Source organism: Pyrus communis, chromosome 15, assembly GCF_041283825.1.
Source record: "Pyrus communis isolate YQ-2024b chromosome 15, ASM4128382v1, whole genome shotgun sequence".
NCBI classification, from domain to species: Eukaryota; Viridiplantae; Streptophyta; class Magnoliopsida; order Rosales; family Rosaceae; genus Pyrus; species Pyrus communis.
The window spans coordinates 24,557,254-24,628,053 of record NC_142579.1 but is presented as its reverse complement, the minus strand read 5'-3'; the positions used below and the strand labels follow the sequence as shown (position 1 = coordinate 24,628,053).

The 70,800-nt window shown below is 36.7% G+C and overlaps 7 protein-coding genes, 1 long non-coding RNA gene and 1 pseudogene across 10 annotated transcripts; 5 read left to right on the top strand and 4 right to left on the bottom strand.

Annotated features, from left to right (window-relative positions):
* Window positions 1-908: 908 nt before the first annotated feature.
* Window positions 909-3,490, bottom strand: LOC148690755 (B3 domain-containing transcription factor VRN1-like; annotated as a pseudogene). The gene is made up of 6 exons (XR_015957082.1): window positions 3,295-3,490; window positions 2,604-3,087; window positions 2,336-2,487; window positions 1,673-2,213; window positions 1,426-1,553; window positions 909-1,285 (listed from the first exon to the last, which is right to left on the bottom strand). The product of XR_015957082.1 is annotated as a B3 domain-containing transcription factor VRN1-like (transcript).
* A 3,273-nt stretch (window positions 3,491-6,763) lies between these two features.
* On the bottom strand, window positions 6,764-8,284 carry LOC148690754 (putative indole-3-pyruvate monooxygenase YUCCA11). Its single transcript, XM_088685004.1, has 4 exons — window positions 7,673-8,284; window positions 7,294-7,527; window positions 7,055-7,177; window positions 6,764-6,952 (listed from the first exon to the last, which is right to left on the bottom strand). Exons 1-4 carry the CDS (start codon window positions 8,282-8,284, stop codon window positions 6,764-6,766), a joined length of 1,158 nt encoding a protein of 385 aa, XP_088541130.1.
* Window positions 8,285-15,293: 7,009 nt separating this feature from the next.
* On the top strand, window positions 15,294-16,682 carry LOC148690753 (uncharacterized). Its single transcript, XR_015956551.1, has 2 exons — window positions 15,294-15,924; window positions 16,035-16,682. It is a non-coding gene; the product is annotated as an uncharacterized LOC148690753 (long non-coding RNA).
* A 4,796-nt stretch (window positions 16,683-21,478) lies between these two features.
* Window positions 21,479-26,113, top strand: LOC137748521 (uncharacterized). 2 transcript variants are annotated; one of them, XM_068488696.2, is made up of 11 exons: window positions 21,479-21,944; window positions 22,017-22,195; window positions 22,295-22,517; window positions 22,610-22,751; window positions 22,847-23,047; window positions 23,332-23,463; window positions 23,572-23,700; window positions 24,137-24,555; window positions 24,759-24,975; window positions 25,341-25,531; window positions 25,595-26,113. In XM_068488696.2, exons 1-11 carry the CDS (start codon window positions 21,592-21,594, stop codon window positions 25,698-25,700), a joined length of 2,292 nt encoding a protein of 763 aa, XP_068344797.2. In that variant the 5' UTR covers window positions 21,479-21,591; the 3' UTR covers window positions 25,701-26,113. The 2 variants fall into 2 exon arrangements, with proteins under 2 accessions (XP_068344797.2, XP_068344790.2); XM_068488689.2 differs by having other exon boundaries at window positions 21,480-21,944; window positions 25,612-26,113.
* A 755-nt stretch (window positions 26,114-26,868) lies between these two features.
* Window positions 26,869-30,728, bottom strand: LOC137740613 (uncharacterized). Its single transcript, XM_068480454.2, has one exon. It carries the CDS (start codon window positions 30,100-30,102, stop codon window positions 27,232-27,234), a length of 2,871 nt encoding a protein of 956 aa, XP_068336555.2. The 5' UTR covers window positions 30,103-30,728; the 3' UTR covers window positions 26,869-27,231.
* An 8,445-nt stretch (window positions 30,729-39,173) lies between these two features.
* Window positions 39,174-42,668, bottom strand: LOC137719802 (uncharacterized). The gene is made up of 5 exons (XM_068458822.2): window positions 42,163-42,668; window positions 41,583-41,819; window positions 41,171-41,254; window positions 40,297-40,426; window positions 39,174-40,204 (listed from the first exon to the last, which is right to left on the bottom strand). Exons 1-5 carry the CDS (start codon window positions 42,453-42,455, stop codon window positions 39,464-39,466), a joined length of 1,485 nt encoding a protein of 494 aa, XP_068314923.2. The 5' UTR covers window positions 42,456-42,668; the 3' UTR covers window positions 39,174-39,463.
* A 2,426-nt stretch (window positions 42,669-45,094) lies between these two features.
* LOC137719202 (GDSL esterase/lipase At2g23540) lies at window positions 45,095-47,963 on the top strand. Its single transcript, XM_068458406.2, has 5 exons — window positions 45,095-45,431; window positions 45,705-45,835; window positions 45,963-46,211; window positions 46,445-46,700; window positions 47,609-47,963. Exons 1-5 carry the CDS (start codon window positions 45,158-45,160, stop codon window positions 47,839-47,841), a joined length of 1,143 nt encoding a protein of 380 aa, XP_068314507.2. The 5' UTR covers window positions 45,095-45,157; the 3' UTR covers window positions 47,842-47,963.
* An 8,635-nt stretch (window positions 47,964-56,598) lies between these two features.
* LOC137732370 (dof zinc finger protein DOF3.4) lies at window positions 56,599-57,923 on the top strand. Its single transcript, XM_068471684.2, has one exon. The coding sequence runs from the start codon at window positions 56,981-56,983 to the stop codon at window positions 57,722-57,724; it is 744 nt and encodes a 247-aa protein (XP_068327785.2). The 5' UTR covers window positions 56,599-56,980; the 3' UTR covers window positions 57,725-57,923.
* Window positions 57,924-64,923: 7,000 nt separating this feature from the next.
* LOC137732341 (nuclear pore complex protein NUP58) lies at window positions 64,924-69,021 on the top strand. The gene is made up of 6 exons (XM_068471655.2): window positions 64,924-65,536; window positions 65,872-65,986; window positions 66,262-66,732; window positions 66,868-67,378; window positions 68,159-68,199; window positions 68,456-69,021. Exons 1-6 carry the CDS (start codon window positions 65,226-65,228, stop codon window positions 68,495-68,497), a joined length of 1,491 nt encoding a protein of 496 aa, XP_068327756.2. The 5' UTR covers window positions 64,924-65,225; the 3' UTR covers window positions 68,498-69,021.
* Window positions 69,022-70,800: the final 1,779 nt, after the last annotated feature.

Genomic DNA, 70,800 nt, shown 5'->3' with positions numbered 1-70,800 from the left:
CATTCGTCCCTTTGTAGAACTCGATGTGCACTTCAAAAATGTCAACTTCAATTATGATAATGCGATGTTTATTGAAAAAAAGGGTTGGAAAGTGTAGCATTTTTGGAATATCAAAAGTCCAATTAAAGTATTGTATTTATTTAGAAATGTGCTATTCACACACATTTTTTTACTTCTCACATATCCTCTTAATTTGCTATTGTCAGATCGAATGAATTAAAGAAGATCAAATGACATAAATTAACAATGGATGTGTGAGAAATCCACACCCCATATATCTAATGGGTAATGCTAGAGAGATTAAATTTGTAGACAAAATTGACAAACTAAATAATGTGTCATTAATAAAAATGAGCATGTTTATCAACACTTAAGCCATAATCCAATCATCATAGTCACAACTCAATTTGTATGCCAAGGAGGGCCTCTGCTCTGTTTCATAGTCATGCATAAGAAATCTTTGCATGTAATAAGTTATCGAGGAATACTTAGGCTTAGAAGGTGGTTCACGTGAAAACGATCAGAATTCGAACAAATTATTTATAGCTCCATTCGTTACATCAGTTTAATAATAAATAAATAAATAAACCACAAAGAAACGACTGATTCATCATGCAGTGCACTTAGAAGAATGATTGTTCAATTGGTTAGTTGACTGAGATGAAGAGACAATTGGGGAGATGAAGGGGGGAGGACGGTTCTCAGGGTTGGGTCTATTGGGTTTTCTTGTTTTTATTTTTGGTTATGTTTAATTTATTTTCTTAAATTTTTTGAAAAAACATTTATTTTTAAAGTTGACATTGGTTGGTTAGTGGAACACAAGGCCAGCTACTAGGAGGGGAGCAGACAGCGGGATTGATAGTGGTAAGCAAAAACTGTTCCTAAACATATGACATTTTTTGTTCAAAAGGAAATCATTTCAGAAATTTGTCCCAGGCTACAAGTTTTGAACAGAATCAGCAGCTGCATCAACATTTTCTTCCATCTCAGCTGGCACTGTTTTCTCCCCGTCAATATTGGTACGCTTTGCAGCTTGTCCAGAGCGGAAAAGGACAACATCAAATAAAGGTTTAGCGCTGTTGTTGATCGACACAAAGACACACACATCACCACTTTCCAAGTTATTGTCACGCACAACTTCCATCCAACCACGCCCGAATTTGGCCTTCTTTCCTTCTGAAAAATAATTCAAATCAACGGGCCAAGTTCCCATATTTGAAACTCGAAGGATGACTTCACAGGACTTTTTGATATGATGTAGCTTGTGAAAATCAGACGGCAAAAACTGAAAAGAACACACAACGAAGAAAACAATGCAGAAAGGAGAAGGTAAGAAAATCTTTGAAAGAAACATTGATGATTCTTCTACTGATATAAGTAAACGAAATCTTAATGGCTCAACATGGACGTTCGTGGAATGCTTACTAAGAAATAAGAGCTGATGTAACTAGGACTCATGGCAACAACAAAAGAAGTAGGGTTTTGAGATTTGAAAGCAGTAGCTCTCTGAAGGGCTATACTGCCTCCACTTTCAGTTGGAACATCATATTTCCCTGTAAAAAAAGTAAAATATTACAAACAAGAAGAGAATAAAAGAACATAATATGGTTATGTAGAAACATATATATGTTCTTTCGTTTTCACTTCTATCTTAGATTTTAGACTGCTTTACCGCTTGTAGCTGTTCTACTTTTCTTCTGAGGCTGAGGACATGTTAATGAAGATTTCTTACTTGTTTTTCCTTGGTGGGATGGAAATTTGTCAAATATTACAACAGAATTATCATAAGAATCCTCACAAGAATCATCACTGGATCCATTACTAGAATTGTTATCAGAATCCTCACTAAACTCATCACTAGAGTCATCAGTAGAATCCTCATCCAAGATTTGAACAGAATCACCATCTGCTTGATCAGATTCTTCCATCTTAGGCACTGTTTTTCCCTCATCAATGCTACAACTGGCAGCTTCTTTAGAGCGGAAAATGAAAACATCAAATAAGGGTTTTACGTTGCTAGTTGACACAAAAACACACACGTCACCAAGTTCCAAATTATTGTCACAAACAAAGTCCATCCAACCACGCCTGAATGTGGCCTTTCCTTCTTCATATCTCAAATCAACAGTCCAAGTTCTCCCATCCGAAACTTGAAGAATGACCTCACAGGATTTCTTAATAGGACGTAGCTTGCAAAACTCAGATGGCAACCACTGGAAGGAACACAAAAATAACAAAGGATAGCATGAATGAGAAAGTAAAAAAGGGAATGAAGATTGAGAATATTAATGACATTATTTACTGACACATGAATACAAAATTTTATAAAGTTTACCAAGAGCCCAGAGTTGATATAACTGAGCCTCATGACAACAATGAAAGAGGGGTTTTGTGATTTGAAAGCAATAGCTCTCCGACGAGCTACAACCTCTCCACTTGGAGTGCTAGACGTGACTCCATATTTTTCGGTTGGAAAATCACATTTTCCTGTAAAACAATTTGCAGTAGGATATTACAGATTAGCTGAAAACACAATACGTAATACAAATAGAAACAAACATGTCATTTTAGTTTCACTTCCGGTGAGATTTTATAATGCTTACCACTCGAACTTGTTATCCTTTTCTTGTGAGGCTGAGGACTTGGCAATGTAGATTTCTCCCTTGTTTTTCTTGGGCAAGGTAAAAATTTATCTAAGATCATAGCAGAATTATCACCAGAACCATCACCGGACTTGTAACTCAAATCATCACCATAATCATCACTAGAATCATTTGCGGAATCGTCACGAGATTCATCATGAGAAGTTAGTTCCATCTTTGGCATTGTTAATGGATATTCAATCTCCGTGCAACTTTTATCAAATATACACACATTGAATTTGGAATTCCCCTCATATCGAAAAACCAGCCAGTGACCGCAATCTAGAGAGTAAAATTTGGAAAACTCTGGCCAACCATTGTCAAACCAAACCTCACCATCCCATCTTCTAAGTTCTACTATCCATTCTGAACCACTTGGAAGCTTAAGACATACTGGATTTGATATTCCTTCACCATATTTCATCACAAATTTCTTTGGAATTCTCTGCATAGCAGAAAACATCCCAAGTAACTGATCAAAAAATTGTGAAAAAAAAGTCTTCGTTTTTGTTGCTGATAAACAAACATAATCGAAATCATAAAATAACTGCAGCGGACATTTGTCACACGCATAAGAAACGGATAATACGTTCTCACTTGGTGTAGCCACACATATGTATGGATGACGAGAGAGAGAGAGAGAGACTCTTACAAATTTTCTGTCTTTGGAAGTGTCCTCTAGAACGATTTTGAAAAAAATGGGGAGTCGTCGGAGAAAATATTGGCCGGTTAATATTTTCCGGGGGAGCGGAAGCCATAGACGTTGAATCAAAGGTCTTTCAAAACAGCACTACCAGTTTGCAGAAGGAAAGCTCTATTCACTAGGTTTTATCGATTTGAGGGTGGGGTGTTGGAGTACATAATTTTACCCCGAAAAAAGTCCAATTAATTCGGTTAGCTAAACGAGTCAAATTACTTGCCTTTAATTAGGTTGAATGTATACTATGAACTAGGCCTGTAAACGAATTAAGTTTATTGGATTTGGGTTGGGTCTAGGGGTGGAAAAAATTCCCAAAAATCTCGAACCGAACCGAAAAAATCTCAATCCCAAACCAAAAAATTCCCAAACCGAAATTCCCGAAATTTTCGGGATGCTATCCCGAACTGATCCCAAAATTTCGGTATGGGATTCGGGATTGGCTTCTCAATATTTCGGGAATCTCATACCGAACCGAAAATATATAATGTTAATTATTATATATATATATATATATATATATTATTCTTTTATAATCGATGCTAGTAGTTTCTAATTTATGCCCTGCAACCTGAAATGCCCTACACCTTGCATACTTTTCATGTTCTGTTTGATATTCATGTGGATTTTATTATTGTTGCTGTCATGGCTGATGATTTCAGAAGACTTGATTCTTTTGTCTCTCAACAGATTGCAAAAAGGGTTTAATTAATTTGAATTTTGACTATGATAAAAACAGTCAGACATGCCAGTGTTCAATTAAATGGTAGTGTGAATGAAATGAAATTCCTAGTTCATGAATGTGTTCTTGAATTATATATTTGAAGAACAATTCATAATTTCATATTTCAATTTGGGATTCCCGATTTGTCCCAAAATCCCGAAAATATTTCAGGATTCCCGAAATTTGGGATTCCCGAAAATTTGGTTTGGGATTGGTCTTCAAATTCCCGTCCCAAAAAATTTTGGTTTGGGATTCGGGATACTAGTTTCGGTATGGTATCCCATACTGAACCACCCCTAGTTGGGTCCAATCCGATCCGTTAATTTGATGGATCATTCAAACTAAATCCGTTAAGTTAACGGATACAAATAGAAACAAACATGTCATAGACGTTGAATCAAATGTCTTTCAAAACAGCACTACCAGTTTGCAGAAGGAAAGCTCTATTCACTAGGTTTTATCGATTTGAGGGTGGGGTGTTGGAGTACATAATTTTACCGCAAAAAAGTCCAATTAATTCGGTTTAGCTAAACGAGTCAAATTACTTGCCTTTAATTAGGTTGAATGTATACTATGAACTAGGCCTGTAAACGAGTTAGGTTTATTGGATTTGGGTTGGGTCCAATCCGATCCGTTAATTTGATGAATCATTCAAACTAAACCCGTTAAGTTAACGGATTATTCAAACCCAACTCGTTAAGCTAACGAATCATCCATTCCAACTGTTAACAATATTTTTTTTTACCAGGTTAACAAACAAACAAAAAAAAAAAAAAAAAAAAAAAAAAGAAGCAATTAAGCTCAAACAAAAACAAAACTTTGATTCAGAAGCAAAATCAACATACAACAATTAATTTGGATAAGCTTGGACGAATACAAAAAATGCAATTAAGTCGACGCTGGACAAAACAACCTTTGGCAATTCCTCTTCTCCCTCTGCAAATTTCACCCCTGCTGGCGGAGTGGGTGTTAGGGATTTCGAAGAATTACAGACTTTGTGGGATGTCAAAAGCTAAGTTGAGAATTGCGGCGTAGCAAAGGTGAGCGCGAGGGATTGAATCTGAGAGGTGTCTCTTTTCGCGTCCAGCTGATTGCAGCCGTTCGATCCGCACAGGGCCACCCATTTGGGCTTAGGACTATTGAATTTACACAAAAGTCTTCACTAACGGGTGTTAACGGATGGTTAACGGGTTTCACGGGTTCACCCAAAATGACCCGTTATTTAACGGGTGATTAACGAGTTGACCCGTTAACCACCCGACCTGTTTATCACTCATCCGAATACTAATTTTAACGGGTCGTATCGGGTTAACGGAAAATGTTAGGTCTACTATGAACGCAACATCCCAAAAAGAGAAGAAATAGTCTTTAAGGATTGTCTGGCACCTCATATTTTTTTGGAAAATTTTATTTGAACCCATATAACCTCTCTTTACGCCCAACTTAAACTTCAAATGTAAATTGTATTTTCTACCTTATTGCATAATTACCATCAAGTATAAGATGAAATTAATAATCAAATTAAAATGTATCAATAAACCCACCTAATAATCAAACTCTACCATCACACAATCTTTATCCAACGTTCATTCTAGCTAAAACCTTAAGACGCTTTCATAGAGAAAAGCAAACTCTTTTTTACTGATAGATGATGATTTTGAAGTTTTAAATCCTCTAACTAAAGTATGAATCGATTTATACCAAAAAAAAAAACAAAAAACAAAAAACAAAAAAAACAAAAAAAAATTCATTTGATTTGATTTTTTTTTTTTTTTTTTTTTTTTTTTAAGAATTTAAAATTTAGGAACAAAATCAGCGCCTTTTCCATGATGCTTGCATATAAGAGATTGTTTTTTTTCTCCTCAGTAAATGCCTCAATGTTTGCAGCAGAATGCTCTGCATGAAGTTGGTGTCTGCAGCAGAGACTTTATTCATGTGCTATGAAGCATGCAAGAGGATACCGGTTGAAGAAACAAAGAAAGAGTGGAATAGTTAATCTCATGAGAAAAAAATTCTATTAGATAATGAACCTAGGAACAAATTTGAATCTTTTGGTAGCAGATATAATTGTATTCTACAACATATTATAAAAGAAATTATATGACAGCTAAACACATATCGCTAGAGAGACAAATCTTGAATGAGTTGTAGAACATTGATTTTGTGTTTTTATATTCCAAACGGGTGTAAAGACAAATTTATATATTGAATTGAGTTTGCGAGGGTAATTTAGTTAGTAAATTTGGGTTAAAAGAGATATTGATAGTTTAATTAAAAACTAGCATATGGGCACACACAAAGTGTGCGAGAATTTTTTTTTTTTATTTTTGTTTTTGAAGGACAATACTTGCATTCTCCTATTTAGTCAATACTTACCACAAGCAGCTACATCCCAACGGACTGCTATGCTAATTAGCTCTATTTGTATGCGAATAAAGAGGAAAATTTCTAGTTCTTAAAAAGAAAGATGGATCATATGCAATGCAGGTAAATTCGTATTACATAAATACTTAATGCAGGTACAACTTCCAAAAAGAAATGCAAAGAATCAATTAACTCGATGAAAAATCAATTCAAAGAATGTAAAGAATTAATGTTACAAATCCTTCAACTTTAATATCATGTCAGCAGGTTAGTATGACATTCATGAATGTAATACGAATGCCATGTTACTGTATCACGCTTGATAATCCATCACAGTCAATCCATTTTCTTGTAGTGTAAGTTCAAACACGAACTAATGTCATTTGCTATACAATGTGCATCATGTGCAATGCCAAGCAATCCACGGCTTGAGAACCCAGCGCTGTAAAGACCATTTTCTGATTTCCAGTGATCTGGGAACCTCTTTTGTGGCATTCCATTGTCGTTAAAGTAGCAGTTGTCATCCTTCACAAGAAAACAATGAACAACGTTATTTGGACTGTATATATCATAAAGAGTAGCAATTCTTCGGTACATGCTAAGAAAACATTAGACATAAACGCATACCTTAAGCCAATTTAGAACGCTGCTTTTGTAGCCTGTAGCAAATATGATAGCATCGTACCAATTATAGATGCCATTTTCAAATTTGATTAGATTTCCTTCTATGCTTGTTATGGAAGGCAAGACCTGATGAAATTTTTTATCGATAGTTAATTATTTTAATTGTCAACAACATAAGTAAATGTTATAAATCTGCAAGATAAAGAATGAAGATATAAATTATGCATTAAAAATTATTTTACCGTTATTTCTCTGGTTTTAATCTTCTTAATGCAACCAACGTCGATAGTGGGGGATCGACCCTTAGTAGCCTTGAGATAAAATGGTCCCTGTTTTGGCTTTTGAATTCCGTACTTGGATAAATTTCCGTACTTCAATTTGCCTAATTCTACGACAACCATGTCGACTATTGTAACTGGGAGGAGTTTTAACAAAACCATTCCCAAGAACACAATTTCCTTGCTGAGAACATGTACCTGCGATGTTTAGAAAAGTTTAAATATTAATGTACTTGAAATAAGATGATCGATACAAATTTGATTGCACATTCAAGGAGCTTAAAAAAAAAGGAACAACTTTAGTTGTCCTTGTGTGGGAGAAAAAGGCAGGCAGAAGTTTTACCGGGCTACGGACAACAATGGAAGTATTAGCTCCCGAACTCGACAAATCATAAGCAATTTCCATGCCTGAATTACCAGAACCAACGACCAAAACATTTTTCCCACCATATTTCTTGCCGTTTTCATACTTGCTTGAATGAATGGCCTGCCCATTGAACCCATCCAAGCCACGCACTTGAGGAATATAACCTACGCTATTTTCACCACTTGCCACCACAAGAAACTTCCCAAGATACATTTCTTGTGCACCCGAAAGCGTGTTCTCGATCTTGACACACCATTTCCCTAAATCCACATCGTAGAAAGCAGACTTCACGCTTCGGTTGCACTTAGGGTTTATGTTGAATTGGGATACATAAGTATCCAAGTATTGAACAAACAAATTCTTGGGGACGTATGTAGGTGTATCTGAAGGGAAAGGCATATAGGGAAGTTCGCAAAATTGCTTTGCTAAGTGTAGCTTCAAACGATCATACGACTTTTTCTTCCAAAGAGAAGCATAGCAATCTTCTCTTTCGAGTACCGCATTTGTAATGTTAAGGTGATTAAGACACGCTGAGGTTGCTAAGCCGGCCGGACCAGCACCGACGATGACCACCTGCACTTCCTCCATTTCTATGTTGAATTTTGGTTAGGTGGTTTTGTCAAGTGACTGAAAGATTCTTGTTTTTGTTTTTCGGAATTTGATTCTGTGTACAACATATTACACGCTCAGGAATTTAAACCCAATAGTACAACACAAAGCCAACTTAGAATTACTAATTACAGGCAGGACTACTTACTCATTTCTAACAAATTTGTTGAATCAGTTGCACCAGTACAGCGTATGAATAATTCCTGTCGTGTTTGGAGCACTTTGATGTGGAACCATGCGAACTTCTCCTGTCAAACAGTTTCGCTTTGCAAATGCAGCCCAGCCAGCAGATATGTAGTTGAAACGAGTTACGCCTATAAATAATAGGACAGCTAATTTAGCAAAAATAATAGAGAAAAGAGACAAATATAGTCAAACAATAAAATCGATGAGTTTTTGTAAATTGATGATTTTTGTTGATGATTCGGAGTTATAAATTTTAGTTTATGGCATTAATACATGGTTTTAAAAATTAGTACAAGAGATGATCTTATTTTTCATTTTCGCACTATGGCCCCAAAAGTTTCAGCTTTAGTTAGGTTGGCCGTATACCTACCACTGCATATTTCTGAATGCTTTTACTTACCACCACATATTTCTGAATACTTTTGCTTACCACCATCAAAATCTAAACTTATTCAATGATACTAAGTAGACTGGTAAGCAAATATGTACTCATGAATTGTTTGTGAAGAATTTGTTGGCAATATCAGTACGGCTCAAATATGAATTCGAAGGGCCTTTTTTTTTTTCCTTTTTTTCTTTATTTTTTTAATAAAGAATCCAAATGCCTTTGATTTACATGGATGTCATTATTTTGCACTTATATGTAGTAAAACCAGTAAAGTTTAATGATATTTTCTTAGCTAGAATTTTTGTCTGACAGAATTAAACTTATGCACCAGATTCCTAGTGTGGGACATCGATTCTTTAACGTACGTTGACATTGTTGAAAATGCATGTAATATGTCGATACGTTGTGCAGGTAGTAATTAATAATTTTATGCACGATATATTACCCATGACAGATCAACAGTTTATCATATTACCCATGTAATATGTCGATACTGTTTAATTACTGGACTAACTTTTAAAACTATTATGTGATGGATTTCTAGTAAAAACTTATGAGAGAAAAGGTAAAGAACAAAAGGAATTTTCAGAGAATGTTTTTCAGAGAGTTTGAGTGAACAAATCATAGCTGCTACTCTAGGTAATTTTATTGATTGATTCATTCCTTTACATTCATTCTTATCTAGCTACAACCTCAAGTACATTGTCCTTCCATTTACAGTTGTGCTAGATGTTCACATAAGCCATACACCTTACCTCTAATCTGAGACATACGTGCGTTCAGTGTGAGATGGTTTTACACAACAGACAATTTGTGAACCTTGCAGAACTAGCAGCCTTGTCTTCAGGCTCTAGAACCCGAAGGCCGAGATGTGTTCCTTTCTCGATCGCAATCGCAAGATCAAGAAGTCAGCAACGCACCCAACGCCACACCAACACATTTTACTCCCCCACCGAACTCGACCGACGAGTTGGCACGCCCCACACATAACCAAAGGACGTAGTTAGTTTATTAATTACTCGGCATGCGCACCACATAGGATTGGTAGTTTTTAAGGTCAACAGCTTGACATTTTATAAAACTTAAAATAGCACATTAAAATTACAAGAAACAACTTTTAGTCAATAAATGTTTTAGGGTGAATTACAAAAAAACTACCTCAACTATTGGGCCAATCACAGTTTCATACCTCATGTTTAAAACATTTCAATGTCATACCTCAACTTATAAATTTGTTGTAATGTCAAACCTCCGTTAACTTTTCTATCAAATTGACCGTTAAATGCTGACGTGGCTTGAGGCGAAGCCCAATTCCTATTAAAAAATTAATTAAATATTAAAAAGTAAAAAGTAAAATCATTTAATAATTTTTTTAAATGAGGGACCCACTCTTACAAACCCATCCCTGCTTCTTCTCTATCCACTCGTGTCCCTCACCCCTAACCTTCCTTCACACTTGTGTCCTCCAACTCTTGTCTTCTTCCTCATCCCCCTTTCTCTTTCCCTCCCCCTCTTCTTCATCCTTCTCCTCCTCCTCTACCATATTCCCCTATAATCCCTACTGTTGCACCCTCACTATCCTCAAGGGCGAGATTGCCCAAGTCAAAATCCCATAAATTTTACACAGTGATTCTGAGGTACTCGGAGGAAGAAGACGGAGATCATAAGAGAGAGTACGAGCTCGAGTTGTCAGAGCTCTTGACAGGGCTCTTGATACGGGTCGATGTACGTGGAGTTGTCGGGGGACGATCTACGGTTTCAGAGATCACGATACAGTGAGGGCGCAAAAAAAGGATTGGCGTCGGTTCGCGTTATTGCAATAGTGGTGGCAGAGGCGGTGACGGAGATGATCTGCAAGGCTGTTGTAAGAACTCATGAAGGACAAACCGAAAGCTTCCTCATAACTGTAGGGTTACACCAAGACTCATCTTTAAGTCCTTACCTTTTTGCATTGGTAATGGATAAGCTAACGAGACATATTCAAGATGATATTCCTTGGTGTATGCTTTTCGCAGACGATATAATATTAATAGATGAAACTCAGGAAAGGGTAAATGCGAAGCTTAACCTTTGGAGAGAAGTGTTGGAATCTAAAGGTCTTCGCCTAAGTCAATCAAAGACAGAATATACGAAGTGCAAGTTCAGTGCAAATGGAGGCACAAATGAGTTAGGGGTGAGGATCGGAGATTAGGAAGTACCAAAGAGTGACCAATTTCGCTACCTAGGATCTATCTTGCAAAAGAACAGAGATTTAGATAGAGACCTCAACCATAAAATACAAGCTGGATGAATGAAGTGGAAGAGTGCATCTGGTGTGTTGTGTGACCGTCGTATGCCACTGAAGCTCAAGGGAAAATTTTATAGGACGACAATAAGGCCGGCGATGCTATATGGCACTGAATGTTGAGCGGTGAAGCATCAACACGTACATAAAATGGGTGTAGTGGAGATGAGGATGCGTCGTTGGATGTGTGGGCACACGAGAAAGGATAAGATTAGGAATGAAGATATACGAGGTAAAGTAGGAGTAGCCGAAATTCAAGGAAAGATGGGAGAAAATCAGTTACGGTGGTTTGGACATGTGCAACAAAGGCCTACTGACGCTCCGGTTAGAAGATGCGACTACGGGACAGAGTTCCATGGCCAAAGGGATAGAGAAATACCTAGGAAGACTTTGGAAAAGACTCTAAGAAAAGACTTAGAGTACTTGGATCTAATGGAGGATATGATACAGAATAGCCAACCCCACTTAGTAGTAAAAGGCTTTGTTGTTGTTGTAATATTTAATTATTTTTTTTAATAGGAAGTGGGCCGCGCCTCAAACCACGTCAACATTTAACAGTCAATTTGACGGAAAAGTTAACAGAGGTCTGACATTGCAACAAATTTATAAGTTGAGGTATGACATTGAAATGTTTTAAACATGAAGTATGAAACTGTGATTGGCCCAATAGTTGAAGTAGTTTTTTGTAATTTACCCAATGTTTTATTACCTTAAAAAAAGCCAACTAAAAATATAGAAAAAATGGTCAAAATATTTGATTGAACAATATAAAAAGAAAAAGAAAAAGATTAGTTAGTGGATGTTCTTACCAAAAAGAAAACGAAAAATTTAAGGCATTTAAATGGAGAGGTGGATTGTCTGCGGTCCCATTTTCATATTCTCTTCATGCCCTCTTGTGATGCGTGGTTACAGTTAAGTCACGTCAACATTTTATATTAATTTTTTATAAAAATAATAAAACAAAAAGTAATAGGAATATAAAATGTTAACGTGGCTTAACCGTGACTACACAAACAAAAAGACATGGGAAGAGTATGGAAATGGGAGGGCAGACAATCCACCTCCTTTAAATGGCTGTGAAGTTTATTTGTCTGCTACCAGACTTTGAAATGATTTATGGCACGTTTACGTACCCGTAATCGGAATCAATTTACGGAATTGGATTCTGATTACGGCATACACCTTTGTTTACGTAATCTTGGGGAATCAAAAGACATGTGGGGTCCACACGCATTAAGGAATCCAACTCCTAATTTTGGAGGAATTGGACTCCCTACAAAAGGGTGGTATTTCAATTCCTTGTGACTTGAGGAATCCGGAATGGATTTTATTTACCAATTATGCCCTCACTTGTTTCTAATTATCCCAACATTGCCCTTCATTTGGCACTCGTTGTGACAGCCCGTCCCGAGAAATTTAAAAACGTATGCGTGAAATGACGATTTTGCCCCTAGTTCGATTTCTTTACGTTTATTGGTTGTTTTTGTGTTTTGTTGGCATGTTGTAGCCCACACACACCTTCCCACACACCCCTAGCTTTCCTCCTGGTTCCTGCACTGTCCCGAGTCCCCATTTCCTTCCTTTTTCCCTTTGAAACGTACGGACACACCCACACACCCATCAAACCTTCACAGATCGAAGAAACCAAGCACACATTCGAGCTCGTGAGGCTTGTAGGAGTCCAACCATACCATTTTCAGGTAAGAACACCTTCGTTTTCATGTCGAATCCACGATGTCTGATTTCGAGTATTGTTCATGCACACGTGATTTCTCACGTTTTAGGGAATTTCAAGCTTGTAGGAAGCTTGGTGAGGTCCCTAGGAGGCTCGGGGTGGTTCGTTTGAAGGTTTTGGACGTCGGGATCGCGAGTTTCGAGGTTGGCCGGAATTGGGGTGATTTTGCAGGTGAGATTTTGTGGTTTTTAGCACTTGAAAGTAGTATGATTGTGTTCCTCTAGTTCTAAGCTTCATTTTGGTACCAATTTTGTGAAATTTGGTTGAAAAACGAAGAAGATATCAAAGTTTAAAAATTTCCCGGTTTTCCGGCGCTGGAGGCTCGCCGGAGAAGGCGACGGAATATTCCTGACGCCGTTAACGGAATCCGTTAGGAATAACGGAATATTCCTAACGGCGTCAACTGACGCCGTCAGCGTGCCAGGCACGTGCCTGCACGTGGGGGCGCGTGCGACTATGAAAAATTATTTTAAAAATATGGGGATGTTCCTGAGGTTGAGTAGATCACGTTGGTATATTCATATACCCCATTTGAGCATTGTATGAGAAGTTATTTCTAAAGGTTGGTTATGTGCTTTTAAAATTGACGTTTTTGTAGTTGTTTCGCATATAGGTGATACCTATCCCGAGGACGAACGTGGTCACTCGAGGCAGGGGGGCTACGACCCTTCCACATACCAGTGAGTGGGCTTTTGGTTTTCCGTATATACCTATATACTTATATTTTCCCAGAAATTGATTGAAATATTTATTAGTTTATACGCCATGCATTTTATATTGCCGTTGATTATGCTTGGTTAGTTGCATTCATATTTATATGCATATTTGGTGATGTGGACGCACAGGTAAGTGCTAGGTAAGTGTTATTCATGTTTACATTCAGTAGTGTTTCGAGATGCTTAGAGAGCTCATAACCTGCACCCCCGGTGTTAGTACTCCCGCCCAAAGTAGGGCACAGTCCTTCACGTGATGTTCACCTCCCGCACCACACGCTCAGCTTGGATCCAAGTTAGGTGCACAGTCATGTCGTACAGACCACTATAGGTGGTTCCGACTCGTAGGTGACCCACGATTATTCGCCCAGCCTTCACGTGATCGTAGCACTAGAGCGTATATATATATTACACCGAGGCCTGTCGTACAGACCACTTTAGGTGGTTCCGACTCGTGTGCAGGTCCAAATAGTGAGATTGAGACTTGAGCTCTAGATGCAGCCGTACAGGTCACTTTAGGTGACTCCGGCTGCCAGATTATACGTTATTGATATGATTTATACCTGAGCACTTACATTTCATTATGAGGTTTTGGCATGGCATATTCTTGAGTATGATTGGTATATATATTATACGTATATCTATTTTCTGGGAAATATACAAGTTTTACGGCGAGGGGTTAGAACGTATTTGTTAAATGGTTTTCGAAAAGCTTTGTTTTTGCCCACTCACGCTTTTGTTTTGCGCCCCTCCAGGTTCTAGTTGAGTAGCAAGTTCGGTAGTTTTCCCAGAGGGCTTCCCGGCATTTCTGACAGATATTCACCAGCGTAGGGCCACCTTCGGGTGCACTGTTGTCGTATCACTTTTATTTGGACTGTTTTAGGCTTATGCTCTGGACTAGGAGTCGCACTTATTATTACTTATTGTAAAATCAGTTTTTATTTATTCGTATCACTATTTCCACTATTATTTTATTAGCTTCTGCACTGTGCACATGGCTTCGTCACTTCCACGTGACGGCCAGCACGCCCTGGTCTCGATCGGGGTGTGTCTCTCATTATGCCATCTTTTAATAAATAAATAAAACCTATTTATATATTTTTATATAGATGAATTTTATTATATAAATTTAATTCAATTAATTAGTATGAAAATAATTTATTTATGTAAGGGAAATTTAGTAATCAACCTAGTTTTCATTCCGATTGAAGTGAATTAGTAAACAATTTATATGGATTCAACATCATTCATGTCATCTTTTAATAAATAAATAAAACCTATTTATATGTTTTTATATAGATGAATTTTATTATATAAATTTAATTAAGAATTTAATTAAATTAATTGGTGTGAAGATAATTTATTTATGTAAGAGCAATATAGTAATCAACAGAGTTTTCATTCCGATTGAAATGAATTAGTAAACAACTTATATAGACTCAACATCATTTCTACTCTGATTCTAGACAGTTTTAGTAAACAACTTCAACAGGAAACCGATTCTGATTCCACCTCATTTCAATTCATCCTCAATCCAATTCCTCCTCGAGAGAAGGAGATGGGAGATAGAGAGAGTTGAATACCGAAAAAAAAAAAGAGTTGATTGATTTTGAAATCAAATTGGAATAGGTTAATTAGTTTATTTGACTCGTGAAACTATCATTTACTCTCGCTTCATCTTTTGAAACTGGTTTCGTCTATTTTGTCCCATGAAACTGTCATTTTTGTCGCATTTAGTTTCAATTCATCCCATTTTCCATTCCATCAAATATATGTTAAATTAAAGAACGACATTTTATTTTTTATACAACTCTTTGCCTTCAACTTGCATACTAAAGTAACCCCAATTTCTTAATTGATTTCTCTCTGCGAGAGCTATTCCCTCCGACCCTTCTACTTCTCCATCCGATTGCCATTTTGAGAGTCGGCGGCTTGGAATTTTTCTTTTTACCTTCTGCCTTCTTTTCATACCATAGTCCCCATCTTGCAGCCCCTTTCCCTCAACCCCACCCCTTCCATTTCTCCATCACCAACCTACACATCAATCAATTTCAACCATTTTCTTCTGCACTATCTTCCTTCTTCCTTACCCAAAAATTAGATCTTAAAGTTTTGGACCTAATTTGGAATTTCGATTGTTGTACTTTAAGATTTGATTTTGGCTTAGGGTGTGCTTGCCATTTTTGGGTTGATTTTGTTGTGCCTTGGTATTTGCAGATCCACTTTGGTTTTGGTTGCTCCATGGCAGCTATTCCGATGGGTGATGGCCGGAGACATGCGGCGTTGGGCTGGTTCTACTTAATGGGGACTAAGGTTTTTTCGTATGTTTTTACTTTTGGGTTTACTACTTTTGATGTCTTGTTGTTTTCATTTGATGTTGGTGCCCCTCTTCCTTCTCACATTTGTGGATTTCACGTCTACAGTGGTGGGTCGGATCGTTCAAGAGTCATGTTTGACTTATCCTTTGATCGCTTGAAGATGACGCCTATTGCTAGTTCCGGTTGGATGCTACAATACCATTTTCTACATATCACTTGTTGAGGCTTCGGTCTCCTCTTTGGTTCACCCGCTTCTGGCCGCGGCGGTTGCAGGAAGATTGAAGAAGTTGCTAGGGTTTCTTGTCTTTTTCTTTTTTCTGGGCTCCAATTTCTTTTGTTTTATTTTTGGCCTCATTTTTTGTAAACTTACTTGTTGGTAATGAAATGAACCTTGAACAAAAAAAATAAAAAATAAAAAAAAATAAAAAAAGGTAATCCCAATTTCATCGAAAACTCTAATTCAAACCCCCCGTCTCTCTTGCGGATTAGTGTAGAGTTGTAGCTGCAGCCGTTGGTAAAAGCAAATAATTGTTTGGGTTTCAAAAGCAAATAATGGTTTGGGTTTCAAATGCAAATAATAGGTTGTATTTTAAAATCTAATTCAAGCCACTCATTGAATCCAACTGCTCTACAACAGCTCTGCATCAATCTTCAAGAGAGATAGACGGGAGTTTGAATTATAGTCATCGAAAATGGAATTTGAGATTGTTTTACCAAACAAATTGGAGGCAAAAAATTGTGTTAAAAATAAAAGGTCCATACTATTGTTTAATTTAATGTTTATTTGACAAGATGAATGAAAATGGGATGAACTGAGACTAAATAAGACAAAAAAGCAGTTTCATAAGATAAAGTGCGACAAACAATTTCATGGCATAAAGTGAGACAAAAGGACAGTTTTATGGTGCAAATCAAGACTACTAAAATTTCGCACCCTATGTTAAATACTAACTAATGATTATTAAAATAAGTAAGTAAAAAACTTAAATAAATGTTAAATAATATGACGCGTACAAAAGTAGAAGGACCTCAATCAAAGTTCTATAACTCATAAAACCATCTCCAAATGATATGTCAAATCATAACTGGAATATCACGTAATTAAATTTGAAGATAGAAAGAAGTTTCAACCGATATATCCATCTTACGTGGATTAATTATTTAATTATTTTATTGTGGTGGATCTCAATAATGTACCAATTATAAATTTTAAAAATGGGTCTTACAAGTATTATTTATAATATAAAAAAAACAAATGAATTTGTGTTTCTATTCACTTGTAAGTGACAGGTCTTAGGCTCGATTCTCATCAAAAACGAATTTGAATCACCCTATTGCTAGTCCAATGTGAGGCTTAACTTAAAATCTTCACCTCTTTAGTGTAAATAATATCGTTTATTAAAAAAAAACAAATGAATTGAAGGATGAGAAAATTTGACATTGGCACATTAGCCATCACATCAACATTTGATATTTATTAGCCAAACAATGTTGAAGGTTAAGAATGATAAGTTACCCTTTTGTATTCGATTGTGATTTTAAAGATTTTAATGAATTTATAAATCCATGATATTTTTTATATAGAGGAAATTGTAGCAATGATCCTTCAACCATAATCTAATTGAAGTAATGGTCATTCAACTAAAAATCTATGCACATTGGTTTCTTAACTCATCAAAACGTGCATATGTGGTGCTTTTTCGTCAACTCAGGTTAAACTTCCATCAAAATGAGCACGTGTTACGCACGTGAGACTGAATAAAGGGGCAAATATGAAAAACTAAATGAGAAAAATTGTAGCAATGGTCCCTCAACTTTAACTCAATTGAAGAAATGATCCATCAACTTTAACTCAATTGGAACAATGATCCCTCAACTTTAACCCAATCAAAGTAATGGTCCCTCAACTTTAACCCAATCAAGGTGCGTTTGTTGCACCGGACTATCTCGGACTGGACTAGCTGCAGGGACTAAGTTGGATTGGCTTTGACTAGACTAAGCTGGACTAGCTTAGTGAAGCGTTTGGTGCAGTATCAGACTAAGGAGCAGGATAATGAAAATAGTACTGTTCACCAATTTGGTGTTTGCTCAGACTAGGACTACATTATTGTTCTATTTTAATTGCTTTTTTATTAAAGATATTATTAAAATTAATAATATTGGATGAGAGTGAGACTCAATAAAAATACAAAAACCAAATTTTCTTGCCAACAAAAGAAACATACATGATTCAAGAGTAGTATTGTTCCAAACATCAACATAACAAAGTGTTCTCCCAACAATCGACATGGTTCAAGATGTTTTTCTTAATTATTCATCTTTGGTTTAAAGTTGTAGATTAAAGTTAAAGGTTGGTTTGTTTTTTTTGGTTGTGCTTTGCAGCTTTGTTTGCTTTGTCGTTTGCCTTATTACCTTTCATGTTGGTATTTTTTTGAACTGTATTTAATTAAGTTGTACTGAAAAGAAAAAAACCATTAGTTCATCCCATACTGCAACAAACATTAGAAAATACAGTGAACAATCTGTTGAATCCAAATCACAGAAATTCTAATGTATCATCTAATCAAATTGAATTCCTCTCCAATCGAGTCACCACTGATATCAGAGCAAAGCATATGTAAAGCAAGAAAATGTATAAGCAAGATTACTCAAGAAATATCTGATTGACTTGACTCATTTCAATAGACATCAGATCAAGTTATGATGAAATAAACAGCAACATGAAATATCAACTATCGAGCCTAGGGTAAAAGTGTCATCATCAGCTAAAAAAGTTGTAACCTTGTTTGCACAAGGATCGACTTTGTTGTCATCTAGATCCCTTTCACTGTAAAAACCAGGTTTTTCAAGTTCAGGCAATCCACACCACTCAGCATCAGAACTGCAGCTGGCATGCTTGGCCTATCTGCCGGATTTCGTTGCACACATAAAAGACCCACATGGATTGACCGCAAAACTTCATGTGGATTACTGGAGTCTCCTACTGATGTATCGAGCATTTCAATGGACTTGCCTTCTGTGTATAAATTCCTTGCCCAAAAGATCACAACCACCAATCGTACTGAATAAATAGAAGTACAAAGAATCTAGTAAAAATTCGACATACATGGTGAAAATAACTACATAATTACATCCAATGTGTATAAAAATATCAATCTTTCAATTGAGCATTATAATTTGACACCAAAATCAAAGGCACGAACTGCGTGTAGGGTCAAATTGAACACAATCTGAAAAAACTGAACTTAGATTATGAAATTCACAGTCAAATCAACACAAATCCCCACCCAAGGTTCTTCACCAACCGGCATTTCTTTCAAACTTCACAGTCAAATCAACACAAATCAACTTACTAATCAATGTGGGAATGACACCAGTAAGATTATTACTGTAAATGAAAAGCTCTTCAAGTGAAGCTAAATTCCCCATCTCCTCAGGCATTTCACCAAACACATAATGCTCACAGAGGTAAAGCTTTCTAAGGTTGGTCATTTTGCAGAAAGTGGTCAACATTTCTCCATGAAACCTATTTGTGCACAAGTCTAGAATCTCGAGATAATGACAATTTGCCAAACCCTTACTTAACTGAATTTTAGGTAACTTCATTACTTGATTTATATAACTGAATTTTAGGTAACTTCATTACTTGATTTATATAAGTTACCAAGTGCCAGAAACAAGCTTATTAAGCATTACAAATGCTTGAATTTTAGGTAACTTCATTACTTAACAAATCCTATTTGTGCTCAGTTTTGATTACTTCTATAAGTTTTGATACTAAAAACCCAACAAGCTTGCAAGAGGAACTAAATGGAAACAAGTATTAGAGATCAAACAAGAATACTCGTATGCTCAGTTTGAATTAAGGATTATAGTTTTTTTTTTTTTTTTTTGGTCTTTTTAATATGTTGAATCAAGAAGTAGAGGTTGAACAAAGATATTTTAAACATAATCAAACAATAAAGGCATTCAAATATGTAGCTATCACAAGTCGGAAAAGAAACAAGTCGCTCATTCTATTTTCTATTTGTACAGGATATCTAACTAATTAACAAAAAAATTAGCCTTTGAGCAATCAATTTACAGCTTTTGAGGTTGCTCTATTTGTATTCATTTTTGCCATGGAGCTCCTTCTTTTATATATACAAACTCCAATGATCACAGTAGACGAATACTCAAACAAATAAAGATAAGGATGCATCTCCCAAACGAAAATCTGGACCCAGATCAAAACAGGATATGGAGGCAACAGTAAGATTATTGCTTGCAATTAAGCCCCATAATTCATTGGCTTCACATATATATTGCAATATGATTTATCAATCAAGAAGACAAACAACCCATGAACATAAGCCATTAGATGCAGGAAATTGACGCAGGACCATTAGTTCCAACTTACAGTAGATAAACAAGATATTTTTCAGAGCATGATTCATTTTAGTTAAACCCACCTTCTTCGCTCACTACGGAAAGGACCAGAGAAGAAGTTCTTGGACACATTGAATTCAATTAAGTAAGGAAGATTACAAATGCTCGGAGACAAAGTGCCAGACAAATTAAGTCCACTGAGATTTAGAGAAGTTAACTTGAAATCAGAACAACGAACTCCGGTCCAATTGCAAGGATTTGAATATGCTGAATTCCAGGACACACACACGCGCGCAAAATCAGCATACCCATATGGAATGAGACACCCACACACACAGAGTACATACATACATACAGACACATACAATCATAGACTATATACATATCAATTATCAGATGAAATTCAACGATGGCAGAACAAATATTAGATGAAATTCATATATATATCAAATCCACTCCAGTAAAAACCCAAACTTTAATATCAATTTGAACCTAAAAATCGAAACCCTAATTTATTTTCAACTGCTCAGATCAGTTATTGAAAAGTTTTCAAACCAAAACAATGAAGTCGTTCATAACCCAGTAATAATTTACCAGAAAAAATCGAAGTCGTTCAACGAGGTCGTTCACGATCAGCAAAAGAAAATTGAAGAAGAAAATCGTCAGATTGGAAATTTACCTGACGAAGAGCAGAGGATGGCGAGCAGGACGCAGAGGACGGCGAGGATGACAAGTACGAAGGAGTAGGACGTCTTCTCTCGCAGACGATCGACGAATTTCTCTCTCTCTGGGCTTAGTAGTACTGTGAAAATTGGGGGTCCTCGCTAAGAACTCTTAGCGAAGGACTTTGTCTGAGCGAGTCCGGGTTTATCCCACTAAACTCAGTCCCTCTACCTACCAAACATGGGATACACTAAATACTTAATCCAGTCCAGTCCAGTCCAGTCCCACTTAGTGAGGCCAAACAAACGCCCCCTTAAAGTAATGGACCCTCAACTTTAACATAATTACCAATTCATGGCTTATGCGTAGAAAACAGGAATCCAATTTATATAGAAAACAGAGAGTTTAAAAACAAAATTGGATAAAGAAGACGCTAACCGCGGGACACCAGAGCAATCCATCAATCTACCGGCCAAACTCGCGTTTAATTCTCCCACATTTTCGCCCAAAGGTTATAAAATCGGAACGCACATTAGACCCATGGTCAAACACTCAAACTACAAGACCCATTTTTGTAATTTGGCTTCACATAAAACCCCGAGCGTAAACCCACCAACAACATACCACCGACATGCGCCACCTCCTAAAACCCCTCCGCCACCATTTCCGCCGTCTGCGGTGGGCCCACCACAAGGCCCAGAAGCCTGCACCGACCCCCTCAGCGCAACCGAGACCGCCACGGCCGCCGCAGAAGCCCGAGAGCTTCACCTTCCACGACCACACGTGGGAGGACCCGTACAACTGGATGTCGAAGCTCAACGACAAGGTGGCGATGCGGCACCTGGATATGTACATGGAGCAAGAGGAGAAGTACACGGAGGCCGTCATGTCCGGCACCGACCGCCTCCAGAGCAAGCTCCAGTCCGAGATGGCCTCTCGCATCGCCTCCGACCTCTCCACCCCTCCCCTTCGCTGGGGCCCCTGGTATGAACGGTAATTATCACCTCAATTTCGTCCATTTTCTGGGTTTCCGGCTTGAGAATCAGACGTTTGCAGGTTGTACTACCGGCGCGTGGAGGAGGGGAAGCAATTTCCGGTGCTCTGCCGGAGACTAGCGAGTTTAAACGACGAGTTCATTTCACACAAATCGCCGTCTTCCGGATTCGATTTCACTTCGGGAAAAAGGATCGAGCAGAAGCTCATTGATTACAATCAGGAATCACAAAGATATGGGGGTAAATTGCTAATCTTTTACTAATTTTTGTTAAAAGCTGGATTTTTTTTTTTTTTTTTTTTTTTGTTTGGAAATTGAGTTTGAGTTGAATTTTGTGTAGGTTATGCTTACGAAGAGTTATCGGAAGTATCGCCGGATCATCGATTTATAGCTTACACAATGTATGATAAGGAGAGTGACTTGTTTAGATTATCTGTTAGGAATTTGAATTCTGGTGCATTGTGTAGTAAGCCGAAAGCAGAGCGTGTTTCAAATTTGGCTTGGGCCAAAGACGGGCAGGCATTGCTTTATGTTGTCACTGATGAAAACAAGCGGCCTTATAGGTCAGTAATTTGCGAATTTCTACTATTTATGTGTGCTATTTTGTTGTACCGGAGTGAAAATGTTGGTAATTCTAGCCTTTTCGATCAATCAGGATATATTGTAGCACGATTGGATCAACCGATGATGATGTTTTGATTCTGGAAGAACCAAATGAAAATGTTTATGTTAACATCCGACATACTAAAAATTTCCAGTTTGTGACAGTGCATACTTTCTCCACCACGTCTTCCAAGGTACTGTTTTGAAGATGACTTTGTATTGGTTATAGGCTAAAGCATCAATTTTAGTTCAAGTGATATAGTAATTAGTAATTGTGACCTCTTTTTAGGTGTTTTTGATAAATGCAGCTGATCCATTGTCCGGGATGAACTTGGTTTGGGAGTGTGAAGGTATAGCCCATGGCATACTTGAGCATCATCAAGGATATCTTTATCTGTTTACTGATGCTTCAAAAGAGGGCCAGTCAACTGATTACCATTATCTTCTTCGTAGTCCTCTAGATTCTTCTTCAAGTCCAAGAATATGGGAGGTCTGTGGTTTAACTTTACATTATTATTATTATTATTTTTTAAATCAATCTTTCGTTTTTCTATTTCAAAGTTTTCTGCTTTTGAATGTTTGTGATTATTTCCTTGTGATATGCCCTATAGCAGTTCTCTTTGTTATTAACATGACATTTTGTTTAGTAGCTTTTTTTTTTCCAGCATCGAGTATGAGCATTTCAGTTCGATTATCTGTTTTATCTGAGTGATATTTCTCGTTTAATGTGGATAGTTAAACCCAGGCAATAATTTACTTTCTTATTTACCGCAGAATGTATTCGCCAATGACAAGGACTGGGTTTTTGAGGATCTTGATTTCAGCCATACACACTTAGTAGTTATTTTAAGGGAAGGGCGAAAGTTTAAACTTTGTTCAGTCACTTTACCTTTGCCTGCTGGGAAGGTAGGTCAACTGCATCATGCATTGTTAACAATAATTTCAATGTGAAAGAATTTGAAATATGCTCTTGACTATTATTATTCTCATTTTTTTCACCTCATGCTGTATCAGGGGGCAGTGCATCTAAAAGAGCTTCACCCCCAATTCCTGCCCCTTCCAAAATATGTTTCGCAAATATCACCTGGACCAAATTATGATTATCATTCATCAGTGATGCGCTTTACAATAACATCGCCAGTGGTACGTGAGTTACAATGATCACTTCTAAAGACTGGCAGGATTCTTCCATAGATTTATGCTTTCATAATGTGTTTCCATCATAGAAACGAAGTTGTTAAAATGTCAAGACTGTAATTTGAGCTCCCTTTTTTGAATGGGTTCTGTAAATTAATCCTTATGCCAAACAACTAATCTCAAAATTTTGATTGTCTACCTGGTTTGGTTTAGAATTTGCAATGTATTTGAAGTTCAAGGTTTTCACTTTTCAGGTTAGGTTTATTAAGCACAATAGACATCATTCTGTTTTATGGTTACTGAATTTGTACCACTCTGGGTAGCACCAAAAGGAGAGTATGAGGTTTCATTACCATTGTGCACATGTGTTTGGAATCATCTATCCATTTGTGTTCCATGTCCAAAGTCCAAATTATGAACCCAATCTTCTTAACTTTCGCAGATGCCCGATGCTGTGGTTGATTATGACCTGTCAAATGGAAAGTGGAATATCGTTCAACAGCAGAATATCCTTCATGAAAGAACACGGGTTTTGTATGGAACAACTTCCATAGAAAGCATCAACGAGGAGACCATAAATTCAAAACCTTTGAATTTTATAATTGATGCCAACTCTGATGATGCTCAGTTGTGGAATGATCTTTCTGAGTTTTATGCTTGTGAACAGTATAATGTATCTTCTTATGATGGAGTTTTTGTTCCATTGACTGTTGTATACTCCCGTAAAAACAAGAAAGAGGATCAGAACCCTGGATTGCTTCATGTCCATGGAGCTTACAGTGAGCTTCTGGACAAGCGGTGGCGGAGTGAGTTGAAAAGCCTTCTTGATCGTGGTTGGACCATCGCGTATGCTGACGTTAGGTCTGGTTTGTGTTGAATACCATTTCTAAGTTACTCCAGGCTTAGTTTCAGTCATACCGAATAAACTTGGTAGATTTTTAACTAAAATTTTTCTGTGGAGGTAGGGTTGTAGTTTGCATCTGATGCACTGCGAAAGTCACATTATTTTTCCTTCCTAATAGCCTTGTGATTGCCTACTAACCATGTTTGGATAATATTCCCAGAGGCGGAGGAGGTGGAGGTAAGAAGTGGCACCATGATGGAAGGTGTACAAAGAAGATGAATTCCATCAAAGATTACATCTCCTGTGCCAAATTCCTTGTTGACAAAGAAATTGTCCATGAAGACAAGCTTGCTGGTTGGGGTCATAGTGCTGGAGGACTCGTCGTTGCTTCAGCCATCAATCAATCCCCATATTTATTTAAGGCTGCAATTTTGAAGGTAAACATGGATCGTCTTCCGCTTTTAATTTTAATTGTCTATTAGGTTACCCATTAGTTCTTTTTGTACGGTTTTAGTGTGGTTTGCTTTGGTTAAATAAACTTAGTTGTTTCTAATTCGGGGTCTAGTTTTGTTTTGCTTCTCAGCATGAAGAGATTGTCATGATATTCTCTTGACAATTGTAATTTGATTATTGAAAGATCATTGGTAATTGAGGGAAACTAATACATTGGGAACTGACATTTTGCAAGCATATGTCTGTAAGGAGGCATTTCATTCTTTATTTTTATAGTAAATAAATACATAGTCATGCTGAATTTCTTCTTATTATCTTTATAAATTAATTCATTTCCTCTGTGCTTCAGGTTCCATTTTTAGACGCAACAAACACTCTTCTCGCTCCCATTTTACCGCTTACAGCTGCTGACTATGAAGAGTTTGGATACCCTGGGGACATTGATGATTTTCATGCTATACGTGACTATTCTCCTTATGACAACATCCAGAAGGATGTTCTTTATCCAGCTGTCATGATCTCCTCATCTTTCAATACACGGTAATTTTTCATCTACCCTTTGTTATTTTCACTTTTCAACTGTTTAGGATTTTCACAAGTCAGAAAGTGGCATGTTTCAGATTTGGAGTTTGGGAATCTGCAAAATGGATCGCACGGGTTCGTGAACTTACAATTTATGACCCAAATCGTCCGGTACTGCTTAATTTAACAACCGATATAGTGGAGGAAAACAGGTACCTCCAGTGCAAGGAGTCGGCACTGGAGTCTGCATTTCTTATAAAGGTGATGGAATCATAGATCCTATTTCGCTTTCCCTGTCCGTAGTGAATCTGCTGATCAGCAACCGAGAGTCTAGATGCTGGAAACAAGTGTCACTCACAAGGTCTTCATACGAAATTGGTATGACCTAATTTAGTTCGTTATGCTAAAGCAACCTGTGGAATCAAGCCAGAAGAGCATCCCCGAGAAACTATAGTGTGGTTTGTAACAGTCACGTGATATAACCAATCTATGTGTTATATAATGTATGGCACAAGTTGCTTTCAACTTTTGTGCTCATAGTTGTTATCTCTACATTTATTAATGAAATCGAAGGTAAGATAAAGGTATCATTGCCCTCTATATATTTTACACACGGGCATATATATATATATATATATTTTTTTTTTCAAATTGTGATGGTGATTTTGACCGGCACTATCATGATATAATAGTTTAGTTGGCAACTACAAATTCAGTGGGATCAAATTTGTCAACTGATCACTGTCATCACCCACCCTGGGAAAGTTTCCCTTAGAAGTTCGGTCTTCCCCAAGTACCTACTTCCTCTCCCCACGTAAGGATACCTTAATGTGGGATATGCTATTAGCTGGTTAGCTGTCATTGCTTTGGTTCTTTACAAGTACTGGTCGAAATGATCATTAATTTGATCGTTATGTCATCAATGTTTAGTTGATATTTGATTTAAAACCAAGGACTCGCCGAAATAATGAGATTTTAAATCTCAATTGTTCAAATGATCGACATTTAACGGAGATGTGATTAATGCTTGGTTGATATTTTATTTTAATCAGTTTCAGCTGTTGGATTCGTAAATTGATCATTTCGATTGTCCCTAAAGCCTTGCACAGATAAAATAAAAGCAGTAATTGTTGTCAGTGATGACAAGCTTCAAATCTATTTACCCCTCAACCACGGACGCCATCGTCGGTTTCGGTTCAATTTGATTACAGAAAAACACCGGTGACAATCGGACCAAACCAAACCGTCATTAGCGAGCTCGGTTTGCCGGATTTCCAAGTCCCTAGGGTGAAACTTATGACACATCTTCAGAAGAAGAATGCTAAAAAGAAAGAGTGCAAAACCCATGAATCTTCTTTTGCAACAAGTCAATTATACCATGAATTGTACAAGAGCAGAGTGAGTAATGGGAACAATTCCAAGTAAAATAAGTCTGCTAAACCAACTCTACAACAACCCTTTCTTTCTAGCAGAAAATAGCAAACAAAGTAAAATAAGTCTGCAATAAAAAAAACTATAGGGCAAAAGGGGAGAATACAGAGGTTAACAAATTCATCTACCTGCATCGATGAGCTATTTGTGGAAGAACAAAAGAATGCTACCACACAGAAAAGTCAGGAACTAAGGCCATTCCATCCCTTCGGCATGGAAGTCATCTGCTCGGATGATCAGACAGTGGTAACCAATAAGTTTCAATGTAAAATAGGTCATTTTCTTTCTCAACTTTGAACAATATCATTGACAGATGCAACAGATTTCGTCTCAGATTCTTCATCGACAGTTGACAGCCCACCATCTCTGATAAAGGTTGGATTAAGAAAATTTGCTACAAAAGCCCATAACTTGTAAACATCCTCAAAGTTGGTTAGGAATCCCAAAGAAGCTGTAACAACCTCAAGCCGTACGAACTCGCTTTTTCTACCATTTCTGCCCTTCTCCATTGGCCTGCAAAGGGTAGTATCTTGACGATTCAAAACTCCATCTTTCTGTCTTGGACCATCCATGATTCGTATGTGACTGAGGAAACCAATGCCAAGCGCGATTCCTTCTTTTTCAGCCAGTTTCTGTACAACTTCTGGACTGATCAGCCCTCTATTCCGGTCTTTCACATTGAAAGCTACAGCAGCTCCCCTTTCGTATTTTATTTTTGGGCCATAGATGTGAACAAGATTTGTTCTTTTGTCTCCATCTGATCCAGGCAATCTTAGCTGTAGCAAAGAGGTCACAAGCCAATTGACCAAAAATCGAAGCCGGGAGGTGGTTTTATTGAGACCTAACGTATTGACATGATCAAGATGCCGACATATTATCTCGGGTTCCCTCCTGTCCCAGTCTTGCCCATCACCATATTCCTCATCACTAGCGGAATCTTCAGCCTCCAGACTAGTCACAGAAATTTCTCCTGTTTCAAGATTATGGCTTACATGGCCTTTTTCAGTGCTAAAGGACACCCTTCTCCCCCGGCTTGGTTGCTCATTCTCTTCCAATCCAAAAAACCTACCATTTCCAAATTTACTCCCCTCCCTTCTCCCTAACAACCTAAACTCACCTTCAGTTTCTCTTCTTATGGTGCAACCTCTAATCTCTCTGCAACTTTCAACGGTTGATCCATTTTCTAGGTTCTGATGCTGAGAAGTGGAAGTTGAATTTTCGTGACAAAATCCATTTGTGCCAGAATTCAACAGTGACCCATTGGACAAGGGTTCAGTGGTTCTGCATTCTTCTTGGATCTCTCCATTACACTGATCAGAAGCCCCTTTACCATTTCGTGAAGTGGGACCTGCTTCTGCAAATTGTTCTTCATTGACCTCCTTGACAGAGTCCAGCTCCTGAGAAATTGATAGGACAGCGGCGTCAAATGATAACACATGACAGTCATCATGTAGCCCTGAGTTTACCTTTTTATCATCAAATATGGGGCTGCCATACAGCCTAGAAGTAGGTTTTGGGGAAACTTGCTTACGATTCTTCCGGCCAGAAAACCAAAATGGAGGCAGAGGCGAGGCAATCTTATGTTTGTTAATCTGACCAGAATGGTCGGAACCCATTGGGCTCTGACCCAAATCAATCCAATACGAATTGTCAGATGAATCGTCTTCACTGAAGATTGGGCTCTTCATAACCTCCCCCGCTGAGACACTCTCAGCTTCTTCAAATAAGGCGCTCGTCCCATCCCTGTCAGAGCTGTTATCATGCTCCATCTCAGTCTCAAATACATCCCTCACCTGAGAAGATGTGTATGCTCCAGAGAAAGCAGGCATCGGCTTTCCCTGCTGAGTTTCAGTGGTTAGCTCACCATTTTCAGCTACTTCATCATCCTCAGTTCCGGCCAATTTCTCCAGACCATCTATCGAATCACTAAGATATAATGGGTATTCAGGGGTAATCTTCACCATTCCAGACCCAGTTGACCCTGACTGATTTTGAAGGCATCCGACTACTGATTTCTTAATCAGAAGACATCCAAATCCAGTTGGATCAAACCCAAAAACCTTGTAAAACGATGTGATGATAAAATCAGGCCGGAAAAGGGACAGTCCAAGTGAATCCATGTCCTTTGGACCCAACGACCCTGCATCAAGCAAGACATGCCAATTGTTCTGCTGAGCCAGTGCCATCCACTGGTAAGAATACTTGGCCCCAGTAACCCTAGACTGTACCGGAAACACAAAAAGCCCGGCCGCAGAATCCTTCTTCCTCCTCTTCTTAATCGAAATCTCCTTTCTCAAATCAGTGGTGCAGAGTTTCAATGTTGGCCACTTAAACCAAGCACTGTGAACCTTCGCACCTTTCTCTCTAGCACTCTGAGCCATCCAATTAACAGACTGGCTCTCATAATCGAACATCGTCAACAATTTCTTGTTCGTATGAAAAGGGTACGATTCGGCCAACAATTTAAATGCAGAACCTCTACTCACAGTAAAAACAAGACCATATTCACTCTCAGGAATGTTTAAATAATCCATAATCCTAGTTTTTATATCATGTTCCACAGAGCCTTTCTCAGCACCGCCATAAAGTGCGTGATTATTCAAATTAGCAGTTATCTCAGACAAGCTAAATGTTGAAGAATCCCAATAGTGCAGTGTCTGAAGGTACGAAAAAAGCCCGAAACCGCAGTAATCAAGGCATACCTTTGGAGACAAATGTGCATACTCCTCTACCCTCAGCTGATCGATCTTCTCCGAAGACTGGTAATTCGAGTACATGGTGAGGAACTTCGTGAATGCTTCATGGAGGTCAGGGATGGCGTCTTCGGACTCAAAAATCCGGTCAGCAGCAAGGGCAGTGGCACAGAGAAACTCCCGCTGAGCATGGAGCCTGGCGAGCGATCTGGACCTTCCAATCCCCTCGTCCTGGTTGGCAATGGCCTCAGACTCCATGTCCTGAGATTTGAAGAGGAACCCATCTTCTGAAGCTTCCTCCAGAGCCTCTCTGAGCTTGTTTTCTTGAATTTTCCGGAGAATTGACGGGTTTCTCTTGGCGTCGGAGTCCGAATCCGACCCGTTTTTCTTCCCGCTGGCGCTGCTCTTCCTGTCCATGAACAGAGCAGCGCAGTAGGATAAGGGCTTCCATAGTGAAAAATGCATGAAACCCTAATTCCTCTTTTGGGAATTGAGATTTGGGGGAGACTAAGAAAACCCAAATCTTTATTTTTTGAGATTTGGGTTGAATTTTCAGAAAGGTGGTATCTTTACAGAGATCGGAAAACCCCCATTTGAAAGGAAGCTGGTGGCTGAGTGAAGCAACTCCTTCCAGCTCAAAAAACACCACCAAACTTCAACTGCCAGTGCAGCAGCACAGTTAATGGGAAAGCAAGCCCACCACCACCTCTACACCAAATGCTCTCATTCACTCAGATTCTTGGCAAAACCAAATCATATTCGTGTGTTGATTATTTGGCAACCACCAATGGCCTCTCTTTCTCTCTCTCTCTCTCTACAACTCTCTCTCTGAGTCTCTACAATCTTCTTCCCACACTAATCCCTGGCTAACAAACAGAGAGAAAAGGACATTGACTTTCACAAATCCTATGCCAACTGGTGTGTTGTAACTTGTTTATGCATTTTGCTTTCCAATTTTTAATCAATCAATCTGTCCCTGATAATTAACAGTCAGGTTTTAGTTTTGGAATTGTTGGCGGTGGGACCCTTTGGAGCCACTTTTCCCTAGTGGTCAATGGTGAAAAGTCAAATGATCAGTTGGCTAAAGCTGATTTCTGTCCAACTAGGCAGCTCGAATGGATTTCACACAGCTCCCCACCCCTATTTTATTCCAATCTTAAATGACTTTTTGCCAACAACATATTCTTGCAATATGATGAGATTATTTTGGATTTGGTTACTTTTTTCAGAGATCCGCTTTAAAAATGGATGATTCAGATTATTTTGCAACATTATATGATAAAAAAAATTAAAAAATATTTATTGGTTTACCTCTCCAATTTGTATAAAACTACCAATTTCTTCTATAAATTCTAACTTTAGCCAATTATCCCTCTAAATTTTTGTAATTAATCAATTTTCCTTCTGAACTTTAATTTTAGTCAATTACCCCCCTCCCTAAAATTTTATAAATAGCCAAATTCCCTTCCTAGTGTTAGATTTTAAAAAATTTCTTCCAATTTTCATCCATCCAATTTTTCATTATTCACCCCATACTATTGTCATGTGTTGTTCGAGTGATCAAAATGGATGGAAAATTTTAAAATCTAGAATTAAGGGGGAAATTGGCTATTTATAAATGTTCAGAGAGTAATCGGTTAAAATTAAAGTTCGAGGGTGAAATTGACTAATTAGAAAAGTTCAGGAGGTAATTGGCTAAAATTAAAGTTCAGGGGGAAAATTGGCATCTCCATACAAATTCAGAGGGCAAATCGACAAATATGTCATTAAAAAAAAATATATAAAATAGAATAAGATCTTAATGAGAAGGTTGCAAACATTGCCCTAACTGCTATGTTAATGCTCAAATTTAGGAGATTAATTAATAAAGGCCACTCCGGTCGGCCCTTGGTGGGCTAAGGGTAAAGACAATAAAAACTTTGACAACAAGATTTAAGTGATTCACCCTTAAGAACTGAGCTACATGTACTGAAGAACTCAAATAACGAAGTGACGTTTATACCCCATCCTCATTGTTGTACATATTCTATTTAAACAAATTAATGTCGTATCTTCTCTAATAAAAACACTTATTAATCTCCAAAATCAAAAGAAAACTTCTACGTTTATTAAGCATTCCCAAAACATATCATATAAAATCTTTGATGGTATCTTGAATACAACAAGATTCTTCTCTCACTTTGGTGTAAAATTGCTTTCTTCAAGCTATATGTTCAGATAAGTTTCACAAATAATTAATAGTACTGCAAAATCTTATAAAATACAATTAGCAAATCAAGCAGCTGCAAATTGTCCACTTGCTCTCTTTTTCAGCAAGTTAAATAAGCATATTCTCATGAAAACAAATAGAAAAACATAAGTTAAATAATTAGGCATATTGGTCCACTACCATAAAATGACATCTAACATCTTAATTAGTCAACTCTTAATACCAAAAAGACAAACAAAGATGTCAAAGAGTTTTTAAGTTGGCCTTGGTTTCCTTTGTTTAGTGTTTCTTGAATGTTAACCCCACTATGATTAACGATTAAAAACTTGCGGTTTTTTTTCTACATCAGGTGATTCAACACTATTTTTTAATTAAAAAAGTAATGAAAACACTTAATTTGTTGCTTTGTAATTTGATTAAGGAGTGTGTGTGTGTGTGATTTATTTTATTTTATTTCAACATATATCTTATCCTTGTTATCCATCATGAATACGTAAAAGACTTTTATTTTCTTTAACATATTGGGTTTAAACTCAATGCACATCTAGAAATGATTCTTGATGAAAAAAAAAATTAGTATCATATGCTTAGAATAACTTAATTTCTTGGTATTCAAATCATATCTTATATTATGTTGTAAATTATTGTATGGCATCCATATCTTCTAAAGATTTGGTATGAATAAATATTCAATATCGATATGCCAACAAATAACTTTGATATATATTTAAGAACACGGCTCGCATCATTTTTTTATTTTATTTGTAGAGACGGATTAGGTAAAATTAACTCTTCGTTAATAATCGTGTGCGAGGCACCAACCCTCTCCCAAATGAGAAAGGACCGTTGTACCCAGAAACCCTCCGCCTGTGTCCTCTCTACTAGATTTTATTAATAATATGAAGGAAAAATAGAAAAGTAATACAAGCAGGAACTAGGCCAAATTGGGGCGAAGAGAAAGATTATGATGATACACAGCAATAACACAAGGAGGACAAGAGTCTCACCAATAAACCCCAGGATAGTCCACTCCAAAATTTGCCAAACAGTCAGCCACCTGATTCCCTTCACAAAAAATATGTGTAACTCTTATGCACATAGAAGAGAGCAACGCTCAACAATTCAACAAAAGAACCCTCAAACGCCAGGGAACACGATTATTAGAAGTAGAAATGAAAAGAACAGCCAATGATGAATCATTCTCAATCCAAAGGGAATGCCAACCCTTCTCCTAAGCTAAGTTTACCGCATGAATTACAGCATGCAATTCAGTTTCAAAAGAGGTAGCCACCCCTAAAGAAGTAGCAAAACACCCTACACATGAACCAAAATGATCACGAAAGATACCGTCACTACCAGCCAATCCCGGTGATCCATGAGCTGCACCATCGGTATTCACCTTGACCCAATCTAAAGAAGGTGGTTTCCATAAAACTTCAATAACACGAGGTGACTTGGCAGGATGACCAGACAAACAATGAATCATTCTTTCATATTAGTTTTATCACAATTTGATGCATGTATAAAATTGAGTCATTAAAAACACAAGAGAAAATTGTGTATACATGTTTAATTATAATTTATTTGTAAAAATGAATGATTTCTTGCAAGCAAATAGTAAGTATTTCATTACATACAGTATACACCCCATGAAAGTTGAAAAGAAGAATGTTTGTTCAAAAATAATGGATGCCTTTTAAAGGAGTTTTTATTAGGTTTTAATTTATGATCGTTTCCAAGATGCAGGATATCGATGAGGTAAAACTTTCTTCAAAACATGAATGCACGACGCAACATGAATGAAAAAACTTTTGTTTGGACTCGATCTCGATGGGATTCTTAATAGGTGGAATTCATTTTTGCATCCCTTAATGGGATCATGTCAGAATTATAGATCAAATTTCATCTATAAATAATCATTTACATGTTTCTCATGCATTGCAATGGTGTTCTGCATTATTATTAGTATTGGCATTGTTGTTGAGAGAAAAATAAATAAAAATAGAATAAAAAGCTCAAAGTGTTTCACAGCAGTCGGAAATTTTGAGTTTGATTCTCTTAAATTTGAATCAAATTTACATAAATTTGATTCTTATTAACACGATTCTTACAGTTATTAAACTCAAACTGTTACAAAAGACAGTGCAAAATCAAAATCAAACAACCAAAATTCTATTTAAGAAAAACTATACTCGTGTAAGTCGTAGTGGCCCGTGTGGAAGGTGTTTAGTGTTGGAGAATAGAGCCATACATCAGAAACTTTTTAGAATAAATTACAGTTTAATTAAATGGTTCCACTTCTAATTGCGCCATGATCTTTTGTTATAAAATACATACAATGACCCGATTTGAAATCTTAACATTTGGATGATGATAGAAATATATAGCATCCTAGTTTTCTAGCAAAGCTGAAAGCACACACACAAATGAAACGAGACAATTGATACGCGTACAGCTCCGTTGGATTCCCCTCTCCTCAATAGCAGAGAGTCATGGACATGGTGCACAGAGCTCTAGAACGTGCCTCGCTACACAAGACCCAATTTGCGATATTCTAGTTTACTTTTTCAACTGTGGACTGATTATATTGACTATAGGATAAGAATTGTCTGCCCTTCTACTTCCGGTGGCCTCTCGTGCCCTTCTGTTTGTGTGGTCACGGTTAAGCCACGTCAACATTTTATATTACTATTTATTTTTGTCTTATTATCTCTATAAAAAAAACAATATAAAATGTTGACGTGGCTTAACCGTGACCACACAAAACAGGAGGCCACGGGAGGGCACCAAAAGTGAGAGGGCAGACAATCCTTGTCCTTGACTATAAACCAAAGTTAATGAAAAAAACAAAAAGTCAAAAGAAAAAAGGGGGAGTTTTAACAAAAAGTCCGTGGTACTGTTCACTTTAACGAAAAACCACATTTTTACACTAAAAAGTCAATCCTGGTACTATTCAATTTACTCTTTATTTTGTCCTTATCGTTAAAACTCAAAGTTTTCAAACCCTTTCATTAGTTTTCCTTTAAAAAAAATGTTATACATTTCAACTTGTAGTGTGTTTGGGCAGGTGTAGCTTCGAGGTTAAAAGTGATTAATAACAAGCTTTATGTCACATCCCGGCCCAAGCTCCACTACATCTTGGGCTGGACTCCGTCGTAGCACGATATTGTTTACTTTGGGTCCTGACAACGCCTTCACGGTTTTGTTTCTGGGAACTCACACGAGAACTTCCTAGTGGGTCACCCATCATGGGATTGCTCTCGCGCGTTACTCGCTTAACTTCAGAGTTCTGATGGAACCCGAAGCCAATGAGCTCCCAAAAGGTCTCGTGCTAAGTAGGGATAGGAATATACATGTATAAGGATTACTCCCTTGGGCGATGTGGGATCTAACAATCCACCCCTTTAGGGGCCCAACGTCCTCATCGGCACACCACGGTCAAGGTTAGGCTCTGATACCAAATTGTCACATTCCAGGCTGGACTCCGCCGTAGCACGATATTGTCCCCTTTGGGCCCTGACCACGCCCTCACGATTTTGTTTCTGGGAACTCACACGAGAACTTCACAGTGGGTCACCCATCATGGGATTGCTCTCGCGCGCTACTAGCTTAACTTCGGAGTTCCGATGGAACCCAAAGTCAGTGAGCTCCCAAAATGCCTTGTGCTAGGTAGGGATGGGAATATATATATATAAAGATCACTCCCCTGGGTGATGTGAGATCTAACAATAAATTGTCACATCCCGGGCCCGCTCCACCACCGTAATACGATATTGTTCGCTTGGGGCCCCGACCACGCCATCACGGTTTTGTTTCTGCGAACTCACACGAGAACTTCCCAGTGGATCACCCATCATGGGAGTGCTCTCGCCCGAACTCGGTTAACTTCGGAGTTCCGATAGAACCCAAAGCCAATGAGCTCCCAAAAGGCCTCGTGCTAGGTCGAGATGGGAATATACATATAAGGCTTACAAGATCCACTCCCCTGGACGATGTAGGATGTTACATTTAAGCTTGAAACAAATATATGTGTGATGTAAATAAACAAAATGCAAGATCATCTCACAAGCGCAACCTATAGCTTTCGTGGTTTCAATCGTATTTTATTTAATCTCAAATTCTAGAGTGGTGATTGTTGTTCAGATAGAGGTGATGGTGTTTGTGGTTTGTGCGCTCGACAATATATTATAAGTAGGAAACTCGACATTTGTTGGACGAGACTCATAACAAGGTTTCTTTGCCAACGATTAGAAGATCAGCAAACGTTAGCAAGGTATTTTCCTTGTGGAGCCTCTATGCTAGTTCTCAGGTTTACAATTTTTAGTCCTTGTGACTAGGTATAGGGTTTAGGATTAAGGGTCCTCCACGATTGAAGAATTATACTACAATTTTATGTGCTTGTAATTGTAGGGTAGTGATGTTATTTTGACATGTGTAGTCTCTTGAATTATTCTAAGAGGCATGTTTAACCAGTCGATCATATATACGTTTTGACTATTTTTAATGGAATTTCTTTTGATAAAACAAAATAACATTTTAATATTATTATAGTAGTAAATTCTACAAGTATTACACATCAGCGTTGTAGTCCACTCCTTTTTTTTTAGTATATCGATATTTTTACACTAGAGGGATGGAGAGTTCGGCTAAGCCATACAATGGGCAACCTAATTTGGTATCAAATTCGTCATCTACGAGATTTGAACTTAAGACCCCTCACTTATAAGTGAAAATGAATATCACCAGACCGTAGCACTGAGTAACTAGCCCACACCTATTAAAACATCTAAAAACATTTACCACATAACTTGTCTACTCATAAAAAACACTCGATACTTTCAAGCTACAATCAAAATTCTTTGATTAAATGTAAATCCATCCAAAGCATGCGTTATTCATACATACACAAGGACAATTATATACACCATCGTGAGTGTAACAGGCAATAAGTCTCACTATATTTCAAAATTTTAAATTTGACCCAAAATTACAAAATACAAAAAGGACCGTTATTTAGGCTTCAAATCAAGGTACAATCTTTGACATGGTTGGAATTTGATGGTTTTTCATGACTTTTATATGACAATTTGGAACATCAATTATTATACTGATGCCAGCCTAAGAATACGATTACATTCATAATGCATGGTTAACCAACTAGCTTTATGATTAACAAAAAAATGCCTTGTCAAATCACGAGGGAGGACTACATCGAATTCTCTATGAATAGGACATGATCGTCAATCAAGTAAACAATAAATAAGAGCTCTTTAAAAATAAGTTACTGCTATATTTAAAAAATAAGTCGTTTAACTATGAAAAAAAATATCATTGGACTTTAATAATTATTATGTTAGCCTATTATCGTATCTAACATTATTAATACTTGTTAAGTATCTAGTTTTTAACAATTTACTTCCCTAAAATATTTCTCATTAACACTGATAGTTGTCATTTGTCAAGAAACTACGTACCAAATATTACCATATTGCTCGAATATCTAAGCCTCAATGTTTTTCTGCACGCTTCCTACAAAAAGAAGAAAGGATTAAAGTGCTTTAGATAATGCCCAACTAAGTAAATGCAGAATGATGTGCCTCAAAGCACAAGAACACCAACTTTGCCAAAAGTGGGATTAGCTAGGATCTTTACTTGCAAGTAATGAGTAAAAAGGGTGATCGCCTTTTCTTTTTTTCATATGAATGCTTTTGCATGTATATTTACGTGGGATATTTTCAACCCCTCATCCCTTTTTTAGGTATTGGATTCTCTTCATGTCTTGCTTCAATGTTCTTGTACTTGTGCATTAAAAGCTTATTTTCCTCTCTTCTTCTTTAATTTATATAAGAGGGATATTCAAACTTATATGTAAGGTATCGAATACATTGTCATAAACTAACCGATGGCTAGTTAGAGCTTTTGGTTAAGTGCTTTGTATATTTTAAATTCCGAAAATTCAATTTAGGCTTGTATTAGGAAAATCAAAATGACAATTGCACTTTAAAAAAGTAATTAAGCACCATACCAAGTTTTTTTTTTTTTTTTTTGGATCCTTGATTTTTTTTAATTTGAAAAAAAAAGGACCAACAAGTAGCTTCATCAAGACAGTCCACCCTTCCGCCTTTCGGGGGCCAAGAAGGCTCACATAAGCATTTCAGCCTCCCTCTAGGCACCATCATGTGATGCATGAGCGTCAAGAGTCGAATTCAGGACTTGCCAAGTGGAATACGAGCTTAAAATTTATCTCCAACCATTGGATCAGCTCGTAGTGGTTTTTTTCCAATCCTTTAGATATGTACATATTTTGAGAGCAAGATGACATTGTTGAAATGGGAACCAATAGCCCCCAAATGGAAATTCATGCTTAAACCAATCACGTGGAGTTAGATATCTATCATGTGGAAAGATTAATTTTGCCTAAAGTTGGCTTAGTATCCAATGAAGCTGATAATTACATCTACATTCCACTTTTCCACTTGATAAGCATTTGACTTTTTCCTGTTGAGCTTTGTAGCATTAAAGTGCTTTCTAAAGCCAGCAAGGCTCAACTCCATGGTCTACTTAGAACCTATTGTGCCCAACTTGACTAGATGCAGAGAGGGCAAAAAGCTAGAAGAAAGTCAAAATTTTGAGTGTAATTGGAAGTATATTCCCTTTATTTATCTCTTTTCAAAACGTGACCACTTAATGAGAACGATGAAGAGAGAGAAGGTACTCCTGAGTACACAGTAGAATCTCTCTAGTGGAAATGAGATCATCTTCTTAATAATGGGTTGTCAATGAAAAGCCAAGCTAATAGTAGGTTCTTCTCCATCGAAACAATAAGGTAATTATACTCATTACTAAAGTTGTTGAAGAGATGAAATATAACCAAGGTATATCTTTTTTATTAGAGATTGAGTCGATCATCAAAAAAAGAATTATGCCAAAAATTATGATACAATATTAGAAAATAAAACTTCCATCGAAGAGAAGCAAATGAAAGGCGTTCATAAAAATTCTCTTAGAATCGAGAGAAGTTTTCATTCTGTACATGCTAGATCATGAATTAGTAACTACATCCAATCTCCAAAAAAAAAAAAACCAATTCTTTCAAACTTTCTCTTTTTCGAATGAAATTTTTATAGAATCCCCATAAATAGGACCAAACCTTATTGTATGGCATCTAGTCTATAAAAATAATGGCCCACTATTAATAGAAAACGGGCTTTTTACGTGTCAAACTGAATTTTTAATTACTATTTAGAATTAGCATAAATTTTCATATCAGTATCGTAAATATCATGTAATTCGATAAATAAGAGAAGCAAAGTAACAATTGCCACTATGTGGTGAATGGAGCTCATTAAATTAAAACTGTCTCAAATGTCATAACAAAACAGGTCTTACAGAATTCAAAAGTTGGAAACCACTGTCACTAACATGCACAAAAACATGGTTTCTTGCAACACACGCATTTCTGTCACACTAACCAAAATACCCGACTCAATCCTTGCCGAAACAAATCATACGGATTAGAGTCTCGCAATACTCTCTCAGCTACCTAGACTGACACCAAGAGTGTTTGCATCCACAAAATGTCGTAATTGCTAGTTTTGAACATCATGGCTGCGGCCCTTACGCGTTGACCTTACGCCTCTGCCTCAATCTTCCACCAATGCTGTCTGGACTTGGTTCAGCAAGAACATGTTTCTTCTTGAGCTTTGACCTTGGGCCCAATGCAGGACTGCTATCTAGAATTTCCACTTTTGCCTCTTGTAATTCATCATCACTAAGCTCGTTTCCTTTCCTGCGCCTCTGCCTTAGTCTTCCACCAATACTATCAGTGCTTGGTTCAATATCCAGAGCAGGCTTCATTTTAGACTTTGAGCTAGTTTCCAATGCATTACTGCTATCACCAAGTTTCGTATCCATCAAAGGCATTGTATTCTCTTTCTCACCTTGACGATCATCTCTGCCACTCTCAGATTGAAGCTTTGACAATCCAAGGTGGTCACCAACCTTGTGGTCGACCTCAGACGATCCAAAATTTTCAGACTGTTGTACCATATCTGAAAAGGACAATACCCTCTCTGCAGAAGTTTGGTTGTTAATATCTAGATTTGTGCTACTCTTGATTTCATTCTCCTTCTCACTCTTAAACTCGTCATCTCTTTCTTGCCCAACTAGAGGTTTTATTGCTCCAATATCATTGTCGTCCTTGACAATTTCTTCACATGATGCATCTACATCTGGGAATTGCAATGACCTCTTTGCAGAAACTGGATTGGTGGTTTCCAGATTTTCTCCTGAATTTGTCTGTCCCCGTTGGGTGTGAATGAGATAGTGTGCAACTGATTTGAAACCTAGTTGCGATATCTGGAAGACAAAATAAATCTTAGCTCCAATAAACGCCAGGGGACAAAAGAGAGAAATAAAAAAAATAAATGTGCCATGGTTTTGAAAGGAACCTTCTTGTAGAGGATGCCAGTAGGAGGCCACCCTTTTTTCGTCCGACAAAAACTACAGTTGCAGATTCCACGGCAGACAGGGCAAATCCAATCTGGATTCTGATTGGCTTCAATTACATGTTCCCCATATCTGCTCCCAATAGATAAATATGAACATTGGATTAACACTTTAATACATATGCGTCAACCACTACAAAAGGAGGGTAGGTAGCCTTCTTACGAAGCATAAAGGATAATTCATACAAGCCAACCGTGTACAACATATGTGAGGCAAACCTTACGAGACGTGTGAAGTTCAACTGACGAAATTTTGTTAACCAGCCACTATTTTCCTTTCCTTTTGGGGCTTTGTGAGGAATGACCAAGCAATATATTAATCACCAAAACTAGAACATTTAAAATTGACCTTCATTGGAATTCGACAGTCTGCAATCTTAGTATTATAAGGAACTTCTCTATGTATAGTTGACAAAATAAAAAATTTGCTATAATTCAATCATGCCACTACAGCCTAAGCTCCACCCAGCTTGTTCCATTCCCATAAAATGCAAGGAAATTGATATAACATTTGTAAGACAAGCATCGCTGAGGTCAGCATGTCACAATTCACATAAAAGGAAAAAAATGGAGTCTACATATCAACCTCAAATTAGGGACAGCACAAGAGGGAACCCTGGTTGTCAAAATAAGCAGGTTGTAAAGTTTGACAATCAAAGCAAGTGCCCCAGAGGAGCATTCTAGGAGTCTACGGTTATTAACCGCTTTGCAACATCACAAACAATGTGCCTAATGTTTACAACGCAGTGGTATCAAACTGAGAGAGTGATAGTAGATGGTATGGCAGAGAAGACACTTTTAAGACTATACAGTTTACCTCATGTACAAACAATCGCCACAAAACTGTCCTTGGATCCTGTTGCATTGGTTACATTGAGTATGATGACCCAGAGTTTTCTGCCTGTTAAAAAAAGAAATTCAATCCGTGCAAATATATTAAGCCAAAGGGCACTAATCCAGAAAGAACTATATGACAACACTTTCCAAGACACAACATATAGCAAAAAATGATACCGAAATTGATGAGGATGGACGGCGTTCATTAGTACTGTCACTATAATATTCCATATTCATAAAACCTTGTCCTCGACTCTAATTAATCATCTTTTATATATCCAAAAGACTTATTTCCCTCTCTCTATTTATTTTGTCCTAAGGTTATCATTTTCTCCGACTTTAAAGGGCATTCAATTTTACACAAGGCTAAATTTTGGAAGCAAAGGGTATACCTGCATTGATGGCAAGTCTTTCCTCTAACCGGGTCATAAATCCGTTTTCCATCTTTTCCATAACCATCCACAAACAGAGTCCAGGTCTTATCAGTGTTGCCTAACAGCTTCTCATGCTCCTCCGTGTAAATCTCCGGCCTTTCACCCTCCTCCAGCATAATACCCTTCATGTACGAAGCCTCATCCTTCTTCAACACATGCACCTCCGCGTAGCTCACTGGTGTAGCATTCTTCAATCTAAACCCATAAACCAAATCACAGAGAAAGCAAAACAAATTACCTCCAGTAAAAGTTTGGAGCAAAAGTAACTGACCACACTCTCCAAAATCAAGTACTAAAAAGCATTCACAATCAGAAACAGCTTCAAACCCACCAGAATCACAAGCCCGATCGATTAAAGATTCATTTGTTAAAGCAAAAATGTGTGTAATTTGTTAAAATTTGAAAACCCATCAAACATTCAAGGCCAGAAACAGTCTAAAATACACCATATTCAGCGACCATTTGTTTAAATGTTCTAATTTCTAAGGACAAACGTTTATAATCCAAGAAATTAACAGAGGGGGTATGGAAATATTACCTAGAAGAACGACGAGTGGGTCCTAGCGTCCGAATGGAAGGGGGCCCAGACGGCGTCGTACAGCGGTTGGAGTAGCTCTTTGCTGTTGATCTCTTCGAGTGAATGTTTGATTTGAGCTGAAGAGAGATGTCAACGATGCCGAGCTTTTGCATTCTTTCGCGGTTTTCTCTGATTCGATCTTCTCTGGACTGCTCGTACAAAGACTTGGGGGTTTGGAGGTGCTCATTGTTGCTTCTAGGGTTAGGGTTTGCTGAGGATTCCAGGGCAACGGTCTTCTTTCCTAGAGTTGGCATTGTGAACTCTGTCTGTCTCTCTCTCGGAATCTGACGAGGCTCTGTGGGTGTGGGTGTGGGTGATTTGAATTTATATCTCTCTCTTGGACTCTAAGTGGCAGTGGGTGATTTGAATCCTGCGCTTCCAACGGTCGAATTTTGAGCCCGAATTGTGGATTTTCCCCGATTTGCAACAAGGGAGAGAGACTCGGGGGACGCAACTTTTCAATTTCCATTTGAGGGGGGAAGCCCGGGATTTATATTTTTCTATTTCCATTTTTTTGCACGTGAAATCTCACCTTCTTTACTGGTTAATGGGGATTATATGACTAATTTGATTATCTTTTTGTTTTCAAATTTCGTTGTTAATTTTTAATATTTAATGTTATTTAAAACTTGAATTGGTTACCAAAAAATGAAAATCGGTTAGTAATAAGTTTTAGATAACTAATTAAGTTTTGTTACTAGACTTGATTTCTCGACTCTTATTACCGGTCGATGACCTAATTCGAGCTTCATCCGTCATAATGCTATAAACTCTTTGTAACATGCACTTTTGTTTTTTTACCTTAATTCATATTTTGACTCCAAGAGAAGTTTCGTTTCCAAGTTTAATACCAAACAATAATATTTTTTTTCATTTGAAAGCTAAATAGTTACCAAACAAGTTTTCCATTTTCATATTTTTTAATGATAAAAATTGAAAATTGAAAACTAAAGCGTGTATCAATCCGGTCCTTACATTTTTCATTTCCCATCTACATTTGGTTTGATTTGTACCTAAATGAGGAATTGATGCTTTTATCTGAAAAGTCATCGTGTACTTCTTTCTTTTATTTTTCTTTTTTGGTGAGCTCTCTTTTATTTTTTTTAGCACTAATAAGGAGCGTATAATGACCTTTTAGAGTCCAAATAGCAACTTTTGAAAAAATTAATAAATCCACAATTTAATGTGCTCACTTGAACATGTAACATCTAACAACTGTTGAATCTTAGATTCTGAAACCACGGGAATCCCTTGGTAGTATGGATGGATCTCGATTCTCGAATCTTGGATTCAAGGTCTTAAAGTTTCAACTATGAGGTTTGAGTTCCTGATCGCATCGCATGCCAATATATGGTTGCTACCATAGCACTACACTTTACTTGGCTTTTTTAATAGGCTAAGATAAATCCTACACACGCACTTTATTGAGCTACTCGTTATGTTAATTAATGATTTTATTTCATTGTACATATTACCTGATATATTATGTTGTATTAACAAGTTTTTTTTTTTTTTAACAAACGATATTATCTATGCTAAGGGAGAGGGAGTGAGCTTAGCCTCATAATGGGTTAGCAATAATTTGATTCAAATTCGTCTTTGGCGAGAACCAAACTTAAAGCCTCTCACTTACAAGTGAAGAGGAATATTATTAGACCGTAGTACTAAACGACATATTAACAAGATTTTTGTTATTTAAAAAAAAAAAAATAAGAGCATTTCCAATGCGATGACTCAAATTTGAGTCCAAATATAAGGCAAGGTATCTTTAATGCACATGAGACTTAAAATTATTTATGGGTTTTAAGGAAAAAAGAGACCCAAATTTTGGTTACAATATTAGATTTTGAGTTTAAGATTTTCTTCTCTAACGCAAAGACTCAGAACTCAAAATAAATCTTACATTTGAGTCTGCATTATAAAAAATAAAAAATAAAAAAAAAATCCACCATCTTTTCGGGACAAAAGGCCCTAAGTTATGGAGGGTAAATTCAGATTAAAATTTTTGTTTTGGTATTGGCAGCTTTTTGTTTTCGTTTTTCATTTGGGCTTTTGTTAAGTGCCGCTGAGTTTCCTTGGGCAATTACTTTTCTGACGCAAAAATAAAAGAAAGTTCAATTTTGTTCTCGAAATTAGAAATGTTGTCAATTGTCAGCCATCTCTCCCAAATTTTATTGGACAGAACACCATCGTGAACAACTTGGACAGAACATTATCGAAACAACTTCTATATAATTACGTAGTGGGAATATTTTTGTTCATCACAATAAATTTTGGTATATGTTTATTATACATTAAATTATTTGTCACGTGTTATTTCACTTAATTTTGATTAATTTTTTTCAAAATTAAAAAAATAATATTTAATGTAAAAATTAACTAAAATTAATTGAAATACATGACAGATAATTAGATGTATGATGACCATAGGACTGAAGGTGAGTGATGATAGAGGTAGGTTTGGGTTCTTCTTTTTTTCTTGGGTCAATAGGCAGGTTTTGGGTCTAAATTTTCCAATATATAGATTAATCAAATCTGGTTTACAGTCTGACATAGTGACTCAGTGCATGCGGATGGATAATTAAATCTATAAATTAAATAGCAATAATAGTTCAGCTCCTACCAAACAAAACCTATAAAATGCTCGCGTGTGACGTGAGTGAGTCATCATTTGCATGGCTGCAGAAGCAACCCAAAAAGTTCTGAACGCGTTGAGAAAATCCCACCAATGTTGATCAACTACCCTCATCAAAATACGTGTTCATAGACTGGCAGGACTTTATCTTTTAAAAAAAGGTCACACCAAATGCAGCAGCGGCTGGAAATTTAAAACAAACTAAATCGTACAAGTTTTCACAAATGGCTTCCTTTAGCTTCTCTCGTGAACAAGAAGCTGCTGCATATATACATAGTTTTTAGAACTTTTGTTTTCTTATCATCAACTCTGTGAAACTGCATGGCCATGGGGTATAATTCTTGCACTGCGGCCTGCGTAGGGTTTGTTCTTTTGCTCGTTTTTAATCAGAGTTATTTAGGAAATGCTGCTGATCAAGGTCAAGGGTTAGGAGCTTCTTTTATTTTTGGCGATTCTCTGGTTGATGCTGGAAACAATAATTATTTACCAACGTTGTCCAAGGCGAATATGGTTCCAAACGGGATCGATTTTAAAGCATCTGGAGGAAAACCTACCGGAAGGTTTACCAATGGTAGAACCATTGGTGATATAGTTGGTAATAACTTCTTCCCCAATATAATCCAGTCTCGCGTGCGTACCAGAAAAATTTACATATCTGATGTTGTATACTCTTCTGTTTCTATCTTGTTCATCGCATGAGAAAAAAGGGGTGTATAACATGATGTATTATTTTTTATCGAGTGTAGAAGATGATATAAACTTGAGATACTAAGCAATCACTTGGTGGAAAAGGAAGTTATCGAGCGATGACATTTTCCAACGTTGTGAAATAGTTTTTAACTTTGGGTGTGTTATTTTGTTTATGCAGGAGAAGAATTGGGGCAACCAAACTATGCACTCCCATATTTGTCACCAAATGCCACAGGAAAAGCCCTATTGGTTGGGGTGAATTATGCATCAGGAGGAGCAGGGATTTTGAATGCAACAGGAAGAATATTTGTAATTAGCTAGCTCACATTCCTCTGTGGATTTGCTTTTTTTTTTTTTTTTTAAAGTTTAATCATATGTACTTACTTAAGAGATGTTTTATCTAAAATACAAACGATTTATTCATAAATATTTGCAGATTAATAGGGTGGGAATGGATATCCAAGTCGATTTTTTCAACCAGACAAGGAAGCAGATTGGCAAGGTATTGGGCCCATCACAGGCAAAGGAGTACATTATGAAAAGATCCATTTTTTCAATCACAGTTGGGGCCAATGACTTTTTGAACAATTATCTCCTACCAGTCCTCTCCATTGGAACAAGAATTTCTCAGAGCCCAGATGCTTTTATTGATGATTTGATCTCTCACTTCAGAGTCCAACTTACTGTACGTATATATAGTTATATTTAAAGTTATATTTTATTTTTTATCTTTTATTTTACGGGATATTCTAACCTACTATAATTTACCGGAAGAGATATTCGAATCTGGTGTAAACAGGCAGTCACACTTTTGTTACCTAACCTGCATCTGTGCATGCATATTTAAGTTAATCCACTACTATTTTTCTTGATTAATTGGGTTCTTAATCACGGTTATTGACTAATTGCTTTGTGCAGAGACTTTATCAATTGGATGCTCGAAAATTTGTGATTGGAAGTATTGGACCTATTGGCTGCATACCATACCAAAAGACCATAAATCAACTGAATCCAGACCAGTGTGTGGAGTTGCCAAATAAGCTAGCTCTTCAGTACAATGGCCGGTTGAAGGGCTTGGTTGCTGAACTGAATGAGAACCTTCCAGGTTCAACATTTGTTTATGCAAACGTGTATGATCTAGTGATGGACGTCATTACGAATTATGAAAAATATGGTAAGCCCAAATTACTATTATCGCGTACATACACATATATAATTTTGAGTGTGCCGAGAAGAAAATCAAAACTAATTTCAAATGTAGTATTTTAATCAATAACTTCCATGAAAATGTTTTATTGTTAGACTGAGTCTTCACCAGCACATATGGTTGACATGATATGATATCCCGAAGCTCCGGGTATTTTATACATCAAGGTTTTTGACTAATCAAAGATCTAATGACCAAGACGTATCAGCTAAAAATCCATGTATATAAGATATCCCGAAGCTTAGTAGAATTTTTGCCCTACCATTTAGCTATATAATTGTCATGCATTAATATTCACCTGCAGGATCATTCTGCAGACTTTTGCATCAGAGGGCCTGAACTTGATATTAATGTTTGAAGAACTGCAGGAATATAAATCTTGGTTTCTTTGATATTAGTTGAAACGCTATACAAGAATAAGAAAATTTTCATTGTGACCGGAATACGAATGGTATACTACATGTTTCTATATATAAGTGGTGGGAAATTTTATTTTTTAAATTATTAACTTTTTAACACACATATCCTATCATTTGTATAGTAACACGTGATATACCATTCCGTATACCAGTCACACTAAAAAAAATTCTCACAACAATAAAGGGACATTAATAGCCTGCTGTTCGTTTAATTAATTGATAAATAATGTCTTAATATCATGATGGAGCATTGATCCTTGAAATTTGATCCAATTGGAGCTTCAGTTCCCTAAACTATTAATTCATGGGTATTGGTATGTGTCACAATGTGAAGCATGGTTATTTTGAGTAACCAACTCCGTTAGAACTTCTGTCAATGCTTCAATTTTCTCTAATATTAATGATATCATTAGATGATGTTTGGTGAAAGTTGATTAATTTGATGGATATATGCAGGATTTACAACAGCAAGTGTAGCATGCTGTGGAAATGGTGGCCAATACGCAGGTATAATTCCATGTGGCCCACAATCCAGTCTCTGCAATGATCGGTTGATGCATGTTTTCTGGGATCCCTACCATCCAAGTGATGCTGCCAACCTTATACTCGCCAAAAAATTGCTCGATGGAGACACAAAAATAATTTATCCAATGAATCTCAGACAACTTCGAGACCATGGATTGGGGTAACTTAATGTAATGGTGGGATATGAATGTACTACTATATCGTGCATGCATGCCTTTATTTTGTTAACTGGTGTAACAAATGCTAGCACTTTTTCAAATACTATTAAGCTATATTTTGTTCGGAAGATTTGGATGCATTTTTATTTAATTTTGGTTAGATGAACTCTAAACACACAAGTAATTGCGTTTGTATGGGAATAAAGAACAATGTAGGTAACCCTTGAGAGTTGATAATTATTCAAGTGGTGAGAGAAGACTGACAATTCGTTAGGAGACATAACGGATTCAAAGTTTGATATGCCTTCCAATGTAACAAAGAAAATAACAAGATCATGGAAGTATTATTTGGTTCTCCAACCAAATATTCTTTGCAACCAAATCACTTAGAACTTACTTTTGAATCTTGTGGTGTGAAATTATACATTCCACATCCATCTCTTTCAACCAATTCAAGCTTACATTGAAATCTAAATCCTTACGTTCACAATCTTGTATAGATGCATGATTCTCTCTCTTTTTTTCCCTTGGTTTGGAAGACGTTTTTCAAGAGGTTGGAAGATTTGTCTCACCAAGCGCCATCCAGCATGTTTGAATAAGAATAATTTATGTTTTGTGTACGGCAGATACATACATAAGGTTTATTTTATGACAATGTGCACCATTACCGGTTTACCACCCACAGAATTTAACATGCAGCTTTCTTTATTTTTATTAGAAGGATATTAGAGGAGAGGAAGTTGAACAAAGAATCTTGAGTACATTTAAATGCTCCTATGCACTTGAGTCTATTATACTAAAATTTGTAACCGATGACAATATCCGCTTACGCTGTAATGAGTTCAATTCTTAATTAAACCGATAAGCTTAAAAAAGGAATATGGTGGTTTTTTTTTAAGTCGGCAATATGGTGTTTATTATCTAGACAATGTGAATTAATACAAATGGTTAACTTGCAAGTCTCAAACCAATATACAAAACATAAAAACATATTTACCCTATATATATGACAAAAAGAAGTTAAAAGAGTGTTTAAACTCACGGGTACACTATGGTAGGATATTAAACAACGAATACGAGATAAACTATAAGTCAAATATAGCAAAGTTTAACTTTTAAATACGTAAAATATTTGATCGAATTCATTTGATACGGATGATTTGTACCTAATTATCTTTGCATATATTAATTTTGTGTTGTCATGAATTTTTCGTACCCAAGAAAAGGGTGAGCTAGCAAGATGTTCTAGTTGAAAAAAATTGAAGAACATGGTTTTGTATCCGACCAAGAAAGAAGACGAATAGAACTAGAAGTTGTCATAGACGTGAGCATTTTTCTCAATGTGGGCACGCCCAAGTGTGATCATTGATACATGTGAGAGAGGGAATCATGTCCACAACAGAAAAAGCCAAATACAAAAGAGTGAGACGGAGAGAGATAGCGATCAAAACTCCCAACTGATAGAGAAAGGAAGAAAAGGGAAGCATTGTCAGTGATTATATAGGAGACCGAATAAGCAGTAAGCAGTAAGCAGTAAAGCAGTAAGCAGTAAGCAGTAAGCAGTGAGCAGTAGAGGAGGAGTGGATGGAGACTGACAAGGCTGAAAGCGACCTATGATAGATTGCCGGAGACATTTCTATGGCCTCTGTGGCTGAGCGTGCTATTCCCCTCTTGACCGACGACCAGGCCACTTGTCTTTCTCCGCCATGTGTCGCTGTGATAGGGCCTCCCATTACACCCAGTTCATATGAGCTGATTTTAGATGGAGAATCCCTTCATCTTATCCAAGACTTTGCAATGGAGACAAAAGTATAATACTATTTTATTAGAAATATGTTATTTATACATTTCTTTTACTTCTTACATCCATTATTAATTTTTATCTTTTGATCTTCTTTAATTTATTCAATTTGACGGTTAAAAATTAAAAAAAAATATATGTGAAAGTAAAAAGGGTGTGGATGTCACATCCTTTTTTTTATACATGCATTTGTTGAAGAGAAAAAAAAAATGATTTGATCTCGAGGATTCCTAGTGTAAAAGATACAAGTTTCTTTTAGACCGAGATACATATTTAAAATCTTTCAATTTTTTAGTGAGGTATTTCGTTGATCACTTAGTGAGCATATACGTAGTAAGTTGTTGAACTATACTTCATGCTTGTCGACAACTTGTGATCAACGAGACCTGCTAAGTGTTGCTTACGCATGCTAAAGAATGCTACCGTGGTATGCTGATCGAGTATTTCTTTGAACACTTGTAGGCACTTTGAGTTACATACCAGACATTCAGAAGGTTCCCGAATGAACTTCCCATACATTGATCCCAACTCACGCTGTGTCTCAGTTGTACCTTGGTTGCTATGTATCCATCCCTCACTGGTGCATTACTACCTACCTAGCTAGTATTGCTTAATAAACAGTCTCTATTGTTGTTTTTAAGAATGAATATGATTAAGTATTCAAATCAACAAACGTTAGGATAAGAACTATTTTTGCTCGTAAGTGTTATTGCTAGAAGTTCTTTTATTTGAAACACATCAAAATTTTTATTAAAAATCCAAGTTCTAGCAGTTTTATATGATTTTTCCAGAAGCGTTTAATTCTTGGGAGAGCACATGAGAGTGCTTCTTGAATAAGTATAAAGATGGTACTTTTCCACAAAGTGCTTTTACAATATATGTCATTAATTTTAAATTTTATTTTAAATGTAGACATGAGCGTTTTCAATAATAAAAAGACGCTCTAGAGCCCTCTAGAAACAATCCAAACAAAATCAAAGCTAGTTATCACGTAGTTCCATTCATGATGGCATGCCAACACAAAGTTATCCATTAATAATTAGGTTTGACACCGTCATTATTGAAAAGGTTATGGTGTATTTTAAAAGAGAATGTTCTTGGTAAAAAATTAAAAACGATAATTCATCCAAATATATTACTTTAAATAGCTAGTGGAGCAGATTTGACTTCGACACACCTTTAATTTATAAGGAAGTGTTTGTCACCACATGACAAACTCTTCAAAACAGACAAATATTAACCACATAACCTTTATCTGCAACGTATAGGACAAGTCTAAGAGATGCATAAATTCGGATCGGTCCATGAGCCTCTATATCTTTTGGAAAATATTTCAAAATAAGCCAATTTTTTAATCTTATGACAGAAATATGACATTTTGAATATGCACATGGTATGCACACGCTATGCATAATAATCAGACAAAAATAAGATTTTTTTCTACACCTTGAAATAATCAAATTGTCCTCTCATATAAATAGGTTATCCAGAAATTTCAACATCCATTTCACATTTTGTAAACAGAGAAACATAGTGAAGAGAGAGAAAGAAAATCTCTCTCGCCCAATTCGAATTTGAAGAACCCTAACCCACCCATCTTCTTCATCTAAGCTCTCTCTCTTTTTCTCTCTTTTTCTCTCTCTACATTTCAAATATGCACAAGAGCTCTCTCTAACCCACTCATCTTCTTCAATTTTTACATTTTCATCTGTAGGTTTTGTGAACTGGGTTTGCTTAATTTTGCTTTTTGATTGATGGATTTTTAAAGTTGAAGTAATTGGTTTGGTGTTTATTGGAGGAGACCCAAATCCTTCATTTTTTATTTTTTATTTTTATCATTTCTCTTATTTATATGTGGGTTTTCATTTTTTCTGTCTTCTCCCCCCCTCTACTCACTCTCTCGATCCAAATTTACAAGCACTAAAATAGGGTTTGGGTTTTGCTGCAATTAAATGAAAATACATGTTAAAGGTCAGTTGCCTTTTGGAGAAGAGATACATTTGTGGGAAAAAAGAGAAATCATAGTGTAAAGAAGGAAGAGAGAAGGATATGGATAAAATTGTTTCACGTACTTGTTTGCTCTCTTCGTATTAAGCTCGCTCAAATCTAGGTTCAAATATTTCAAGGATTTGAAAATTGCAGTTTCAATGGGCACGAAAGAACCTAATTGAACCAAAGGAAATTGTTTCACGAACATGTTCGCTTTTTTTGTATTTGAGGGCTTGCCTCTTAATCAAAGGAAAAAGTAGTAAACTATGTTAATGCGAAGAGTATTAAAGATGTAAATACGCACCATATACATTATATGCACACCACATGCACATAATATGTACAGTACATGCACATGATATGCATAGAGCGGGAGAATATTTAACAGCAACATGTTGGTATAGTGGATACAATTAATACATAATTGTTACATATATAAGGTTACAGTGACAATTTGAAAAGTCTTGTTAAGTATATCAACCACCACCTACCCCGTGCATGTGAAAAACATAATATTTGTTGTTGTTATTTCATGGACATGCATGCCGTTTAATGTCCTCTAAGTTTTTTTTTTTTTTTTAATTTTGTTTTTCACTGAGGCCAACTGTGTTGTGGTCATACTCGCTAAATTCCAGAGCACAACATACGTGCATCATAATTAGTGAACATTCACACTTCTTATATTAAGATGTAGCCATGCACACCATATGCACATTACGAAAAAAATTCACAAATTTCTGCAATTGGACACTTGAACTAGAAATTGTTCTATCCCATTTTTCTAGCGCGTCAAAACTTGAAATTTACTCCACAACCCATACGCCCCAACATGAAACACAAACCTAATTTAACTTCTAAGTATTAATTCATCTTACAAACAAACCATTTATTCCATAAATTATTGATGAAGGAACTTGGAACTAAATGCCTTACTTTACTATGCCTGCCGAAGCTTTAGTCACCAGAAAAAATGGAACTTTCCGGCCAAAATAAAAAATATGGTACAAAACCCAGCTCACTCTCATCACATCTCTCTCGCATCCCCTTGTTCAAAATCAGAGGTATGAGATCAACCCAAAACCCAACTCACTCTTCTTGCCTCTTTTTAGACTTCCTTCTCTTCAAAATCGGAGCTCATAGATCTGAGCTCACCACAAAAACCCAGAGCTCACAGAACTCTCTCAACAACCTTCTCTTCCAAATGAGAACAGTGATGCAATGGACTAATGATTTTTAGTATTTATATGTGGGTATTTTAGTAATTTCGGTTTTATGCATTGTGTACATGACTTGTGCATGGTCAGTTCCTATTTATGTCCCAAGATTGAGAAATTGTCCCATATTAGGGTATTTCCCATATCTTTTTGTTTTCAACTTTTAAGTCATATATAAATGCATGGGTTTATAGTTAAGCTATTACACGGTAAATAAAAACATGCATGGTTTGGTGATTAAGATTATACACAACCATGGTCTTCAAGTTGTTTTAGGTTCATTGATGAGAGATTAATCAGTCTCTTTATGCACGATTGCATGGTTTTGTGATTAAGATTACACACAACCATGGTCTCCAAGTTGTTTTAGGTTCATTGACCACGGATTAATCATTCTCTTTATACCATCTTAGTATATTGCACCAAGTTGTAGTGTACTTTTGACCCTTAAGTCAAAAAATATGCTAAAGCAGGATTGATAACCGCAAAAAAAATTATTTGTAAGAGCTCGAGCTCGAATTGGAGGTTTTAAACATTTCTTTGCTTTTCACTAGAAAAACCCTTTCTGGTTGGTTATTAAGCTTAATTATATGTTAAATTAATTTTGGGGTACATGTTACAAGAAATGAAGGAGTCTGTCTATGCTATGACATTGAGTAGGATGATTCTATACAAAATTTAACCGTTGCAAAATTGACTTGGATTTTTTTATACAAGATTTAGACTGCTAATTTTTGGAAACACTTGGTTAGTATGTACCGTAAAAGAGGTATGGAAAATGTCGAGGAGAGATTTGGTGTTTGGTGCTGGGTACAGTGGAGCGGGAAATGCGGTGAGAGAAGGGTGTACGGAGAAGGGAATCTGATGCGGACATGACGCGTCCGAAATCAGAGGAGAGACCCAATAATTGCTCCCACGCTGCCCGACATCATGATTCTGTCGGCACTGCCCTACCCACCCCAAACTCTCCATCAATCCCTCTCAATCCTCCCTCTCCCCTCCCCTCCACTTTGACGGGTAATGTACACTTATCATTCTTGTATAGCATATAACATATAAAATCTATATATATATATATATATATATATATATATATATTATTGGATTTTCTAGTATACCAACGAATTTTATGCCTTGATATTTTTGTCGTTAAATCTTAAGTTAAAAAAATAATTAGATCTCATAATTAAATTTTTTAAAAATATTTTATACTCTGAAGCACTATATAATATTCACATTTTGTTGTATGGTCTTGTACAAGCCCTTTAAAGGAAGAGTTTTCTATGTTTTTTTAAATAGAGGTTAGTCGTGAGACTCATTTTATATCAAATTTCAACGATCTGAACTGTTTATTTTATAAGTCTCTACTCATAGATAATCCTTGCAAAAAATTTAATTCAATCTAAAACCATTTGCCTATTTAATTATCAAGATAAAATTTTACTAGTTTCTTATAACATAGTATTCGTCAATTTTTTTGAACTCAATTAGATGTCTGAAATATTTCTAGTTTGGCTAATATTTGGGAACAATGATCTATGAGGTACAACTTTAAAAACATGTAGTCTGGATTACTGAAATTCAATGTGGTGTGGCCTCACAACTAATTCTCATTTAAAAAAAAAAGAAAAAAAAAGAATCTCTTCCCTTAAAATACTCTTTGGTTTTGTAATATAGAAATGTGTATGAAAAAAAAGTGTAATGAATTAATCTGGGGTTAATTTCACTCTTCACTCTTTGAGTGTAAATGTTAGTTTTTCAGGATCTTTTTCCACCTAATTCATCAAGTTTGAGATCCGGACTATTAAAATTTGATCAAACGGCTACAGTTATTATAAGTTTTAAAGAGACCTTTTGTTTGTAGTTGTTGGATAAAATTTCAACAATCCGAACCAGAGAGGATTCCTTTCCGATTTTTCACATTGCTTTGAGCTTGGAACTTTGAAAGTCTACAATCCGCGCCGTAAAGTTATGTTCGTCTTTTAATTTACACTTTCAGTAAGTTTAACCAATATTAAATTGTCAATAATTGAGCCGTTTTTAATTGCTTACATGACGAGAGTGAAACTACATTTTCTTACGCGCCAAAATTATATAATCCACAACGTACGGTTTTCTAGAGCTTAATTATGTTAAGTTATTGTAAACCACAAAAACATTTCTTGTTCAAATGCATACTCGTCAATTTGACTAAATTACTCTTTATAAAATCTTGGTGGATGCCATGTATTTTACCACGCAAGAAAATGTAGGTTCTACTCAATACGTACAATGTGAATTATGAAGTTCAAGGTACAATATGAAAACATATAATTGCAAAGTGAAAAATCCTACTTTTTCTGTATGCACGCAAACAAAAGTGTGAATGAGTTGAGAAACTTGTAGTAGTACTAGTGGACATTGTAGAAGAATTCAAACGTTGGCACGTCTTCACTTAAGAACTTACGTGCATCAGAGATGTTAAAGTGACGATATCTTAAATCATGATGTGATTTTATGTAAAAATGTTAAAACATATGACATTTAAATTTGAGACACTGCCACCATAATATACCTCTCCGTACGTTGCATGCATTTCCCTCCTTTTTCACTCTTAAAGAAGACATTTATGGCCCCCTTTTCGAATTTTCCGGAGCGAAGTTTGAAGGCAAGACGTGTAGAGCCGCTTTTTCGGCTTTTTCTAATACTATTTTTTTGTTCAGCTCTGTTCCTATAATTAACATGTATCCCACCTTGCAAATGACTCTTTAGCACAGTGGTGAAAAATTGTTAAATCATTGTATGACGGCACGGATTCAAATTCCGTGGATGATTCAATCTTTAGATAAAAAGAAAAAAAAAAAAAAGAAAAAACATGTATCCCACCCCCTGTTCACTTTCTGTTTGTAACCCGTGTTAGAATGATTAATCAAAATTTGGTGCATATTAGGGCAAGAATCGTGAGCCACAAATATAATCAACATGCATGAAGCCTAAACAACAAACCAACTCGGTTTTTGCTTATAGATTGGTCGAGTTCATTGTTCCGCCAATAGAATGGCTCATAGATTGACCAAAGTGGCATTCTACTATGATCACGAGGTTTTTTTTTGTTCGAGTAGCCTCTGAACTTAATTTGGCACATTATCTTTGAAGATTATGATTGTAATCCGTCTTAACTTCTCAATAGAACTGCTCTCGTTTTTCTGAAAAATAAAATCAACCAACTATATATGTTTTTGCTTGCATGCAGTCAAACTCCTTCCTTTTTCCTTTTTGTTTCCAATTTATTGCAAAATTCCGGGGTTTAAATAACCTAGAGATCAACTACGTACGACATTATTGTAAGATCATACCCTTGGTTTTATAATTAAATAAAAAAAATAATTAGTTCCCATGCACAGTACTTCAGGACTGAGGCCTCATCAGAATGCATGCATGCATGCAGAAGGGGAAATAAAATCTCAGACACAGGCTGCTATATATCTGTATTCTGTGTATTGCTAGATTATACATGCATTAAATTTAAAACACAGACAGAAATTTTAAATTGTTGCATTATTATGTATGCAAAAGGTCAACAGACCAATGGATATTTATCTGAATCCCCAGCACCCAAATCATAGACTCATAGGAGCCACAACTAGGGAACATATTAGTTAATTAACTAATAATTTTCACCCCCAAAAATAATAGAAATTAATAGCTAATTTAAATTATTAGTCTAAGAGGTAAAGATTTGCGAGGTCGTCGAGCCCGCATTGTAGCTGTAGTTTTAGCCGACCCAAATCACAGAAATACAGACCCTCTCTCTCTCTCTCTCTCTCCCCTCTTCTGTAGCCGACTGAAATGTCGTGCTTAACAGAACACACTGTAAAAGCCTGTTCGGTCTGTTCTTCTCTTCATATATGCCTCAGAAATCCTGTTCCTTTCTCTCCTCTCTCTCTCTCTCTCTTCTCTCTCTCCCTCTCTCTCTCTCTCTTCTCTCTCTCCCTCTCTCTCTCTCTCCCCTCCATAAAAACCCCTTTACCCCCTCACAGCAAAAACCAAAAACTCACCCTCTCTCTTACTTTCTTCAACATCCAAATACCAAACACTTTTTTCACAACCCAAAACCATATACTCGAAAACCCGGCTCAACCGTTTGATTTGAAAGACCCAAATGCCGTCGGACTCCGGGGATCAGCAGCAGAACAACAGCCAGAACCGGAGGACGGTGAAAGCCACCCAGGCCACGGGGGCCCCACCGCCGGAGCAAGAGCACCTGCCCTGCCCGCGCTGCGACTCCACCAACACCAAGTTCTGCTATTACAACAACTACAACTTCTCCCAGCCCCGGCACTTTTGCAAATCCTGCCGCCGCTACTGGACCCACGGGGGCACCCTCCGCGACATCCCCGTCGGCGGCGGCACCCGCAAAAACGCCAAGCGTTCCCGCACCGCCGCTTCCGCCGCCTCAGTCGCCACAACCACCACAACTTCAGACAACGACCCAATTTCGGCCACCTCATTTTTTCTCAACCCAGGTGTCGGAGCGGCCTTACAGTTGAGTGATTTGAAGGGTAACATGGGAAATGGATGCGGCGGCGGTGGCGGCAGTGGCAGCTTCACTTCTCTGCTCAACACCCACGGGCCTGGTGGGTTTTTGGCTCTGGGCGGGTTCGGGCTGGGGCTGGCGGGTGGTTTTGAGGAGATGGGGTTTGGGCTTGGGAGAGCGGTCTGGCCCTTTGCTGGGATGGGAGGAGATGGTGTTGCGGGTGGGGCCCACGGTGGGATGATGAACATGTGGCAGCTCGAGAACGGAGAGGGTGGTGGGATTGTGAATGTGGGTGTTGGACCCGTCGGAGCAGAGTTCTGTTCTTGGCCGGAGTTGGCAATTTCTACTCCTGGAAATGGACTAAAGTGAAATAAAAATCTTTGTCTATTGGGTTTCCTTCTAATTCTCTACTCTTTTTGGTTTGTAATGGAGAATGTTGTGTTTTAGAGCTCGAGGGTTTTTAATGATAGTGTTGAGGGCTTGAGACTAATTTAGATTCACCAATTAAATGGCCTTTCTATATATCCAACAACTACTGCCTAAATTCAAGTTAATTTTATTTTGGTTCTATGCTTTGCTTCTAACTTGTTTATGTCACTTTTGAAGAATATGAGTTCCTCATGAATCCGTTATCAAACGCATCCGACACTCTCATATTACCATCATGATGTCATAGATGCGTTTCAAAATTTTACTCGTAAACGCACGAATTAATCGGTTAAGTAAAATGAATATAAGCAAGAACAAGGTCGGACGGAAAGAGAAACGGGAACAAGTATGAATTACATGCAAGTAAACGCAGGTAAAACCCCTTTCTTTTCGTCTTCGTTACTATGAGTAAACAAGTCTTAAATTCCGATAACGAGCACGCATACATGGTAAGAATGGTGAAAGAAAAAAATGTCTACTTCACTAAACAAATGAAGTAAGAATCATCAACAAATTATATTCAGGTTGACGAAAATTAAATGACAAGTTCGATACTAAATTATATAGGGCATATCCAATGTATTCAGTGTACTAAGAGATTCCAAGCCAAATCCCACTCGGGTGAAAAGTGTAGTCAACCCCATTGAAATTTTTTGGCTCCGCACATTGATTTCATAATGGAGTTTCTATGCAACTCTAATTCTGGATATTAGAATGACGTAGTTGAAAATTTGAGAGGCCGTTTCACACCTATTTGGTTTTTCATTTTCATTTTTTGTTTTTTTTTTTTTAAGTTAAAAGTACTTACCAAATAAATTTAAAAAAAAAAAAAAGGAAAATTAAAAACTTTCAAACTGAACAGCTCTACGCTACATGGTTTCCTACTCCAAAAGGAAGGCAAAATAACGTTGATTAATATAAGTAAACAATAATGATATAGGATTCTTCTAGACTTCTGATGCAGGAATCCAATTGTGCAATTATTGATTAATATAAGATTACCGCAAATTAACTCCAATCTAAAATCTTTTTGCACACCACGAAACAAATTAATTATGGTTTCCTGTTTTTTTGTTTACAAATTGCATAATTTTCCTATATATAGAAAAAAAAACTCAAAGTTTCATACGTCCCTTAAGTATTAGGCTTATCTACGTCTCCTAGAATTTGATTTTAAGTTCATTTTGTTCTCTGTAACTTAAAAGTCGCAACTTTATTTTGTGAAACTCAAAATTCGCTCTAGTTCGCCCCCTGGAACTCGATTTTTATGCCCCCTGAATCTCAAAAGTCTCCATATTACATTATAAAACCCAAAATCCACTCCACAATCCCTTAATTCTGTTAATTCCGTTATGCGGATTTGATTTGGATGCACTAGGCTAATCAATTTCTTTTTTATTTTTTCCATCTTTGCAAATCATGCACAGCAACCCAAAAAATTCCAATTCTTACTTTCTTCTTTTACACTTAATATTTTTTTATTGTCAAATATTAATGCACAGTGGAGATTTATAATCAAATTCATTAGCACATATGTTCCTGGGGCCGACTTTTGAGTTTCAAAGAGAAGAGAGAGTCCACGAGTCAAAGTGGAACAAATTTTGAATTTCAGAGAATAAAGTGATGGCTTTTAAATCACATGAGGCAAAATGAGATCAAAATCGAGTTCCAAGGAGGAACTAAAAATAACCCTAAGTATTAGTTGTTTTAGTATTGTGGTTGGTGGTCTCCTATTTTTCTTCAAACGCAGTACTACATCTTCAACTTTGCAATAGCTTTTATGCTTCTTGTCATTGAGTTCCAGAGCTATGCTGGTAAATACTTCCTCCTTGTATATAATTTTTGGTGTAAAAACAATATAAATAATATACATATATATACACACATAAACTCACACGCATATATTTACGTATACAAAGCTATGTCAGATTTAATGTCAAGTTGCAGGAGCTCAAGGAGTTGGAGTTAACTATGGCAGACAAGCTGACAATCTTCCCGCCGGACAAGGTGATCGAGTTATGCAAGTCCAGGAACATTTAAAGAATTTATCTATTAGTGACCTGCTTGAAAAGAATGGGCGGGCACTCTCGTATTTCAACCCCACACGATTCATAGTTGTGGAGCCGTCCAAGACATATACCACAACATGGAGGTCGACCTAATTCATGTGACGCACGTGAACAAAAGGTTTGTTAACAAGATGTTCTGCAGGCACTGAAAGGGTCAGGAATACAAGTCATTTTAGGCACGCTCAACGCAGATGTCCCAACACTAGCCAATGATCCAGCATTTGCTAACGTTTGGCTCCAAACCAACGTCATTCCCTTCGCTTCATCCGTGAATCTTTGATGTATTTCCGTTGGAAATGAAATGGTTCCAAGTGAAAATGCTACCATCGTAGTCCTTGCCATGCGAAACCTCAGAGCATCTCCAATGAGAGTCCCTGCTTGGGGACTTCCACCACCACCTTTGAGGACTAATTTCTGAGTTTTAAAGGAATATTCGAGTCCCTAAAAGAATATTGTCTACAATGAAAATTCCTTATAGTATAATCATTAAATATAGGGACTAAAATATTAAAAAAATTATTATTCATTTCATTGAAATATTTGTAACCATTGATAAAAATAAAAAACTATCTCTACCTTTGATTTTTCAAGAATTAACAAACAAAAGGCAAATGAGAATTTGTCCCACTTGGGCGGGTTCAAAAAAACAAGGAAAAGAAACATAAAAAGCAGCACCATTCCCACTCAAAATTAATGTAGAGTCCACTATTTGAGTCCTTATATGTAGTCCTTATATTTGAGAATTCTTTTGAGGTGTCCGGCGAGTCCCTATGTATTAAGATACTTTGAGAACTTCAATTCCGGCCCATTGGAAGCCATTTGTCCCTATACTTAGGGACTATATGATTGTAGGGACTCCATTTAAGGCCTCCGTAGGAAATGCTCTTAGAAATGCCCTAATTGCAGCCGCCCAACCCGGATATTCCTCTATCCACTGCATTGTTCCAAAATGTACTGGCATCACCATATATATCCGGCTTCTGCCAGAGTATGGCATCCTGATGCAGCCTCAATAATGGTTCCTCTAGCATTTGCAAACCCCACCCACCCCTCCCCCTCTTTCTCTTCAACGAATATTCATATTTCCTACCAATCACCCGCAAGACATCAGGTTAGACTATGCATTGATGAATGCCAGAGGTTATATGTTGTACAAGATGGAGCATTAGGGCACACGAGAAAGTAGGGGCACAAAATGTTGAGGTTGTCGTTGGTGAAACAGGCTGGCCTTCACAAGGAGAAGGAGAAGAGCCTGCAAATATTGAGAATGCTGAAGACATATATTAGCAATCTGATAAAGCATAGACAAGTTGGGACACCAAAGAGACCAGGAAAGGGATTGGAGGCTTCCCTTTTTGCTTTCTCCAAGGAGGATCTCAAGCCCAAGGGAAGTGATCAGCATTGGGGATTGTTTAATCCTGATATGACTGAGGTTTACCTTGTTTACTTTTTATTTTTCATCTGAGGTTACTCCATTAGCAAAAACATAATTACATAAATAGCGGTCCAAATACAATATCCACACAAACAAAACATGGCTTTGGCCGCAGCATAAAAAACTTTCTTCCAGCTCTTCCGCCGATATCGCCGAAGCGGCAACCCCGACAATCTCGAACCGCCACCACCAACTTTTACCAGGAACCAACACCTCAGAGGATCTGAAGGGATCGAGAGATTGGTGATGGTTAGGGGTGAAAAGGCTACGGAAAAAACAGGAAGAAAAGCAGGGGAAAAGAACAAAAAAGAAAAGAATAAGGACGTAGAGGGAAAGGCCATCGACCCTAATCGGAATTAGGATCGGCAACAAAAGGAAAACTCTAGGCTTTGTTACTGCTCTTACTCACAGAGAGAATAACTCTCATTCTCTCTCAGAGATGGGCTCTCACTCACGTCGAGAAAATTTCTGTGAACCCCACTCTTTTCAGTTTTTTGACTTTTTATTTAGGGATGTAATATTTGTTGGTAATGTATCATTTAGGAAGAAGAATTGTTACTTTGCTAATGGAACAAATTTGTTTAATTTAATGGGAGAGTTTGGATGCAGTGCCTGATTGTTAATTTAATGTTCTTTGATCGAAATCTTGATTTTTATTTTTTAATCGAAATCTTTGACATTAATGTAATCCTTAACATTAATATAATAATATTTTCTGTGTAGGTTTTATATTTTTAAATTAAAAATTGAAATTTGTAGTTATTTATATTAATGAAATTTAAATAAAACCTATAGTTTGTGAGATTAAAAATATTAAAGGATGAATTTTACTCTCCAGTATATTGTGTGTATATAAACATGAATACATTCAACAAAATTAACAAAAATATTATTGTACCAAAACATGGTTACATTTTCCAAAACCACAAAAAAAAAAAAAAAAAAAAAACAAAACAAATTACCCTAATACCATTATTAAGTTTCTTCGTTTAAACTTGACATGGATATATTTTCAAATCAATGAAAAAGAATGTACCTATATAATTTAAAAAATAGATTAGAAAATTTTGAACTAATTTATATAAAAAATAGGTACATTTAATATTTAAAAAAAGGGTACATTTTACATATAATAAATTTGTATATTTAAGAATGGGTACATTTATGATTAAAAAAAATTGAAAAATGATATGAAAGGGTACATTTAAAATTAAAAAATTGAAATTTTTTTACAAAAAAATAATGTGTACAAACTTATTCTAATTTTTTTTTTTTTTGGCAATTTTTGAATTGAAAATAAATTAGGAGTTTAATAAGGATTGAGTTTTAAAGCTCTAAATCAATTACTATTTTTTATTTTAAAATTATGTAACTAACATGTAAAACCATTAATACATTAATGTTAGAGAATTCGATCAAAATTTAAAAACTTATAAGATCTCAACTAATGAACATTAGTAATTAGAAGCCATATACTAATTTTTCCTAATTTAATTGTTATTTGCTCCAAGTTAATTATGAAATCATATATTGTTTGTTAACTAGAAAATGGTCGAAGTACAAAATCTTGCAAATAAGAATTTTATGTTACTAGATTTCTAATGGGGTTGCCATCGTCATACTAAATGAGATTTCTCCCGACATTATTCAAGACATCTTCTTTCATGATCTCATTTGTATTTGAAATTCAAGTTGAATGTCATCCTTTTGCATCACAAAAAAAGGCCAAAGTACAAAGTCTTGGTGTCAAATTGGAGCAATTCTCGTGTCCACCTCCTGGACCACATCATTAATACATTCACACATCAATGTAGGCGTACTTTGTATACTAAGTTATCAGTTTAATTATTTACTTACTAATCATGAATAAAATAGTAATTACGTATTAATTAAACTTACCGACGATCTATTTCCATTTTTAAAACTACTTCCTACTTTATGCGCAGACTTCAATCTAATTTTTCATTTTTCTTTGAGGAAAAACATTTTTCTTTTTCCTCCTAACATTTTTCTTTTTACTTTACAGGTATGCCTAATCACATTATGTCTTGCTTTAAGTGTCCTCATAAACTAACTAGTCAATTGAATAAAGACTATAGACAGTTTTTCTAGGGTAATGCCAATAAATGTAATCCAATGAGTTGGAAAAATGTTTGTAGACCTAAACAAGTTGGAGGTTTAGGTATCAAAAACATTGAACATTTCAATAGGGCTTGTCTTGCTATGTTGGGGTGGAAAGTTTTGTTTGATAAGGATAACTAGTGGGCTAATATAGTTAGAAGGAAATATCTTAGAATTGATTCCTTTATGGAGTCTAGAGCAAAGCAAAACCACTCAGCTGCTTGGAAAGGCATTCTAGGATCCAGGGATATTCTAAGGGTATGAGGTGGTGGTCGGTGATGGCAAGGAAATTTTGTTCTAGACCCACAACTAGGTTTTTCCTTACCTCCTCTTTCACCTCATACCAGAAAACCAAACTCATCATATCGAGTGGGATAGCAAGGTTGCTGAGTTTATTGTTGATGGTTAGTGGGATAGAAACAAACTAACTCATGTAATGGATAGTGACATTGTTAACAAAATCTATGACATCTGTCTCCCTCTCGCTGGCTCCATGGACACTGTAGTTTGGGGCCCAAGTAACAATGGCAAATTCTCGGTTAAATCTACAACTTGGCTTCAAATGGAGGACTTGGGTTCCTCTTCATCACAAAAGCTTTTGAATAAGATTTGGAAGCAAGTAGTACTGCCAAAAATTAAGTTGTTTGCCTAGAGTCTTGTTAAGAGTAAATTACAAACTAGAAAGAGACTTAGCAAGTTTGTAACAAACTTAAATAACCAATGTCCGTTGTGTAACAACCATGAGGAGGATCATGATCACCTTTTTCTCCATTGTTCGTATGCTAAACAGGTTTGGAACTGCTCAAATGATAATTTATTTTCAAATATGGACAATAACCTCAAGGTGAGTGAATGGTTGGGTGGCTTGCCACACCGCGATAGGAATATAGTGAGTAGTTTAAGCAAAGCTTTAGTAATTTGTTGGCAAATTTGGAATGATAGAAATGCAAGTATTTTCAAGAATAAGAAACCCTTTCATTATAGATCTTTTACTCGAGCCATGACTATGGTTAATGATTATTTCAAGGAGAATTCGGGTCGCTTAGAGGAAGCAAGAGCAATTGCAAAAGAAAACTTGCTTAAGTGGCAATGCCCAACGTCCCCTTATGTTAAAATTAACTTTGATGGCTCAGTTTCAAACTTTGTGACTGCCGGAGGTTTTGTTGTTAGAAATTGGGATAGCAAACCTATCCTCATGGGAGCTTTGAACCCGGGCTCTATGACCATCAATGTTGCCGAGGCTCTTACTTTACGGGAAGCGTTGATCTGGGCTAGGAGGAGGAACTTGAAATACGTGGTTGTGAAGGGTGATTCCAAGTTTGTCATTGATGCGGTTCATGGTGCTTGTGATGTGCCTTAGAACCTAAGATCCATCATTGAAGACATCATGTGGTGCATTACAAATTTCCATGATATTAAGTGGAGGCATATCTTTAGCAAATCAAATTTTGTTACGGATGCAATTGCATCTGTTGGGCTTAAGAGAAAGGATCTGTGTATTCGGGATGCTTGTATCCCAATGGAAGCTAATGTGGCCCTTCTTTTCGATTGTAATGGCACTGGCTGTGTTCTTCTCTTTAATATATTCATTTTTCTATCCAAGAAAAAAAAAAAAAACATTATTTATAAGTTGTGACGAGAAAAATTGGATGCAAAAATAAGATTTCATTCAATTTTTCACTCCAAGTCCAACACTGCACAAAGGGCGGGTCTTTTTTCACGATCTTTTTCCCTCTCTAGGGTTTTGAAACGGGTCTCTTCGTCTTCCCCAATTTTACGACCCCCAATTCCAAAACGGCCCACAAAACCCACAACAATGGCGTTCTCGTCATTATTCTCCACGGCGCAGCCCCAACAGCAGCAGCAGCAATCGCTGTTTCAAACTCAACAGGCCTCGCAGCCTTTTCAGCAAAGCAGCTCCTTTTTCTCCCAACAACCACTGCAGCAGCAGCCGCCGCTGTTCCCACAGCCGCAATTTCAGCAGCAGCCACTGTTTCAGCAACAGCCTCAATTTCAGCAGCAGCAGCAGCAATTGTACTTGTTTACGAACGAGAAGACTCCGGCGAGTTATGGTACCAAGTGGGCGGATCTCCATCCGGATTCCCAGAAAGTTCTTCTGCAAATTGAGTACGTTTTCGGAATTTCTGTGAAGAAATTTTTAGCCTTTTTCTTGATTCGCCATTGTGATTTTTTTGGGGTGTTTGGCTTGATTGGTTGCTGAGAAAATGCAGGGAAAGAAAGTGAAATTTTGAGTTTGTTGTGTCAAGTAGTATTAAGCAAAATTGCTGCATTAGATTCCAAAAAGCGAATTATTTTTTTCACTATATTTGTTGGGTTTTAATTAAGTTCAAAACTTGGGTTTAGTTTGTATTGAGTTCCATAAGATTAGTGTATAGTTCACAACTTGAGTTTCTTTCTTACTTTTATAATTATCAGCTGATATAACCATTTGTTGCTTGCAGGGAACGGATACTGGGACATAGGGATGAAAGCCAGCGGCTGGATCAGTGTAGTCGCCTCTACGATTCATCAGTTTCGAATGATGCTTTTGAGCATGACGCAAGTCGTATTCTCCAGGTTTGTTTCTTGAACTGATCAAATTTTCTAATAGCGATTACTGTTTGTTTTTTCTCTGGTTGCAGTCTTGTTATTGTGAGTTGGTCGTTGCAAGCAAACTGCTTTAGTTTTAGTGGATTTAGTACTCTTGTTTATATACGACACTATATACTGCGGGGCTCAAATTAAGATTGATTTGTGATTTCTGCAAGAACATTTAGGGTCCTGGTAATGACAACAGCTGCTATCAAAATTCGCCTGTACAGGATTTTCAAATTCTTATGTTATCTTTACAGGAACTTGGGGGTATTGGTACTTCCATGGACCGAGAGAAAGCTGTTCTGCACGAGCTGATGGCTATTGTGAAAGATATGTTGCGGAACAGCGAGGTTGCTGTTCGTTCTTTCATGATTCTACGCCCAAGGTTTCTTCATCCAAATGCAGGAGGTACTTCAAATGCTACTGCCCCATCACAAGCTCCTGGAGCAACAGTACCACCAGGTTCAAGTAGTCAACCAACAACTACTTCTATAGTGCCAGTTTTTGATTTTTACAACGGGATTCCAAGGAAACCATCTCCCTTCCTACAGCAAACAATTGCAAGATTTGAGAAGTATCTTGTTGAGTGTCGCCAGTGGATTGAAGAATTAGAGCAGCTGCTTTTGGACTCAGAGAGGAACTCTGCCAATGATAGATACTCATTGTTGCAGTCTCTTCCAAATGTTATGAAAAATGTGCATGATTTTTTTGTTCATGTGGCAGCTAAGGTGAACAAAATGAATGATATTTTGTTTAGTTAACATTATTCATACAGTTATGCAGTAAAATGTACTTCATCGTAGATTTTATCAGCTAAAACCTGCACGTATGATTACTAATCAATGATATGATATGTTTTTTAGGTGGAGAGTATTCATCAATACGTTGTGTCCATGAAAACAGCTTATCTTGTTAACCAACGCCGCCAAGGGGATGGGAATGATCCATTTCTCGAGGCTGATCGGCGGGAAACTGCTAGGCAAGAAGCTGCTGCTAAGAGGGCACATCCAACTTTGCATTTATCTGCAACTTTGCAACCATCAACCCAAGTTGCTGGGTTGTTTGCCAGTTCAGGAACTCCTGGGACATCGACTGCCCCACAGACATCTGCAGCTACCATTACAGCTTCATCTGGGAGTGGACTTTTCAGTACCCCTTCTGCTCCATCTGCTTCCACGTCTTCCTCTCTGTTTGCTACACCACCCACTTCGGGTCCTGCATCTTCTCTTTTTTCAACACCGTCTGCTACACCCCAGGCATCACTGATTAGTTCTTCATCAGCGTTTGGACCTGCTTCAACTCCCTCTCTGTTTTCCAATCCTACTCCAGGCTTCAGTTCTACTACTCCTATTGGAAGTTCATTATTTACTTCAGGTTTCTTCTGATTCTTCTTAAACCTACTTACATTTAATGAAAAAAAATTATTATTCCTTATAATTTTCTAATTTGAGAACAGAAAGATGGTTTTGAGGCATTGAATGCGTTAAAGGGAAATCTCTCTTTATGATAGTGTATCCTAGAACGAATGCATGCAGAAGTCTTTTGGTATAAAAATTTATGATTTTACATTGTTCCCAAGATTGTCATGGTTCTATTTTTGTGTGCGGAGGTCAAAACTTACCAAGGAGCATTTTGTATGGGATTAGTAGTTGAAATTGCATTATGTATAAGCAGTGTCCAAGACAGCATGCATCTCCTTGGTTTGTCATTGTAAATTTATTAGTGGCCACCATATAGTTCTCAACTGTGCACACTGTTTTGAGCTATACAGTTTGGGAGATTCAGTTGTTTGCCCAGTAGTTTATATAGACTGAGGAATTCTTCTGATTGGTACCTATACTTTATTTGGACTTGTTCTCATTCACATGACATAGACGTAGGTGAGTTGTTTTTAAATATCATTTGCAATATAAGCATGAAAACTTTGATATAATTCACCATACACAATTATACAATTTTGTTTACCATAAAAGATTCTACAATTATACAATTTTGCTTACCATAAAAGATTCTACAGTGTTGTAAATATGTAAAATTGTACATCTTGTATCTTGACGTAACTCAGTTAACTCTGCTGGTAATAGTTGTTGGCACATTTGTGAATCTTTTATCCTAATTTAGGCTTGATTGACCAATGTTTTTATCACTTTACAGGTAGTGCTGGATCAGGGCTGAATTCTAGCTTTACTTCAACGGTGAGTGAATTTTCTTTCAGCTCTCTCAGTTCAGACACGTTGCACTTGATGTAACTCAAAATTTGCTCCCTAAACAAACATGAGCTTCGAAGTTATGAAGCTAATGCTAATTAAGTTTTTAGTTACTATGTTCATGTACAACAATAGCTCTATACTGCAGATGGAATTAATTTTCCATATCTAGTAATATAGTTTAATTGATGCTGCAGCATACATCTGCTGAATATCTTTCTTCTCTGTATTCTAACTATTGCAGAAATCAGCACGGCCGAGAAGTCGGACTGGTGGCCGCCGTTAGCCACAGCTGTTTCAGGGTCATGAAATCTGGAGGAAAGCAGCCAATTATTTGTATTTTAAGTGTCGACAATTGTTCTCTTTGCTCAATGCGCGACTTGCGTGCGGCTTCTTTTGCTGTGGAGTTCATGGATGTCGATAATTTTCACTGAATCCACGTCCTAAGAGAATCAAAATTTCGTTTGAAATACTGCTCCGGCATGTCATCTGCATACTCGGCTCCTTGCTGCAATTGTCTTCTCCTGTTGGAAGCTGACAGGCCCTCGCTGTTTTGTGATGTTGCAACGTGAGGTTAGAACATCCGTCCGGCTCACTGTAAAATTTAGGGTAGAGTATAGTTTCCATTTTTTCGTAAATGTGTTGACAAGAAAATTGCAGAGTCAAATCCTTCGTTATTGCGAGAGACATTGTTTACTTGTGGTGTCAAATGAACACACTCGATTACCCAAACTCATGAGTGATCAAGTTGATATGACCCCCACTGTTCGACAATTTTTACCATTATGTATTTGTATCTTGTATTGTCCATGATTTTGTTGGGATATCAATTCTTCTCGTGAGGATCATGTAAGCAGCGTGCTTGAGGAATGAGAAATAATACGCACACAGCGGTTTTTTAATCTGGGGGTAGAGTCGTGTGCTCCAGCCTCTGAAGTTCGTATCTCTTTTTCGTGAAAATTTAGTGTAGTTATTCTATTGTTTGTCATAAAGAACTTTAATGTGAAATCGTTAATAATATTAATAAAAAGTTACAATATTAATAATATATCATTAATATTATATTAATTATAAATAAGTCAATCATGTATTGTGATATTTAAATGTATTTAAGATAAACAAAAATTACAAAATTTGCCATTACAGCTGACAGTGACACCCACTTTAAATGACACTTTTTTTCATTTATATTTTAGAATAAGTTAATACGGATTCAGACACTCCAATGCTATGTCTCTTTTCTGCTTTTTGTTTTATTGGATTTAGACGTTGTGTTGCAGTGTCCATTTTCTAGTTCTATTTTTTTTCATCACTTACACACCTCCTATACTTAACACCTCGTGCGACTCCTAACTTTTGCATTTGAATTCAAACACTGCAACGCGCTGTTCGTTTACTATTTCTGTTTTTTATATTTGGATTCAGACATTATAATGCAGTGCCTGTTTTCTTGTTCTATTTTTTAATTTTGATTCAGACATTGCAATGCAATTTCTAGTTCAATTTTTTTAAAATTATTTATTAATTTTTTTTAATTCAGCCACCGCGTTGAATACTAATGGTGTTGTAGTTCTGGCATTTGGTTGTCATCTGATGGAGAAAATGACATCTTAGCAAGTTTGAAGACTAGAATAATGAAATTTCTTTAATTATATGGATGCCCATAACCAAGTCTGACCCGAATCGTATAATCAAACAGGAACATAAAACTAAAGCCGCTGTCCCACTACATTATGATACCAATCCAACCCCATATGGTTGAATTTCTGTGCGACGAACACGCACTTTTTTAAGAACAAATCAAATCTGTAAAATACGATTATTTAGACCAAATACTTGGTATACATCATGATGAAGCGATAATTATTTCGGAAATTATGAAAAAAAGAATAGTTAATGAGTAAATTATCGTCTGGGTCTTTCATTTTAAAGTTCTGAAATTAACATTTGCCGAAATAAGAGAAAAGATGGTATTCCACACTTTTTTTTTTTTTTTTTTTCTTGTTTCGACAAATGTTGGTTTCGGCACTTTAAAATGTAAAAGACAACTAACATAGATCACGTGAATTTTGATAACACATTGGACACTTAGCAATTGTAGAAATTAAATTAAATAATGATATATATATATATATATATATATATATATATATATATATTGTGACAACCCGTCTCTAATTTTACGATTTTATAAATTTAAAAAGTGTGAATTGACTAAAATGCTCATTCAGGCGAATTGCTGACTTTCGTTGACCGCCTTTTCGTGACACGTACGAGTTACTATTTTATCGTATTCTCGAAGTACTTGATGGTACTAACACGTAAGCGTAAGCGGAATTAAAACCAGAGTTATGATTAAAATTTTACGGACTTATGATGTTCAAGGACATTTTGGTAAATCAATAATTCTAGATAAATACCATTTATTATTTTAATAATTTTTGTAGGATTTTTTGCATGGTGGGACCCACCCATGTGTGTAACATCCCACATCGTCCAGGGGAGTGGATCTTGTAAGCCTTATATGTATATTCTCATCTCTACCTAGCACGAGGCCTTTTGGGAGCTCACTGGTTTCGGGTTCCATCG

Excerpts from the sequence above, each read along its gene's own strand:
- LOC148690754 (XM_088685004.1), bottom strand. The coding sequence starts at position 8,284 with ATGGAGGAAGTGCAGGTGGTCATCGTCGGTGCTGGTCCGGCCGGCTTA. Across the intron at positions 7,528-7,672 it reads CCATTGTTGTCCGTAGCCCG|GTACATGTTCTCAGCAAGGA; the intron begins GTAAAACTTCTG and ends TAAACATCGCAG. Across the intron at positions 6,953-7,054 it reads GCGTTCTAAATTGGCTTAAG|GATGACAACTGCTACTTTAA; the intron begins GTATGCGTTTAT and ends TTTCTTGTGAAG.
- LOC137748521 (XM_068488689.2), top strand. The coding sequence starts at position 21,592 with ATGCGCCACCTCCTAAAACCCCTCCGCCACCATTTCCGCCGTCTGCGG. Across the intron at positions 21,945-22,016 it reads CCCCTTCGCTGGGGCCCCTG|GTTGTACTACCGGCGCGTGG; the intron begins GTATGAACGGTA and ends AGACGTTTGCAG. Across the intron at positions 22,518-22,609 it reads GAAAACAAGCGGCCTTATAG|GATATATTGTAGCACGATTG; the intron begins GTCAGTAATTTG and ends TCGATCAATCAG.
- LOC137740613 (XM_068480454.2), bottom strand. The coding sequence starts at position 30,102 with ATGCATTTTTCACTATGGAAGCCCTTATCCTACTGCGCTGCTCTGTTC.
- LOC137719802 (XM_068458822.2), bottom strand. The coding sequence starts at position 42,455 with ATGCCAACTCTAGGAAAGAAGACCGTTGCCCTGGAATCCTCAGCAAAC. Across the intron at positions 41,255-41,582 it reads AAGACTTGCCATCAATGCAG|GCAGAAAACTCTGGGTCATC; the intron begins GTATACCCTTTG and ends TTTTTTTAACAG. Across the intron at positions 40,205-40,296 it reads CTGGCATCCTCTACAAGAAG|ATATCGCAACTAGGTTTCAA; the intron begins GTTCCTTTCAAA and ends TTTGTCTTCCAG.
- LOC137719202 (XM_068458406.2), top strand. The coding sequence starts at position 45,158 with ATGGCCATGGGGTATAATTCTTGCACTGCGGCCTGCGTAGGGTTTGTT. Across the intron at positions 45,432-45,704 it reads AACCATTGGTGATATAGTTG|GAGAAGAATTGGGGCAACCA; the intron begins GTAATAACTTCT and ends TTGTTTATGCAG. Across the intron at positions 46,701-47,608 it reads TACGAATTATGAAAAATATG|GATTTACAACAGCAAGTGTA; the intron begins GTAAGCCCAAAT and ends GGATATATGCAG.
- LOC137732370 (XM_068471684.2), top strand. The coding sequence starts at position 56,981 with ATGCCGTCGGACTCCGGGGATCAGCAGCAGAACAACAGCCAGAACCGG.
- LOC137732341 (XM_068471655.2), top strand. The coding sequence starts at position 65,226 with ATGGCGTTCTCGTCATTATTCTCCACGGCGCAGCCCCAACAGCAGCAG. Across the intron at positions 66,733-66,867 it reads TTGTTCATGTGGCAGCTAAG|GTGGAGAGTATTCATCAATA; the intron begins GTGAACAAAATG and ends TATGTTTTTTAG. Across the intron at positions 68,200-68,455 it reads ATTCTAGCTTTACTTCAACG|AAATCAGCACGGCCGAGAAG; the intron begins GTGAGTGAATTT and ends TAACTATTGCAG.